A 69,943-nucleotide genomic window follows, 5' to 3' on the forward strand; every position below is an offset into this window, starting at 1 on the left:
GTACTGACAGCGCAGAGCCTGGAGCCTGCTTCGGATTTTGTGTCTCCCTCTCTCTCTGCCCTTCCACTGCTCTTTCTCTCCCCCACCTCTCTCAGAAATAAATAAAACATTAAAAAAAAAAAAAAGCTTGGAACAGTGAGTGTCACCTGAGGGCAGCCAGACAGAGTGGGGGTAGGAGCTCAGTGTTCTCTCTTGTATCCTGAGGACTGCTTTAATCTTTTGCAAGGACCTGGTGCTTCTTTTAGAATTCAAATACATTTGAGAAAAAGAATTTGTATATTCACTCAATGATTCTACTCTTAGTTCTGATCCTAAAGACGAAGCATGTGTTGGCACAGACTCTTGTGCCAGGATGTTGGCTGCAGCCTGGGAAGACTATTTAGAGATTGACAGCCTAACCTTCCAGCAGATAAAGAATTGGCTGAACGAGTGGGCATGTCCTCTTCCACTTAAACATGATACAACTTCAAAAATGCTTTCACAAATTATTTGAGGGTATGGGAAAGCGACCTTGATAGAATGCTACAGCTTAAAAGCAGGATACCCATTTACATACAGTTTGGTTACAGATGACTGTCCCTGGATGATAACATTAGGAGCCATTTCTAATTTTCTGAATTGTGTTGCAAATTCTCAGACTTTCTACAATCGATTCGCATCACTTTTATCTGCAAGAAACAACCAGCAGCGATTTAATCAAACGCACGCAAAGAGAATTGAAGCCCGGAAAGGGTCCACAGACCCTCCATAAAATGATGTTTGCAGTGGCTCGCGCCTCCAACGCCTCCCACCGCCCCCACCGCCCTTTTCTTCCAAAGTCCCCGCTCCCCTAATCCAACCGCCTCTTGCCCCGTCGTCCTTTAATTTGTGGCGCCTGAGGTGCCTTTTCCGTGTCCTCCTATGGTCTCCCCACCCGCCTTGGTCACTCCCAGCGGTAGGTAGGGGTGCCCTGGGCCTGCCGTCTCTGCAGGGGGGTGTGGGGGGGGGGGTGCAGGCTGGGGGGCAGGGTCCCGGGTGCCGGTGCTGGGGAGGGGACCCGCCTTGGTGTGCGCAGATGACTCCGGCCCCCTCGGTCCCGCCCCGGAGCCCGGGCTCCCCGCGCCCTCGCGTCCCGCGTCCCAGACGGGCTCCCCCGCGGCGGCGCCACGGGATCTGGGGACGCGTCCCGAGCCCGGCAGCGCAGCTCGGGGCAGAGGCGACCGAGGGCGCGGCGCGCTGGCTCCCACCCCGCGGCCGAGGCCCCGCGCACGCGCGTCTCCGGTCCTCGGGCTCCGCCCCGCGGCCAGCGGGCCCGCTGCAGCCGATCGCCGGGCTGGGCGGCGCGACTCCGGTCCCCGGGCCCCAGAGGCCCGACGCTCCTTAACTAGAGAGGGGATCCGTCAGGTCACAGAAGGACGCTGGGTTCTGTCTCAGGGACTGATGGTAAGGGGACCACAGAGATGAGGGACCCGGCCTTTTGAGAGGGAACTTAGGTTTGCACTCTCGGCTCTGTTCCCGCCCCAACTACACTGTTAGGTCGTTTTAGGAACTCTTTCCATTCCCACCTATGGCTGGCAGGATCCCCGTTCTTCTCAACCTTCCAAGCGCGGTTCCATCTCCTGCAGGAACCAGTCTGCCACTGCGTTGCCCGCCCGAGCTGGGTGGCATCGTGATCCCCACCGTACAGATGAGGGAACAGGTCAGGGAGATGCCTATGCCAGGCATAGAACCCGGGTCTCTTCTAGAGCCCAGGGGTTTGTTCCCTCCGTGTGGGGGAGTCCTGCCCGGCAGGGGGCGGGAGTGATTCTGCCCTCTCTGCGCGGGAGGGCTGCGTGCTCACATCGCTGCGGGAAGGGTGGCCTTGGGCCTGGATGGTGGGGAGGAAGGGAGAGGAGAGTTTGTGCGACTTCCCTTCCCTGTCCTCTGCCTTTCTTACCCGTTACTAGGGCGACCCAGGGGCAGTGATGTCTCTGCTCTACAGAAGCAGGCGCTGGGCATGTTCTCCCCACCCCAGCTGTCACCCTCTCAGCTGGCAGAGGGAAGTCTCTGGTCCCACTACCTCCCCAGCTCCCTTACAGTTCCCTCTGAAAAGCCATAGGTGAGGATCAGAGCTAGACTCAAGCGACCAGCCTAGACTCTGGTCAGGCTGGGGTAGCTAGGGGAGCGGTTGGAGAGGGATCCACCGTGGTGTGACTGTTGGTACCATTTGAGGGCCCAGTGGGTGATGCTAGTGTGTGTTGGGGGGGGGGCAGGGGGTCTGGCTCCCAGGGGTGGAGGTCGGGGTGAGCGGACGAGCGTATCTAGGCACAGAAGCACCTGACCCTCCTTTTCCTGAATATCCAGACAGTCCTCAGAATAGCAGATGCAGGGACAGCACAAAAGGCTGGGGATATCTGGGTCTCTGAGGAGTAAGAGGTGGTGTTTACTGGGGCACACACAGCCTGAATTTGGAGATGTTTCCATATGAGTCATTCATCATTACCGGGCAGCACTGTCAGCCATTATCACCACATTTGTGGTCTGGGTCTGACCTGTTTTGGTACAGATCCTCAAACCCATGCGTAGGCTCTCCATCATGAAGTGGGTTCTTTTGCACCATTGGGTGCCCTCTTGTGGATACTTGAGAAATTTCACTGTATCTTTTCCACACACCCGCCCCCTCCCCCAGCTGCTTCCATGACCATTTCCACCACCGCTGCCTTCACTTCACCCACAGGGGTCTCTTTATGAAGGGGGAAAAAAAAAAGTGTTCTGGGATCCCAAAGTTGGATTGCAATGCCTGAAATTCTACTATATTCTAAATAAGCTTGGACACGGCGCTTATTATCTACTTTACAAATATCGGCTCATTTATTCCTCACAGCTACCCTATATCATCTCTACTTTCCGGATGAGGAAGTTGTGGCCCAGAGAAGTCAAGTGACTTACCTAAGGTCACACAGCTACGCTGGATTCTAGACCCTCGTCATGTTGCCCCTCACTGGTGTGGGAAGCCTCATGCAGCAACACAAAGGCACACTCAGAGGACGTGTGTGTGTACAACAGGGAAAATCTCCCCAGGCTTCTTCTCCAACTCCCCCAAAGCTCACCGCGCACTTCCTGGGGATGAGTCTGCCCCGCCATGGGAATAGAGGGTTGGGAGATTTCCAAGAACCACCCCCCCCACCTTGTTTTTTTAACCTTATTGGTTCTTTCTAACACTACTGGGAGGTGGAACGCGAGGGAGGAGGCAGGGCTGCTCAAAACTCAGAATCTCGCGGAGCATCAGAGTTCTCTAAAACACTACAGACCCATCACTGAACCAGAAGCCAGTGTAGACGCAGGCCAGTCAGGTGGCATCCACACTGCCTTCCCACTCTCCACCCTCTTAGCATGGAGTGGGTCCTGTTGAATGATCATAGGACTTGCCTCTCTTCCGAAACCTGAAACGTGGGGGTGTGTGGGGTCAGAAGAACTCTCTTCCTAGCATTTACAGATAAGGAAATGAAGCCTCGTCCTAAGACCTTCACTCACTCACCACATGTTAGCTGACAATCCACCGTGGGTAGGGGGAGACAGGGCTACAGAAGTGGGTGAAGAGCAGCCCTCTGCCCTTAAGGAACTCTGTCTAGCAGGGGAAGGAGAGATGAGGAAATGATCATTACAGTCAGTGTGCTGGTGTATAAGGTGGTGACTGCTACAGCAAGTGAGGCTGGACTCTGCCTCGGTGGGCCAGGGAGGCTGGAAAGGAGGTGCCCCTTGAGGTTGGTCTTGGAGGGTGGATTGGGATTCACGGAGGGTAATGAGAGCAATCCACGTTGGGGCTCATACACAGATGCAGCAGTCTGAAACGACAGGGCATGTGCAGACAGTGGTGAGCGAGCATTTCTCTGGCACAGAGGCTGCTGGGGAGGAGGGCAGGACGTTGGCTGGGAGTTGGGGTCAGCTTGCAAAGGTCTCACTTTCCAGGCTAAGGAGTTCCAACTTGACACCCTAAGTTCAGGCCAAGGGTGGTATGGCCCTCTCCAAAGAACATAGAGGAGGAGGCGTCTTGACATGCTCAGAGGGAGTGAAGGTCAGGGAGAGGGGCACTGGGGATGGTCCGCCTTGTTTATTAGGGTTTTCATTAAACCGCTACAGAGTTCTCCATTAGTCAGAACTAAGGTACTGTGAGAGCCTGAAGGAGAGGAGCACAGAAGCCAACAGAGCTGGAACTCGGGACTCAAGGCCACCAGAACTTCATCCCTGCCCTTGTCTTTTCTCCACTCATCTCTGCCTGGCTCTGTTCCGCAGAGACTCTCTTCATGTAGAGGGAAGGTGGCCACCCACAGCCCCGGGCCTGTTTCACCTCAACTAGCAATCCCAGCATGAAGGGGACCTCCTTCCCCTGTCCGTATATTAACCCCAAGGAAGGGTCTGATTGGCCCCGCTCAGGTCAATGACACCTATTGCCAGGGATGTGGGAGACTGTGATTGACTCTGCCCGGGCCACACATCCACCACTAGTGAGGAGGCAGAAGCAGGATGGAACAGTCCAGCTTATAGCTCCTCAGGAACATGTGGAGTAAAGTAGGGAGTTCCCCCAAAGGAAAAGGGGTACAGTTATCAGGAAGTATGTGGGGAATGAGCCAGACAGCATAAAATGGAAGATATACCACTTCTGTGTGCCAAACGCTCTACTAAATGCTGGGGATTCAGAAACAAGATCTTGTCTTTGCAGTCAGATAACTCACAATCCAGACGAAGGTTTGGATAATTCGAAAGCATCACGATGATGATGGGATACAAGGACTCTCCAGATACTCTGGGAACCCAAGAAAGGGGCACCCCTCAGAGACTGAGGAAGAAAGAACCCAAAACGTGTCCCTCAACCTAGTTATGTAAGATGAATGGGAATTAGCCAAGGGAAGAAAGGAAAGAGGAAATTCAAGAAGAGGGAGGGACATATAGAGGCATAGACCACACAAAAGTGGCAGGTTTCTATCATGGGTGAAAGGGCAAAGTGTTGTGCAGTTCCTCGAAAGAGGGACACAGAAGGACGTTCCATGCAGTGAGAGGAAGTGGTGAGTTTAGATTGGCACGTGGGGGTGGGGGTGGCTGTGGGTCACTCATATCCGTAGATGATTAGATTGTTTTGGATCCAGAGGTTGAAGAAAAAGATTAAGCCATGGAGATAATTGGGATTCATCCCAACTGGTGGGAGCCAGAGCCACAGGAGGACACCGTCACCCTGGGAGAATGAGAGGGAGACTGCAGACACAAAGCTGGCAAACACCCACATCGGCTGAGCGGGTGAACACAGAGGGCACAGGAAGGAAGGCATCTGATAAAAAAAACAAGTGCAGGTTAGCAGCAAATGATTTGTCCTCTGCATATGTAATTCTCTCTCATTTGAAACCACCCAGGGGGAAAGAACAGATTCCCTTCAAAGGAATGAAAATCAGATCGTCATCAGATATCTCATCAGCAACCCCGTTGCAAAACCTGCAGACGGCGAAGGGAATGGCAAGACTACTCTTTGTCTCCAGCATCCGTTCCCCCAGAGGATGGGGAACAGGAGGGCAGACAGCCACTGCAACATACATGTAACTCTTCCTCAGTAATAGAACCTTGGGATTTTAGCTGGGCGCATAGCTATCCAGAATCAATGTTGCATTTCCAGCATCCCTTGAAGCTAAGTGTGTCCATGTGATTAACTTCTGGCTGTCGCTTCCTTCTTTGCACCTTCCTCCATCCATCCTGCTGCTGGAAAGCCAATATGACCCCATCAGTTTGGACGTGAGGACAAGGACCATATCTTACATGTAGCAGAGTAGAAAACTGGGAGGAGCCTAGTCCCCAGAAGTCTTTTACATGAGGGGAAAAAAAAAAACCACTTCAATTTGTTTGAGCCACTACTATTTTGGGTCTCTTATTTATAGCTAAACTTAATCCTAACTGATATTAGGGAGAAATCATACCCAGCTAAAATATCAATCAAGTATGAGAATAAAATAAAGTCATTTTTACACATGTAACAATCCAAAGAAGTTGGGAAATAAACGTTTAAATATATTATTAAATTCCTAAAAGTAGGGGTACATGCACTCCGATGTTTATAACAGCATTATCAACAATAACCAAACTACGGAAAGAGCCCATCAGCCCACTGACTGATGAATGGGTAAAGATGTGGTATATATATATATATACACAATGGAATATTATCCAGCCATCAAAAAGAATGAAATCTTGCCATTTACAATGACAGGGATGGAGCTAGAGTGTATTATGCTAAGCCAAATAAGTCAGTCAGAGAAAGACAAATACCATATGATTTCACTCATATGTGGAGTTTAAGCAACAAAACAGATGAACTTATGGGAGAGGGAAGAAAGAGAGAGGGAAACAAACCACAAGAGACTCATAATGATGGAGAACAAACTAAGGGTTGATGGAGAGAGGTGGGTGGTGGATGGGCTAGATGGGTGATGGGTATTAGGAGGGCATTTGTTATGATGAGCACGGGGTGTTATACATACATGATGAATCACTGAATTCTCCTGAAACCAATGTTGCACTGTATGTTAACTAACTAGAATTTAAATAAAAATTAAAAAGAAAAAAAAGCCCTAGAGGTAAATGGTAGAAGAAGTAAATAAATATGTGACTGGCAAGGATTAGGGAAAGAAGGGAAACAGTGGAAGCAAGCTAAATTCATCACCTTTCATTGCAGTGAGTCAGGACATGCTGTTTAAATTTGATGAATTAGGCACAGAGATATTAACATATGTTCTGGCATTATGGAAATACTATCAGAAGGTTAAAGAGAGAAGTGGTTGAAAATGATTCCTTCTGAGGAATGGGCCTCAGTGTTGATAGAGGGAGACCTTAATTTTTCAATTTTACTCTCGTGTGCAGTTTAGGTGTATGTTTGTACTTGTATGTATGTAGGGTAACCTCTGAAGGACACATACCTAACTCTTCAATGGATTAACCTTCTGAGAGTAGGAGTAGACCCAATGGGGGTGGGTCTGGGAAACAGACAAAGGTCTCAATCTTTTGTTTATTTTATTTGGTGTTATAAAAGTGAGCACTTAATATTTTTGTAAGAAAAAATTTTAACATATTTTTTAAAGAGAATGAGGAAAGGAAAATAACAGAGGTCTACAGTCTAGAAAATACCACAGGCAGAAGGACAGGACCTGCAAGGACTCACCTCCTTGGCAGTGAAATCGGGTGTCTCTTAGCACGTCTGATTGCCCCTAATTTTGGCCGCTGCCTGGATATACCTCATCCGTTGTCCTTCATGGCCAGACCTGAGAGGAGTTTAAAGAGAATTCCCCTCTCGGGAGGTGTCCTGCTCAAGTGCCCCACTTCCTGCTGGCATAGTTAGAGTTGGAATTATCTCAGGGCTGAGCAATCAGAGGCCCCCATTTGCCAGGCTTGGGATTTCTCTAGTGATACAACTCCCTTAAATCCTAGTTGGCTGTCTGCCATTTCAATTCCTAGGGATGCCATGTGCACAAGTCACCAATGCCAGAAATCCTGCCCAGTCATGAAACTTGATTCTGAGCCTGTCTCTTGTGGTTTGTCTCTTAGCAACGGGCTCTGACTGTCCATCTAGGCCTTTTAAGATTCTTCCTTGGTGTGTGGACTTCTGGGGTTCACTATCCAGCATCCATTCTGGACTGAGACCTTGAATTTCATTTGGGAAACATCTTCCTCCCCCAACCATTCTTTGCCAAGACATTTAATCTTGGATTGCTTTCTACTCTCATAGCTAGGTGTGCCAATCGGTATGTTCTAATTTACCTAGTGGAAATGATTGCTCAGGGAGGGGTACATGATCTATAGCATCCCAATCAGAGTGACTCACAGGACTTTTGCTGAAAATGCTGGGACATTGTCTTGCTCTTTCTTGATGATATTGAACAAGGAAGCTTGTAGCACCAGGAGTGGCTATCAGCCAAGAGAGCTGTCGGGACTATGAGGGGAGTTACCCAACACTGAGGTAGCAGAAGAGAAAGATGGGAAAGGTGGGGGAAAAAAACAATCAGATTACAGTTATAAAGTATTGTTTTTTCTGGTTCCTCCTAACTTTAGCATAGAAAATAAAATTCAGGGGCACCTGCGTGGCTCAGTCAGTTAATCGTCAACCGACCCAGGTCATGATCTCACAGTTCACGAGTTTGAGCCCTGCACTGGGCTCTGTGCTGACAGCCTAGAACATACTTTGGATTCTGTGTCTCCCTATCTCTCTGCCCCTCCCTTAATCATACTCTGCCTCTCTCTCTCTCTCTTAAATATAAACATTAAAAACAATTTTTTTAAGAAAAGAAAATTCAGCTTTTGCAATTACATGTAGCACAGAACTGTCTCTCAGTGGTCTTAGGCCATTGGTCACAAAGACACTAGATCTTTCTTAACAAAGCTAATTATCCAACTTCCTCCGATGGGCCAGTTTAAAAGAAAGATTTTTCAAAGGATATAGGAGTGTTGTTTCAAAGGGGCACATGCACCCCAATGTTTATAGCAGCACTATCAACAATAGCCAAACTATGGAAAGACCCCAAATGTCCATTGACTGATGAATGGATAAAGAAGATGTAGTATATATATGTGCAATGGAATATTACTTGGCAATCAAGAAGAAGGATCCTGGTATTTGCAACGACGTGGATGGAACTAGAGGGTATTATGCTAAGCGAAACAAGTCAGTCAGAGAAAGAAAAATATCATATGATTTCACTCATGTGGAATCTAAGATACAAAACAGATGGACATAAGAGAAGGGAAGCAAAAATAATATAAAAAACAGAGGTAGACAAACCATAAGAGACTATTACATACAGAGAACAAACTGAGGGTTGCTGGAGGGGTATTGGGTGGAAGGATGGGCTAAATCGGGCAAGGGGCATTAAGGAAGACACCTGTTGGGATGAGCACTGGGTATTATAAGTGAGTGGTAAATCAGTAAACCCTTATTACACCATATATTAACTAACTCGGATTTAAATAAAAAAATAAATAAATAAATAAAAGAAAAGAAATATTTTTATCTTGTAACACCATACTGAAGACCACCAGTAGTATATCACATTCAATATCTAATGTTTTTGTATCAAATCTCCAATGACTTCAATACCATTTGGCACATAGTCTGAGCCCTAAAGTACAACAGGAGATTAAACTAGCTGATCCAGGAGGATGTGTCTGGCTCAGTCAGTAGAGCATGTAACTCTTGATCTCAGGGCTGTGAGTTTGAGCCCCACATTGGGATTACTTAAAAATAAAAAATCTTAGGGGTGCCTGGGTGGTTCAATCGATTAAGCATCTGACTTCAACTCAGGTTATGATCTCGCGATTGGTGAGTTCAGCCCCACGTCAGGCTCTTTGTTAGCAGCTTGGAATCTCCTTGGAATTCTGTCTCTCCTTCTCTCTGCCCCTTCCCTTCTCTCTCTCTCTCAAAATAAATAAATAAACTTTAAAAACAACAACAACAAAACCAAAGTAATTTAAAAAAGAGGGGGCTTATTGGCTCATGAGATAGGAATGACAAGGGTATATTGGAAACAAACACAAACACTGCTCTCTCTCTCCGTCTCTCTCTCTCTCTCTCTTTCTTTCACTCAATTGTCTTAGTTTCAATACTCTGTTTCAGTTTCATTGTCTTCCAAATTAGAATGGCTTTTCTATGCAATTAGAGAACATCAGCTACTAGTGGCATCCACAATTGTATCTGATAACTCCATGATCAGAGAAGAAACAAACCTCTTCCCTGTCAACTAGAGCCAAAAACTCCCAGAAAGGGTCTTGATTGGCTTGTATTGGGTCATGTGCCCACCTTTCATCCAGGAACCTGAGCATGTTGTGATTGACTTGTATCAGATTACATATGCACTTTAGAAGTCACTCAAAGAAATGAGGTGGGGAGTTACCTGAAAAAATGTTACCAGAAGAAATGTGGGAGAGGGGATGCTTGGTAGAGGAAAAAGACAATAGTCAATGAAAGAATTACAGAAGAGTATAAATAAATACATAAATAAATAAAAGGAAAAAAGGAAAAGATGAGGGGCACCTGGGTGGCTCAGTCGATTAAGCGTCCGACTTCAGCTCAGGTCATGATCTCATGGTCCGTGAGTTCGAGCCCCATGTCAGGCTCTGTGCTGACAGCTCAGAGCCTGGAGCCTGCTTCAGATTCTGTGTCTCCCTCTCTCTCTGTCCCTCCCCTATTCATGCTCTGTCTCTCTCTGTCTCAAAAATAAATAAACATCAAAAAAATTAAAAAATATAGTTAAAAGATGAGTACAGTGGCCAGATATAAATATACAGAAACTGATGATTCTATATACACTAACACTTAACAAAGTGCTAGTTAATATGCCATTTACAATAAAAAAAAAAAAAAAACTTGTGTAACTATGTAAGAATAAATCTAACAAGAATTGTACAAGAAAACTATGAATTTTCAATGAGGGACATAAAATACAGCATGAATAAAAGTAGAGATCTTGGTCTTAGTTGGAATGACTCAATATTCTAATGTAGTACATACTTCCCTCCAATAATCTATAAATTAACATAATCCCAATCAAAATCCCAATGGGATTTAAAAAAAATTTTTTTAATGTTTATTTATTTATTTATTTATTTTTGAGAGAGAGAGACAGAGTGCAAGCAGGGTAGGGGCAGAGAGACAGGGAGACACAGAATCTGAAGCAAGCTCCAGGCTCTGATCTGTCAGCACAGAGCCTGATGAGGGGCTTGAACTCACAGACCATGAGATCATGACCTGAGCTGAAGTTGGACACTTAACCCACTGAGCCACCCAGGCACCCCACGATGGGATTTTTAAGAGGGAATGTGAAGTGCTGAGTCTAAAGTTAATCTGGAAAATATGTGCATGAGTATAACCAAGATAATTTAAAAAGGAAAGGAAAGGAAAGGAAAAGGAATGGAAGGGAGGGGAAGGGAAGGGAAGGAAAAAAGGGAGGAGTTGCTACCATAAGTCAAAACATAATGTAAAATACTGTAATTAAAAGTATGTTATTGGGGATGGTTCCATTTCCAGGTAGATGGAGGAGACATACTTTTCTTTATTCCTCCCACTAAATATAGCAAAAAATCGCTGGATCTTATATATAAAACATACATTAAAAGGCTCTGAAAGATGGAAAGAAGAAGGCAGACTAGCATAGGGATATTGTGACCTGAAAAATGACACAGGGGTGAGGTCTCTGGGTTTTCTTTTTGTTCCATATATCCCAGACTAGGTGCTGGAGAAGCCAGCAACCTGAAATGGAAACACCAAGAGACACAAACAAACCCTGTGAAAGCCTGTTCTCTTCAGTGAAAGGCTATCAGGAAAAGGATAATTTAGCAATGCAGATAGTTGTGGGCAAATAGTCACTTTACTAGAGCCAAACAGTACAGTAAAAAGTGTGGCCTAATTCCCACACATGCCAGCAAAGACCAAATGGGAAGTCTAGACTTCTAACCTTGCCAGGCTGTAAAGAGGTGACTGACTCTCCCTTCCTCCAACCCATTGGATTGGTGTCAAGGCAAAGCTAGATATAGAGGCAGAAATTTCATCCCCACTGAGGGCAGTCCCACCACCCACCCCAACACACAGTGTCAATGGAAATGACAATCTGGACTTTCACCTCCATTTGGAAATAAGGAAGGGATGCCACCTCTTTCCTTGCCTGAGCAGTGTTAGAAGGAACCAGATAGAACAAAAAGTTTAAATAAGATCCAGAGTATCACAACATGATGCCCAAATGTAGGTATTTCAGGGATGTCCGGGTGGCTCAGTCAGTCAAGTGTTCTCTTGATTTTGGCTCAGGTCACAATTGCATGATTTATGAGTTTGAGTCCCATGGGGCTCTGCACTGAGAGTACAGAGCCTGCTTGGAATTCTCTGTCTCCCTCTCTCTCTCCTCCTCTCCTGCTTGTGCATGTGGTCTCTCTCTCTCTCTCTCTCTCAAGAATAAATAAAGAAACATTAAAAAAAGAAATTACAATACAAAGTCACTTGTCATATCAAGAAGCAGGAGGTTGTCAAATTTAATAGAAAAGGAAAATCAATAATAGCAACACAGATGACAGGCATGTTAACATCATCTGACAAAGATTTTAAAGTGGTCATAGTAAAAATGGTTCAACAAGTACACTTGAAATACATGAAAAAAATAGAAACCTTCATTAAAGAAATAGAAAGTTTTAGCAAGAAATAGAAGACATGAAAAAGAACCAAATGGAAATTTTAGAACTGAGAAATATAATAGAAATTCTAAAAACTCAATGGATGCATTCAATAGTAAAATGGAAGGAGTAGAGGAAAAATCAGTGAACTGGAAGATAGAAAAATAAAAATTATCCAACTGTACAACAGAGATAAAATAGACTGAAAACAAAAAAACAAACAGAACCTCAGGGACCTGTGGGACTATAACAAAAGTGCTAATGCTCCTGTCATCACAGTCTCACAAAAAGAGGAGAAAAAGGACAGGGATGAAAAAGTACACAAAAAATAACAGCAAAAATGTCCCAAATTTGTCAAAAGCTTTAAACCTACAAATTCAAGAAGCTGAGTGAACTTTGAATAGGAAAACTCAAATGCACAGCAAGACACATCACAATCTTCTGAAAACTAGACAAAGAAAATCTCGAAAGCAGTGCAAACGAAATGACATCTTTACTGCAGGGGGAAAACAACTCAAATAGCAGTAGATTTCCCATCAGGAACCATAAAGTCCAGAAGGAGGCGGTATATTTTCTAAGTGCTGAAAGAAAAGAACTGTCAGCCTAGAAACTTATTAGTCAGCAAAAATATCCTTCAGGAATAAGGAAGAAATCAAAACATTCTCAGATAAAGAAAAACTAAGAGAATTTGTTACCAGCATATCTGCCCTAAAAAAAGAAAGAAAGTTCTTTAAACAGAAAGGAAACTAAAAAAGAAGGAATTTTGGAACATCAAGAAGGAAGGAAGAACACAATAAGCAAAAATATGAGTAATTCAGTAATCTTTCCTTCTCTGCATGAATTTTCTAAATTATGTTTGATGGCTGAAGCAAAAATTATAACACAACTGATGTGGTTCTAAATATACATAGAGGAAATCTTTAAGACAATTATACTAAAAATGGGAAGAGTAAAGGGAAGTAAGTTTTCTAGATTTCATTCTTTTTTTTTTTAATTTTTTAACGTTTATTTATTATTGAGAGAGAGACACACACACACACACACAGAGCATGAACGGGGAAGGGGCAGAGAGAGAGGGAGACACAGAATCTGAAGCAGGCTCCAGGCTCTGAGCTGTCAGCACAGAGCCCAATGCGGGGCTCAAACTCACAAACTATAAGATCATGACCTGAGCCAAAGTCGGTCGCTCAACCAACCGAGCCACACAGGCGCCTCTAGATTTCATTCTAACTGGTAAAATAACACCAGAAGACTGTTACAAGGCATACATAATATATAAGGTAATAATTAGAGCAACTACTAAAATCAAATTTATAAAGAGATATGATATAGACAGCATAGATCAATCAAAATGGAATTCTAAAAATATATTCAAGTAACTCAGGAAATTAGAAAAAAGAAAGCAGAGAAATGAAAAAAGAGAGAATAATCCTACAGCAAAAGATAAAATGGCAGATTTAATTCACAACATATCAGTAATTACATTAAGTATAAATGGTATAAATACACCAATTAAAGGGCAAAGATTGGCACAGTGGGTGAAAAAATATGACTCAACCATATACTCATATGAAACCTGCATTTTAATAACACTTTAGTAATGCCTAGGAATGACAGGATCAACCTTCTCATGGATCATAAAATAATTTCCACAGGGGCAAAATGAGGATGTGGTCTCTCTCCCCCCACCCTAACCCACTCCTACACCTTTTCACCTTTTTTCCTAATCATCTGATATTACTTTGGCGTGAGCTGGATACACATCCTCCTACTGTAGGAACTGAATGTGCTGCATTTCTTCATCCTCTTACTCACAATGACGTGATTTGCCTATTATAATTGGAAATGGATGTCTTAATCAAAGCTCTCTTAGTAGTCCCAGACTCCCACCCCAAACTAAACGGAAACTATCATTAACACATGGGTGTGGCTCAGAGGAGAAAGAGAGGAAGTTTAGTAGGAACTTAAGAGGAACTAGAACTAGGAAGTTCTTCCTCACTCTCACTTTGGCTCTTGCTATCACTCACTCCCTCTCTCATATTTTATTACTTTATCTCTTCACACATCTGCTCCTGTCTTCCCAAAACTGCCTTCTCTGAATCTTCATATACTTGGCTGCCCCACTGCACCACAGTTTATACAACCCAAACTTAAGCAATATCCCAAACTTAAGAATCCCAAATGATTCTTCAACCCAATTCCTTCATGTATCAACCTACTTCCAATCAGCTATGATGAGGTATGAAGCAGAGCAGGGCCACATTGTATAAACATGGTCTTCAGGGATTGACCCCTGGCAAGAAGAGGGTGTGGGTAGAGTTTTCATAAAGAAGAGTATGGTCTAAAAACACAATATCTATTATTCTACCCCCAAAGTGTTATAGTTCAACTATTCATTTAACTGATTTATAGCTAATAATCCCAATTAGTAAATTGCTTCACACAATTACCTTGCCATTTCAAGATCCAAAAGAAAACTCCAGGGAACTTTTCAGCATCCTCAAAGAAATAAGAAATCTGTTAAGAGAGAATTGAGATACAATAATATAGGCCAAGATGAAGGGGAGATAGATGAGATAACATGAAATTGAAAAGAAAACTAAAATCCAATGGCAGAATTTAAACTCTCAATGAGGGTTCTAAAGAGCACAATTGAATTGAAGGAAAACCAAGTTAGTGTTGTGAAAGATCAATCTGATTTGGTGTGTTAGGATATGATTCAGCCACATATCTATGCCACAATTTCTCCTTCATCACATAAAGATACTTATCATAGGGTGCACCTGGCTGGTTCAGTTGGAAGAGCATGTAACTCTTGATCTCAGGGTCATGAGTTTGAGCCCCATACTGGGTGTAGAGATTATTTAAATAAATAAAACTTTTTTTTTAAATAAAAGGGTACTCGTCATATAAGGATATAAGCATAGGCAGTTGTGTGTGTGTGTGTGTGTTTAGATATTTCCTGAAATAATTCCTGTGTTCCTCTTCCCTACTTGGAGAAACCATTGGTAATTTAAGTATGAGTAACACAAATAAGCTGGGTTTTGCTGAGTCTGAGAAAAGATTAAACTTGTGCTTAATCAAAATTCACATCTTAACCCCAACAGTTACTTTCAAACCCAGCTATTTGTAACTCTTGTCATTATTAGCTCTTATAAAACAACATATAAGACATAGCTGTAGGCATAGACTCTCGCAAAGCATTCATGTAAATCATGAGTACAAGTATTTAAACTTCTGGATCACTGTCTCCTTAGAAATTAGTCTTCAATCATCCCCAAGTTAATATTCCATTACTAAGATAAATTTGAAAATTTTTCCCAGAGCACATAATATATGTTTTAAAAGATAAAAATAGGAAGCGAACAAAGGATAGAGACAAAGCCAAAGAATTACACACATCCTAGAAAAATAAATACTAATTGAAGGTAATCAGAGATAAAATTAAATAAAAATTTTCCTAAAATGAGGAGAAAGGGTAGTGCCTGGGTGACTCAGTCGGTTAAATGTCTGACTCTTGATTTCAGCTCAGTCATGATCTCATGGTTCATGAGTTCAAGCCCTGCATCCGGCTCTGTGCTGACAGTAAGGAGCCTGCTTGAGATTCTCTCTCCCCATCTCTCTCTGCCCCTCCCCTGCTTACTCTCTCTCTCTCTCTCTCAAAATAAATAAATAAACTTTAAAAAATAAAATAAAATGGGGAGGGAGGGAGGCCAGCTTATGATGACTAAAAGATTTACAAGTTTTCATTCAAAATCAATGAAGAGTATTTAGTTTAAATATGTATATTAGTTATTAACATGATAATATAGAGATTTTCTTGGGGCGCCTGGGTGGCTCAGTCGGTTGAGCAGCCGACTTTGGCTCAGGTCATGATCTCACGGTTTGTGAGTTCGAGCCCCGCGACGGGCTCTGTGCTGACAGCTCGGAGCCTGGAGCCTGCTTCGGATTTTCTGTCTCCTTCTCTCTCTGCCCCTCCCCCACTTGTGCTCTGTCTCTCTATGTCTCTCAAAAAATAAATGTAAAAAAAAAATTAGAGGTTCTCTTAATGCATAGAACCACAGAAGCAAAGAGAATAGCAGAGGAAAAGGCAGACAACACGTTTCAACAATTTTTTGGGATATAGGAAGCAGAAGGAGGAGGAGTATCTGATTAAGCAAGATGGAATGACAACCTAAAATGCAGCTGTACCCTGAAATGCCTACAAACAGGATTAGCAATAGGTGAGCTGATTTACCACCAAATAACCTAAAATAGACTCAGGTGTTGGGAGTATCAAACACAATGGCAGGTGGCATTGAGGCATGGTGTTGAAAATTGGTGGATTGGCTACAAATCTGAAATCATGGGTATTGAGCTTCCCCTGACTGCTTCCTACCCTGAGCAGTCACATATGTCCTGAAAGAACACTGTTGTGGGGTGCCTGGCTGGCTCATTCAGAAGAGTGTATGACTCTTGATCTCAGGGTCATGAGTTTGAGCCCCATGTGGGATGTAGAGATTACTTCAATGAATAAAAAAAAAAAAAAAAACTTAAAAAAAAAAAAGAACAGTGTTATTCTCTGAAGAAAATGAGAATAGACATGGGACTTGGGTATGTCACAGACAGTGGCTAAGAAAGGTGAGGCAAAACTAAAGGCAGAGAGCGTGTAAAAGAAAAAAATTGGACCCCAATTTCTCTTTTCATATCCCATTCTTAGAATGCTGTCAGCCAGGGAGAAATTTGAAAGGAGAACTTAAGAGAACTGAATAATATCCTAGGAGAGAAGACCTCTCTAACTCCTCTCAGATTTCATTGTGAGTGCCCCAACTTAATAAACCAGCTTCCAGTGGTGTGGCAATGAAGGTTTAACAAATAGCAATCTGGGAAGAAGTGCGCCCTCACTTGTGGCACTTGCCGTACCCGTTGAAATGTCCCATGGACAATTTCAATCTACCAACATGATGGTGAAGGGAAGAAATCCTAGAATAATGGTTAGGCAGTACATGCTACCCCTATCATCCAACTGAAAAATGATTCCCCCTCTCATTATATATGGGCTGGCCTTGACCAATAGAATGTAGTAGAGTGATGCTCTAAAGGGTAGGCCTGGAAGCTTCTGTCTCACTCTTTTGGAGCCCTGAGCCAAGAAATTTGACTACATTGCTAGAGGGAAAAGTCCAGCCATAATTTGGTGTTCCCCATCTGTTGAATCAGAGGCAACATCTGTGGAAGAAATTTTCCCCCAAGTTAATCTTACAGGACATCCATGGGTTAAAAATCAAACATGACCTTACAAAGACACCCACGTGTGCAAGAAGGCAAATCCATTGCGAGTGATAATGAGAAGAATCAACATGTTTAGACAACACTACCACCACACCCCCCACAAACAACCTCCAGTATTATCTGGAATTGTCAAATACAAAATACAGAATGGTTGTGTGTAGAATATTTACAGAAATAAAGAATGTAGTTATAAGGGAAAACATACAACAGGAAATTATCAGGATTGTACAATTTGGAAAAAAAATAGAACTTATAGAAATGCGAAGCTTGAGGTGCTTGGCTGACCCAGTCAGAAAAGCATGAGACTCTTGATCTCAGCATCATGAATTTCAGCCCCACATTGAGTGTAGAGATTACTAAAAATAAAAATAAAAATAAAAATAAAGAAATGCAAAGCATAACATTAAAAAAACTTAACGGAGATGCACAAAATAACTATGAAAAGTACTTTGTAAACTGTGAAAAAAAATTTTCAGTGAGTCGGCTAATCAGCATTTTAGATTCTGTTGAAAGTAGAATTAAACTAAAAGATATATCTCAAGAATTTATACAGAAAGCAGCAAAGTGAGACAAAGAGAAAAAACATAATAAAGAGTTGAGAGACGTGAATAATAATAGAATGAAAATCTCTGACATCTATCTGATTAGAGTCCCAAAGGGCGAAATTGGAAAGAATTAATGTTTAGAGAGATAATAATTAAGAAATTTCAGAATTGATGAAAACTATGAATGCACAGTTTCAGGAAGTACAATATATCCCAAATATGATCAAGAAAAATAAATTCATACCTTGTCACATCATAATAAATCTGCTACACACCAAATATAACTAGAAGATCTGGAAAGCAGAAAGAGAAAGACAGATGACCTACAAAAGAATGACAATTAGCTGGGGCACCTGGGTGGCTCAGTTGGTTGAGCCTCTGACTTTGGCTCAGGTCATGATCTCACGGTTTGTGAGTTCAAGCCCCACATAGGGCTCTCCACTGTCAGCGCAGAACCCACTTCAGATCCTCTGTCCCCCTCTCTCTGCCCCTCCCCTGCTTGCTCTCTCTCAAAAATAAATAAACATTTTTTTAAAAGAATGATAATTACACTAGTAGCAGATTTCACAACAACAGAAGCCAAAAGATGATGGAATAGCTTCTATAAAATAAGAAAAAATTACTATCCACTTAAAATTGTTTACTCAGCAAAAAAAAACATCCAACAACAAGGAGAAAAATAATAATCTTTGTAAGAAACAAGCTTTTAAGGAATTTACAAAGATACCTGTTTAAAAGAAGTTGTAAAGGATTTAGTTGAAGAAAAAAAGAGGCAGAAATGAAAAGAGGAAAAGTGAGCAAAAGAATGCTGACATAAAATTAAGCCCAAGCAAGTATTATCTCAACAAAGTAATACAGGAGTATCATCTGTGTGGATGAAAAAAGAACTGAAGGGGCACCTGGCTGGCTCAGTCAGTAGAGAATGGGACTGTTGATCTCAGGGTTGTGAGTTAGAGCCCCACGCTGGATGTAGAGTTTACTTAAAAATATATATATGTGAAAAAACAAAACAAGCAAACCAACCCCCCCCCCAGATAGATATGTGTGTATATGTATTTGGAAGTGTTCAAAATCAGTAAATTAGGAGAGAAAACAATAGTAAATCAAGAGGGGGGAAAACAAGAGCTAATCTAAAATTGTTTTATTGAACAGAACACAGGGTAAAATATCATTCAACATTAGGATTTTATTAGGTTAAAGGCACCTATTAAGATGTATGAAGTAGCCACTAAAATAATAGAAATGTCAAACCAATATGAGGGAAAAAGTGGAATAAATAGGAGGGAACGAATCCCCCAAAAGGCAAGAAACTAGCACTTGAAGTTCTAGCAGGTGCAATAAGCTAAGAAAAAGAAATTCGAAGTATAATGATTAGAAAGGAAGAAATAAAACTGTCATTATTGTTTTTTAATTTTTTTTTTAACATCTTTATTTATTTTTGAGACAGGGAGAGACAGAGCATGAACAGGGGAGGGTCAGAGAGAGGGAGACAAAGAATCTGAAACGGGTTCCAGGCTCTGAGCCGTCAGCACAGAGCCCGACGCGGGCTCGAACTCACGGACCGTGAGATCATGACCTGAGCCGAAGTCGGACGTTCAACCGACTGAGCCACCCAGGCGCCCCAAAACTGTCATTATTTGAAATAATCCAATTGGCCATAAAGAAAGTAATGAATTTATAGCAAACCACTAAAAAATAATGAGAGTTTAGTAAAATGGCTGGATCTTACGATTGGCATACAAAAATCAATTATAATTAACAATTAGAAAATACGTATTTTTATTTTTTTAATGTTTATTTATTAGAGAGAGAGAGGGCATGAGCAGGGGAGGGGCAGATAGAGGGAGACAGGGGATCCTGAAGCGGCCTTTGCACTGACAGCAGAGAGCCTGATGCAGGGCTCGAACTCATGAGCCCTGAGATCATGACCTGAGCTGAAGTCGGATGCTTAGCTGACTGAGCCACCCAGGCACCCTGAAAATATGTATTTTTAAAAAATGCCCTGTATAGAGAAAAAAACCTTAATACTTAAGAATAAATATAAGATATACAAAAGCTATACCTGTAAACTATAAAACTTTACTGAGGACCTTAAGAATGACCTAAAGAGGGGCATCTGGGTGGCTCAGTTGGCTGAGCGTCTGACTTCGGCTCAGGTCATGATATCACAGTTCATGAGTTCAAGCCCCGCGTTGGGCTCTGTGCTGACAGCTCAGAGCCTGGAGCCTGCTTCGGATTCTCTGTCTCTCTCTCTCTCTGCCCCTGCCCTGCTCACGCTCTGTCTCTCCCTCTCTCTCAAAAATAAATAAACACTAAAAAAATTAAAAAAAAAAAGAATGACCTAAATAAATGAAGAAATGTCCCGTGTTCATGCATAGAAAGATGTATTTTAGTATTTTCAGTATTTTTTCTTTTCAGTAAAAGGTACATTTAGTAGAGAAGGAATAGTAGTAATGAACCTTTATGAGTCAAATAAAAAAGCATCAAAACATATGCCCCCACACTTTTGGAAAAAGATAATAGAGGATGTAAATATATCTAATGAAGTGAACAAAATCATTTAAAAACAGTGTGGGATGGGGCGCCTGGCTGGCTCAGTGGGAAAAGCATGCAACTCAGGGTGGTGAGTTGGAGCCCCGGGTTGGGTGTAGAGATTACTAAAAATAAATAAATAAACTTAAAGAAAAATAAAAACAGTGGGGGAGAAGAGTACTGTAATTACTGACAACAGTTCCCAGAAAAGGAAATAGGCCTAATTTTATACCAACACTTAATAACTCCAGGGAGTGATAGCCTAAGGGGTGGGAGGAATAATCTGCACTTAGCGCAGGATGACAGAACCACTCATGTCATTTACAAAATTATGAGCTTCCAAATCCAAGGAGGATGGAAACAAATATGTCTTATCTTTTCCTTCTTCTAACTAGAAGGTGATGAAAATGGCCTCTGGATAGAGACCAGGAAAGGAGGGGATGTGAACTGTGACAGAAACGGAGATTTCCAAGCTCCAACAGAAGTGAGAGAACACCCAAGGGCCCATGGTGACACCCGCCTCCCCCATTGGAGTGGGGGATACCCTGGATGGGACTAGGCAAATGGAGTAATTTTAACTTCTGGACATTTCCCATAAGCTCCTTTCTTTTTCTTTTTCTTTTTTCTTTTTTCTTAAGTTTATTTATTTATTTTCAGAGAGAGAGAGAGAGAGAGAGAGCATGAGTGGGGAAGGGGCAGAGAGAGGGAGACATAAAATCTGAAGCAGGCTCCAGGCTCTGAGCTGTCAGCACAGAGCCCGACGTGGGGCTCGAACTTACGGACCGCAAGATCATGACCTGAACCGAAGTCGGACGTTCAACCGACTGAGCCACCCAGGCGCCCCAGTTTTTTTTTTTAAAAAGCATTTTCAGTATGATTCCAATGTTATAAAAATATACTTCTGTCTAGCTATCTAACCCAGTTAGCATTTAATGATAATTATTGATGGGTGGTAAGATTTGGGATAATTTAGTGCTTTTTACTTTTATGCATTGCTTACATTCTTTAAAAGAAGCAGGTGTTATTTTACAAATACAATTCAGTATGTGTATAAAGAGAGAGGGAAAGAGAGAAACAGAGCTAGAGAATTATAACAATAATTTACAGATTGAGTGCTTACTGTTTATCAGATACTGTTCTAAACCCTTTACATGTGCTAGTTCAAATCATATGAAATTGCCATATTTAGCTGTTCTTGACCTACAAAAACAGCAATTTCATGTGGTTCAATTTATATTTACTCCTTTAACCTTTGAATAACCCTAAGAGGACGATGGAGAACCAAAGCTGCTAAAACTACAGAGGTGCCCCTGCGTGGCTCAGTTGGTTGAGTGTTCAGGTTAAACTCAGGTCATGATCTCGCAGTTTGTGAGTTCGAGCCCCACATTGGGCTCTGTGCTGACAGCTGGGAGCCTGGAGCCTGCTTCGGGGTTTTATGTCTAACCTGTCTCTCTCAAAAATAAATAAACATTAAAAAAAAATGTTTTTTTAGGGGACGCCTGGGTGGCTCAGTTGGTTAAGCCTCTGACTTCGGCTCAGGTCATGATCTCATCGTTCGTGAGTTCGAGCCTCGAGTCAGACTCTGTGCTGACAGCTCAGAGCCTGAAGCCTGCTTCAGATTCTATGTCTCCCTCTCTCTCTCTGCCTCTTCCTCGCTCGCACTCTATCAGAAATAAATAAACGTTAAAAAAAATTTTTTTAATCTTTAAAAAAATGCAAAGAGAAATCAAGGCTTCTCCCCACAGAGCTCCCAGCCCCCACCCAGCCCTGTCCTGGGGTCTCGCCCTCCCACCCCTCCTCCGCAGGTCAGGCAGAGGAACCGTTCATTCTCTGTCCCAAGGTGCCCTACAAGGTGGAATCAACCATCAACCTTCAGGACATGTGGTCTTGCTCTGTTTATCCCCTGAGTGAAGCCACTCTGGGTTTCTAGAAGCAGGCACAGGTCCTTGGGAACTGCAGCTGCTGTTGGAGAGCTTCGGTGCACCTGCAAATCCCAGTGGGGTGAGTCCCCATCCACGTCCCCCTCCAGGGCCCTGAAGCAGGACACATTCTCCAGTTTCATGTTTATTTGCAGAAAGTGATGAAGACAAAAGAAATATATCCAGACACCACTCTCTGTACAATAAATAGCCTCCCCATTCCAAAAAGGAAAAAGAAAAAAGCATGCGTGCCCCCATAATCACCACCCCAAAGACTTAGCTTCTTGAGGTGTGCACCAACCCCCCCCTTCCCCGCCCTTCCTGGGGACCCCACTGTCTCTGCGCAGGTGGGGTCCGGGCCAGCCGCCCAAAGTCCTCGGCGCAAACGAAACTGCGCAAAGTTAGTTCTATAAAGGAAGACGGTCTCCAGTTCCCAGCCAGCCCCACCGGACCCCTACCCAGTCCCAGAGAAGAGCGGAAAGCTCCTTTGTGGCCAAGACCTTCTTGTTCTCCGTTCTCTGTTCTCCAGCTGGGAACCCACAGCCAGAAGCAGCACCAGGGAAATGATTGTAGTTGGGGCCGAGGAAGGGGCAGGGGACACTCCTCTCAGGTTTCATCGTGGGCCGGAAGCAGCAAGTGAACCCCAGAACCCCCTCTTCCTCAACCAACTACAAAAAGGGAGGAGACAGAGGGAGCTGGGGCCTCTCAGTCCTGAGTCTGTTGTCTGCATTAGTTGGTGTCCTCCAACCTGATAACACTGTTTCTGTGCCTTTCCCCATGTCATCCCCTCAGTTGGGAAAATAGCTATAAAACTGGCCTTCGGTTTCCTTATCAAAAGGAGAAGGGGCCCCAGCAGGGGAGGAGCTATCGCCACTGGAAGGATAGGGGGACACACGCCTCCTCTTAGAGTCTCCTTCACCCAGTCCTGAGTCACTGGACTCCGGCCGCAGCGGGGTGATCTCAGTCCACACGGAGGGGGAGCCCTGGTCCTCCGGGCCCCGTCCCTCTGAAGCTCCGGGACCGGGTTCCACGGGCAGAGTCCGCATGGGGCGGAACCAGCTGCCTGGGCCCATCTTGGGAGGGTACTGGGGGGCCACAGGCCAGCCAGCTCCAGGCGTCAGGACCTCTTGGCCTCGGTAGTAGGACACGGTGGGCCCAGGGGCGGAGGGCAGGAATGCAGGCTTCATGCTGACCGTTCGAAACTCGGCCTCATAGCTGTGGTCCCGGGGGGGCCCCAGCCAGTAAGGCTGGGAAACCACATCCTTGGCTTGCCCAGGAAGGTCGGAGTAGAAGCGACTGGGAACGGGATACTGGTTGGGTAGGAGAGGAGAGTAGTGGTCTCCCCCAAGCAACTGACAGTTGGGTCCAGGCGGGGAGGGGACGCTGGTGTCAACAGAGGCATACATGCTAAAAAAAAAAAAAAAAAAAAAAAAAAGGAGGCAAGAAAAGCGGTCACAAACAGAACCACTGACCTATAAGCCTGCCTACTGCACGTCCCTCCCTGGACCCTCTCGCCCTGCCGGCCCTCCAGCATCCACCCCACCCCTGCCCACCCCCAGGGAAGGAGACGTGCTCAGCACCAGTCTGGAGTCGAGTCCCAGGAGGAACCAAGAGGAGGCCCTCGGCAAAGGTGAGCTGAACCCAGTGGCACTTACGACTCAAAGTTCTCCCGGAATCCTTTGGCAAAAGGGTTATTATCAATTTTCAGCTGAGTGATCTAGAGAGAGGGGAAATAGAGGCACCTGAGTCCCGAGTCTGGTGCTAGACTTCCGGACTCCCCACCAAGGAAGCCTGTGGGCCTCCCTCTCCCCTCCTGTCCCTCAAGGCTCGGCCCCGCCCGGCAGCCCTCACCTCTGCATTCTGGTAGGCGGTCACGGCAATGAACTGGGTCTCTTGGAAGGTGAAGACATGCGTGTTGGAGGTGTTGCAGGCCGCCTCCGGCTCCCCATCGTTCACCTCGACGATGTGTAGCCGAGGCTGGTACTTATGGAGGGACTGGAGCACGATCATCTGAGAGAGAGCCACATGCTTGTGGGGGTCTATGGGTCCTCTACCCCCACCCACGGCTGGTCCTGTGGCCAGGCCAGAAGGGACCCTGAGGTCATAGCGTCCATTCCCCTGCCCTGCTACCACGTAGCTTCCCCCAGGCCTTCTAGCTCCGGTGCCCAGCCTCTCCAGGGCACCACTTCTGCCCTCTTGCCCTGTGTCCTACCCACAGATGTCCGTTGTGACCAAGGTACTAGCACAAGCAAGGCTTCTCAAGGCTCTGTTCAACTTAGACTCCGCGCCCATTTCCTGAGGCCGCGGGCACCAACCCTATGCCCAGCATGGCACACAAGTGATGGCGGCCTCGGGTTTGATGAAGAAACCCCCAGGGCCAGCTCGGCCCTTGTCATCCTGAATGCAACCCCGTGTCTGCCCCTGAGACGCAGCTTCCTCCCACCTCATCTTCCCCGCACGGTGCATGGAAAAGAACCAGAGTCAGAGAGGAAGAAAAGTGACTTTCACAGAACAGAATCAGCCAGGAGGGGTGGGGGGTGGCGAGGAATCCCACCTGGGTCACATTGTTAGAGGCCCCTTTGTTGTTCGTGAGCTTTAGTTTCCCGAACGAAACTTCCTGGCGCATCCAATGGGCTCCGGTATTGGGGGAATCTGGGTGGACGTACAGGCGGTTTCCTGTGGACAGTTAACCTCTTTGGCATGCAGCCCCCGGGGGACCAGAGCCCTGGTGAGATGGGGCTTCTTTGCCTGTTCGGAGGGGGATGTCAAAAAGGCTGCAGGGGCAGGACTAGATGGGTCAGGGCAAGGGGAGGTGGGCACAGAGGACTGAGCAGAAGACAGGCTAAGGCAGAAGAGAGAAGAGAGGACAAACAGAACGGGGGGTGAGAAGTGGGAGGGGACAAGGGTGGGATGGGGAATTAAGGCTTAGGTGTAGCGGGCAGTGCCTCGCGGGTTCCTCCTGGGTCCACCAGGGGGCGCTCAGTCTCGGCGAAAAAGAGCATCCAGGGTTCTCCAGGGGGCTTCCTACCTGGCATGTTGCCCTCAGCCTTGCCACACTGCACCCACTTGCCGCTCTGATACCGCCAGTGGTGCTGGTCCACCAAGACCACGTCCACGAACATCCGGTAATGGCTGGTGGGCTCCAGCCCCGCCACAGTAAATGACAAGAACGGGAACATCCGCCTAGGGAGAACAGAAAGACCCACCAACATCCATCAGCCCCCCAACGTCACAGACAGCCACCCCTGTGCCAAGGCTTTCAGCCATGTGCTGGAGTCAGTTTCCAACCCTCAAGAGAGCCAAGCGGAAATGCCAGCCAGTCGCTAAACAATGCCATAACTAAACTGAAATTATATCAACTTACAATTAAATACATTATCAGCCGAGGTGATAAATACTCAAAACTCATCGCTTCTCAGTTCGTTTACTACATTTTCCTGTTATCTCTGCTCTTGAGGTTACTTTTTTTCTTTCTTAAAGTTTTTTTTTTTTTAATTTTTTTTTTCAACGTTTATTTTATTTTTGGGACAGAGAGAGACAGAGCATGAACGGGGGAGGGACAGAGAGAGAGGGAGACACAGAATCGGAAACAGGCTCCAGGCTCCGAGCCATCAGCCCAGAGCCCGACGCGGGGCTCGAACTCACGGACCGTGAGATCGTGACCTGGCTGAAGTCGGACGCTTAACCGACTGCGCCACCCAGGCGCCCCTCTTTTTTAAAGTTTTTAATGTTTATTTATTTTTGAGAGACAGAGAGCCAGCGGGGGAGGGGCAGAGAGAGCCGGCGACACAGAATCCCAAAGCACACTCCCCGGTTCCGAGCTGTCTGCACAGAGCCCGACATGGGGCTCGAACTCACCAGCCTTGAGATCATGACCTGAGCTGAAGCCAGACGCTTAGCTGACTGAACCACCCAGGCGCCCCGTCTTGAGGTTGCTCACATCTCTTGTTCCCATCTGGCGGAAAATACTAGATAACCGTGCTACGGCACGTCTTCTCCCAACTCTGCATCCAGGGATACCACAAGCGTAGCTTGAAATCAGCCACCATAGGGATAGTTACACCACGGAAATCAGCAAACACTATGAATCAGGGCTTTTTCGCTGTTCTTCTTTCAGAGGGTCAGTTGATAGACACTGTCTCGAATCTTAGTTTGCTTCCTAGCCGGGAGCAAAGCCACAAGCCAGCCCCCCAGAGGCACTTGCCCATAGGCCCTCATGCCTCAGTCTCCCAAGCCCTCGTCCGGTCTCAGTCCCCGCCCCATCCTCTCCACTGTGGTCCTCACGGTGCCATGATGCTCCCAGCCCTGTGGCACCCAGGCTCCCCCTGCCCCCCCCCCTCCCGGGGCCAGATGTCTGTGGATGGCCTGCCCCAGGCCTCAGCCTTCAGAGAAGTAGCTAAAATCCTAGGTGGAACTTCCCAGCCACCTGGAAGAGGACTCTGTTGAGCACAGTCCCCACTCTCAAAGGCCTGGCTCCCAGGAAAAGTGGAGGAAGTCGAGGTTGGGATGCGGTATTATCCTCTATCGCGCCAGAGCAAGAGAGCCGGAGAGGGAAGCAGTTTCATACAACACCCATCTCGCCACTTCCACCGTCACCCATCCTGATGGCTTGGCTTTTCTTTTCCAGCCCAAGCAGGAAGAGCAGATTTTGCAGGATGGCGGAATCACACCCTCATCAGAATCACGTTTCATTCCCACACACCTCTCCCCTCCTCCTACAAGAAGTCATGCAGGGTGGGAAGAAAGACACCAGTCCATGAGTCAGGAGACCTGGGGGAGGGAGGGTGCCAGAGACCTAGGAACACTTTTGGGGGGCATCCTAGTCCTCAGGCATTCCCAGAACGACACCCTTAAGAACCTTGGGAAGGTGTCCCGACATCCCTGTCTTCTCCGGACTCTCCTATGCTGAGAAAAAAAAAAAAAAAAAAAAAAAAAGAGGTTTACTGGCCCTATGACCTTAGATAAGTTAATTCCCAAACCAAACCTCAGTTTCTTCACCTGTAAGTGGGGACAGTAACTCCTGTTCATTTTTCCTCTGAGAGCTGTTAAGAAGTTTGAAAGATGCGAAACTCAGCTCATCCGGTCTCTCCTCCACCCCACCCTCTCCCAGGCCCCGAGCTATCAAAGCCCTCAGGCCCTCAGGCCGGGCTGAAGGACCCCAAGCAAGCGTCCAGAGTTCTGGAGCCCAGGGGCTCAGCAGGCCAGCTGACTTGAGAAATCAAAGGTGACGGATGAGGCCTTGAACAATTAAGGTTGGGGCGGTATTTTCAGCTCGTCTCTACCACCAACTCCTTCTATGACGCAGTCAGGTCGCACACGTTTTTGGTATCATAACCAGCTCCCCTTCAAACTTGTAGGAATAAAGGAAGAGAAGGAACGTATTCATTGTGTCTCTACTTAGCAGTAGCCAGTCCTTTGAAACGTAATAAAAAAAATTTTTTTTTGTTTTTTATTAGTTATTTTTGAGAGAGGGAGAGCGTGAGCAGGGGAAGGGCAGAGAGAGAGGGACACAGAGGATCCGAAGGGAGCCCGACACAGACAGCCAAGAGCCCGATGCAGGGCTCAAACTCACAAACCGTGAGATCACGACCGGAGCCAAAGTTGGATGCTTAATCCACTGAGCCACCCAGGAGCCCCTGAAATGTAAAATGTTACTTCCAAGTTTATACTTGAAGCAGCCAAGGACTGGAGAGCCGTGTTGACGGATCCTTGGTGGGAGAACAGTGTCGGGGGCTCCTGACTGCAGCGTACACGCCCTGGGGTCCATCTCTCTACCCTGCTTGGCTCTGGTAGAGGGAAATGCAGGAGAAGCGGGAAGAGAATGGGGGAAAGGGAGAAGAGAAGGGAGGTCTCATTTCACCCTGAAAGTCTAGAATCGCCACCAGCTGGAACCCCAAAATAGCCCCTGATTTACATGACACTTTGCTGGGAAGGAACACGGTCTGATGCCAAAGGAAGCCCTTCAAAAAGACCACTTATGGGGCGCCTGGGGGGTCTCAGTCGGTTAAGCGTCCGACTTCGGCTCAGGTCAAGATCTCACGGTTCGTGGGTTCGAGCCCCACGTCAGGCTCTGTGCTGACAACTCAGAGCCTGGGGCCTGCTTCGCATTCTGTGTCTCCCTCTCTCTCTGCCCCTGCCCCGCTCGCGCTCTGTCTCTCTCTCAAAAATAAAGTAAACGTTAAAAAAATAAAAAAAATAAAAAACCAAAAAGACCACTTACCATCCATCGTGCCCTCAGAGGACAGGGCCCGAGACTCTAAATTCCTGAGCTAGGGCTCAGGACTATCCCATCTTGAAATGATTCGCAGGGTCACCACACCCTCCACCCCATCCTGAACACCTCTGATAAGTTCCAATTCACCGTCATTACGTACAGATTAAAAGGAGGTGATTTTTCATCAGTCATGTTGGCAAAGTGGTTCACAACTGATATCCAACGCTGCTGAGTCTGTGGGGAAAGGGGTCCTCTCACACACTACTGGTGCGGGTGTAGATTAGTATCACCTTTTAGGAGGATATCCCAGCACTACCTTGTACCTATCGAAATGCAAAATGTGCTCAGGCATCAAAGGATCTCCCCTCCCCCCCCCCCCAACCTCAGATCCAACTTCATGGAAATTAGACAGTCACTAGCAAACAGCCGATGGAAAACAAAGCTGTTTTCACCTGCCCCAAGAGAAATTAAGCCAGTGAGTCCAAAAAAAAAAAAAAAAAAAAAAAAATTGTCTTAGGGGCACCTGAGTGGCTCAGTTGGTTAAGCACTGGACTCTTGGTTTCAGCTCAGGTCATGATCTCACGGTTCGTGAGTTCGAACCCCGCGTCTGGCTCTATGCCGACAGCTCAGAGCCTGGAGCCTGCTTCGGATTCTGGGTCTCCCTCTCGCTCTGCCCCTCCCCTGCTCACGCTCTCTCTCTCTCTCAAAAATAAATAAAACATTAAAAAACATTTTTTTTTTTTAGTTGTTCTAAAGATCTAAGAAGTTCTCCGAGTCGGGAACGTAGAGAAGGGAAAACCACCATGGCTAGGAGGCCAGTGATCCAGGATCGGTTAGCACTGAAATTGTTTTATCAACCCCTAAATTCACACATACATACACAAATGCAAATTGAGCTCCTTAACAACAGAACTACCCAGAGTTATCTTAATTATAATAATCAACTAATCACACCCAGAAAAGTGGGGATTGCCAGCAATGAATGCACACCCACACACCCACACACACAGACACCGGCCTCTCTCTTCCTCTGCTGAGAATATCTACCATCAACTATTCTCTGCACACCAACACATTCACAGCACACACACACACACACGCTGCCACACAGAAATACGGCGCAAGTCCGGTGTAGGCACCCCGAAACTTCACAAACACACAAACTTCAACTCCAACGTCTCCACTTGGTCGGTCCAACATTTTATCTCACTTTCCCCTCCCAGTCCCACCCGAGAGGCCTGGGTCAGTCTCTGGCGCTGGGAACTGCCATCCCCACCCCCACTGTCGCTCCCCACCTTGCTGTTACTGCCCATGGAGGAGAGAGTGACTGTCGCTTGTCCATAGTGCGAGGGATGGGTCTAGGGTGGGTGGGAGAGGAAGGATCTGGGAGGGAGTGAGTCAGCCCAAGGCAAAAGGCTGTGGGGCTGTGGGTGGGCCTGGGCTGGAAGGATTTTTCAAAAAGGAAGAAGGCCGTGGGTGATGCGGTGGTGACTGGCAGGTCACTGGAACCCACGGGGGGACAGGCCAGCTCTCCAAAGCAGGATAGGAAGGGTGCCGTTCTCTGAGCCCAAGGCTTACTTTTCAGAAGTCAGTAGCGCAAGGAAATGGCCGCCGACTTCCCAGATCGCTGGAGCCCAAGTTCAGGTACGGGGCTGAGTTGGGGCCAGTGGGACTGAGCTGGGGATGGTATGTTCTCTGTCCCTTCCACCCCACCATGGGACCCCTGAGGCCTGCTCCAAGGGAGGCATCAAAGGAGGTGGTGAGGTCCCCTTCTAACAGGGACCTCAGAGTGTCCGAAGCTGTCCCTCAGGATGGATCGAAAGCGTGAGGATTGTGACAAATACAGTCACACACAATTACAAAATGATCTGGGAAATTTGATACTGTGTATGAATTTCTTCTCAGGTTTGCTAATAGTATCGTGCTCGCTTTTATTTTATTTTTTATTTTTTTCAACGTTTATTTATTTTTGAAAGAGAGAGACACACAGAGCGTGAGTGGGGGAGGGACAGAGAAAGAGAGAGACACAGAATCCGAAACAGGCTCCAGGCTCTGAGCTGTCAGCACAGAGCCCGATGCAGGGCTTGAACTCACAAACGGTGAGATCATGACCCGAGCCGAAGTCTGACACTCAGCCGACTGAGCCCCCCGGGCGCCCCGTGTTTACTTTTAAAAAGCCATTTTTAGACGCGCATCGAGAAATTTGAAGGATGAACACTCTTCCGTAGTGTCTAGGATTTACTTAGTAAATACTTAACACCATCACTGATAAAGCTGCAGACTGGGGAGTGGGAGGCGGAAGTGAGGTGAGTGAGAATAAAGAAGAAACAAGATTGGACCAGGGGTGACAAGGGCTGAAGCTGGTGATGGGTAGGTGGAGGCCTGTAAGGTTTTTCTCTTTGCTTTTGTATATATTGGAACTTTTCGTAATAAAAGAAAGTAAGCGTATGGATCTCGAAGGGAGACAGCAAAACTCATCAAGAGAGAATTATTCAGCAAGAACATGAAGGAAAGAAGGAGGCCACAGGGTAGCGATGGGGACCCGCAGAGACACATCCCTGTGAGACACCTCCCTCGCCAGGCCGCGGGCAGCCCGCCGCCAGTCCGGCGCCCATTGGGTCCCTGAAGTTCTGGCCAATGCTCCGTCCACCCCAGCCCTCAAGGCTGGAAGGGCCAATTGTAGGGAGGCCAGGGCCTTCCCCCAGGGTGGGAAGGGCTTCCTGACCATCTGAGGAGAGCGGAGGCCTGAGTTCAGGTCTGCTGGGTGACAGAGTGCGAGCCACTCGGTCCCTAGGCTTCAGCACCCCTACCTATAAATGGGGAGACGGCTTGACCTACGTAGCATACTGTAAAATAATGGAAGTGAAAGCACTCTGAATGCATCAATGCCTTTGGACAGTATAGGCTGCTGTTTTTACTCCTGGCCGTGAGGGGCCGGAGAAAGAAAGCCAGGCGGGTATCGTCTGGATTCTGGTGCCAGTTCTGCCAGTGACGGCTAGGAAGAGTCTCTTCGTGTCTCTGAGCCCGCTTCCCTGTCTGTGCAGGGAGGGGACTGGACAGGATTTTCTGGGTCCCCTCCAATTCAAACTTGATGGGACTAGAAGCCCGGGCTGTGCCTGGGAGCACTCACAGCGGGCCCGGGTTGGGGGGGCACAGAGAGGAACCATCAGAAGGTTTAGGGGATGAAGGCCAATGCCATAATAACAGACACTGCCAACTTCCCTGGGTTCATCCCAGAGAAAGAGAAACAACTTAGCAACTTGAAGCTGTTTGTGATTGGTGGACAGGTCCCTCAATCCCAGGCCACCCCACAGAAATCACTGGGAGGGAAGACTATCCCAGCAATGTCTACATTGAAAGCCAACCCCCCAACCCTGGCCCAGCATGGTGGCCTCTCCCTTCTCCCTCCCCAGGCCCCACACCGGGTATCTGCCCTTCAACACCTCCCGGGCGCACTGATGACACAGCCCCTCCACACAGAGGTCCTCCTTGGTCCCCTGCCCACACAGGCCCCCACTGGGAAGGGTGGGTGCACACTCTCACATGCCAGACACAGGCCGGGCCCACTCGGTGTTGCTTACTAAACAAATAACGCACTAACAGCAAGTTTCTCTTTCTTTCCTCACGCAGGAGGCTCTCTCCGGAAGCAGCACCCTCAGCCCCAAACCCTACCCCGCATGCTCTGGGCTCATAGGACACTAAGCCGTGGAGCCAGGGGTTCCCCAGGCTGGATGGTAGACTGGAAAGCATCTGGACAGGGATGAGGCAGACTTTCAGGGGACAGACCTCACGGGGAGCAGAGTGGGACTGGTGGCCAACTGGGACCTGGGGGCTCAGCGTCACCTGCTCAGGCCCATGGGTATGTGTGCTTTCCGTCAGGGCCTGTGCCTGGAAGGGATCTGTGCCCCCCACACACTTTACCACATCCCCCCCCCCCCCAAACACACTTACACCAGACATATGATCTCAAAGTACTACCGGAAGGGAAACTTGGCGACTGCTTCCCTGTGTCACCAAATCCCAGTCTTACCCACCTCCCAAAACTGACCTGTGCATAACACTGGCAAAAGGGCTGGGAGTGGGTAGGGAGCGGGGGGGATAGGAGGGGTTGGGTACAGGAAGACCCTGCCCTCTCTTCCATTTCCCCACACATAGGCACTAAGAGGGGTCCTGCCCTGTCAAACCCAACACACATGTCCCCCTCTGCCCACCGTGACCCCCACTGAGGCAGAGAGTGATCCAAGGGCGCACCCCAATTCTGGGTGAAACCATAGGTACCCTCCCCCCTAACCCACGACAACTTCTCATTGCACCCACTCTCCATCTCCCTTCTGACTTCTATGTCCTAGGAGAAAACAACACTCAGACCTTTCCTGTCCCCACTACAACTCCCTCCCTGCTACCCCCAAAGTCTAAGCCAAACTGTGAAGGGCTCCGACGCGAGAAGGATAAAACAAAACAAAACAGAACACTTGTTCCGGGCGCGCGTCTCACTCACCGTCCCTGCTTGGTGATGATCATCTCCGTCTGGTGCTGATTAAACTTGGACCACAACAGGTGGTTGTTGAGCGCGACTCTCAGCTTCCCGGACACCTCCAGCCCGGCCGGCAGCGCGTAGTCCTCGCGCGGCCCCGGGTAGAGAACCGAGCGCGGGTCCGGGGCCCCATAGCCGTCCCCAGGCTGGTAGCCCTCGGCGCTCGCCGTCGGCGGGAAGGGCTCGCCCACCCCGGGGAAGCCGGCGGCCTGGGGCCGGGGCGGGTAGGCGTAGGCTCCGAGGAAGCGGCCCGGCGGAGCGGGCACCAGGGCGCCCCCGGGGTACGGCGCCCCCAGGCTGGCGCCCCCGCGACGGTCGGCCGCGTCCTGCGCGCCGGGCTCCGGGTAGAAGTAGCGGTTCTGCGGGTCGGCGCCGGGCGCCCGGCCCTCGTCGCTCGCCGGCATCGGCTCGGTGCCAGTCAGCATGTCTCCGCAGCCCGGCTCCACGATGCCCATCCGGGGCGGGCTGGCACCTTCCCGCAGCCGTCGGGGACCGGCCCCTCTCCGCGCGGGGGCAGGCGTGGGGGGTCTCGAGAGTCGGGGCGGGGCCCCGGGGGCGGGGGCGGGGGCGGGGGGGGGCCCCACCGGAGCCCGGGCTCGGACGCCTGGGTCCTGCGCCCGCGTTTGGCGGGCGCGCAGCTGCTCCCGGGCTCCCTCTCCAGCGGGCCGCTGTCACTAGCGTCGCGGCGCCTTTGCTGTGGCTTTATGAAGCTCTCTGGGCTCCCCCCCACCCCCCCACCTCGGCCCCGCCCCGCCTCACCCCGCCCCCTCGTGGCTAATCCTCAGCAAATTCGAAGCAGCCGCCGAGGACTGGAGGCCCCCACGGTGTGGCGGGTCCCCGCGCGCCGCCAAGTTCAAGCTTAAAGACTGCCTTCTGGAAAAGTCCACCCGTCCACCCGAAACGCCAGCCTGTTTCTCTCCTCTGGAGCCTCGTGGAAATTCCACCCATCCTTCCAGGCTCAGCTCAAAGGTCCCCTCCTACAGGAAGCCTTCGGTGATGGCCCAGATGCGACTCACAGGGCCTTGCGGCCGGCCGCACTCGCCGCTCGGCGCAGCAGCGGGGTCTGCACCCAGTCCGAACTGCTTAGACCGCGAACATTCAGCAGATCACTGATGCCCATTGTGTGCCCAGGCTCTGTGCTAGGTGGCTGTGCCTGAAGTGTTTGCGCTCTTTCTCGGGGGGCCAGAGACCCAGCTGGGCTGTGTCCCATGCATCTCGTCCCAACAGCCCCAAGGCGGAGCTGGAAGCTGGGGGCAGCGGGAAGAGCTCCTTGAAAGGGATTGCACCCGCTGCAGCTTCAGGTTTGCAGGGCCGGCGGGGGCGGCCAGGGCACTGGAAGCAGCCCTGGGCTGCCTGTGCTCAGAGTCTCGTCCCTGGCTCTGCCTGTCACTCAGGTATGTGTGACCTGGGCAAGTCACTTCCCTTGCCTGAAAGGCAGCCTCCCAACCATAGAATGGGGGAAATAAGCTGATTTCCTTTTCAGAGGGGCTGTGAGCCTTACCCTAGAGGGTGGACCTGTGCAGCACTCTCCAGTCTATTCTTCCCTCTGCTGGGAAGGCTGCTGGGAACAGGTTCAGAGCCCGCTGACGGGGCAGGATGCCCCCCCCCCCCAACTTGTTCCGCAGGACTGCCTGCGAGATAGGACCACTACTAGGGCTTTTCTTTCTCTAGTTTGTTTTTCTGTTGAGTAACAGAGTCGTCTTAGGATGAAAACAATCCTTTCCCCCCCAGTTGAAAACAGCATCATTGGGAGTTTTCTTGCACATACGGATAAAGCACACTCCTAGAAAATGTAAGCAGTAAAAATGGGGCTGTTACAATAAACCACCCCAAACTCCATCCCGCAGAGGCAAACAGGATTCGCATTTTGGTGAACACCTTTCCAGACGTCACTCCCTGCACACAGCCTTTCTGTCTTATGCGCGAACACACACACACACACACACACACACACACACACACACACACACACACACATTTTATATAAACACCACACGTGCTGCTTTGTAATGTGTTTTTTTTTTCACTCAATAAGGTGTCATGGAATTTTTTGCATGTCAATATATAGATGAAGATTTACATTTTAAAGAGGGTTTTGAAAAAATACTTTCATATTTTCATCATGTTAAAGGTTAACCTCTCCTCTCCCCGCACCCTCCCAGCCCTCCTCACTTCTCCCCTGGGGGCTGGCCCCATCTCTATATCGCTGTCCCAGCCCAACAGGGCTCCACCCTTAGGGCTCCATGGGGACTCTCTGCTCCCAACTAGAGCTGAACCGAGAGGCAGGTTGGCAGGTGAAGGAGAAGCTGGGGACCCCAGGAGGCGGGCATGACCCAGGGAGGGTGGAGGGAGGGAGAATCAGCACATCCCCTGAAAATGGAGACCCGATAGGAGACAGCACCAGAACTGGGGACTGGCCCCTCCCACCCCTTTACCCACCATTTCCCCATGCTTCAGGGAGGCGGGAAGTTTCTGCCTGCTGTTCCGAGTGGGGCAGCATTGTCTGAAAGAGATGGTGACCTTGGGACCCCTGGCTACTTTTTGAGAAACACGACACATTTCAGTAACACTTCCCTGAATGACTAATTTCCCCAGGAGACTTGAATGCTGACATCTCTTTTGGGGGACGTTTTTGCTAAGTACCTGACTGTGGAAGGCCAAATGGAGTTTTGTTCCTCCTTGTCTCTCTCCCTCCTCTCTTCCACGCCAATCCTCAGGTCAAGAGATCCATCTCCCTGCCTCTGAACAGGATGACCTGAGCTCCCGCCCCGGTTTCCAGGGCAGAAGGGATTATGAATCTCAGAGTCAGGTGGACCTGGGGACAGTCCCTGGAGGAAGAAGGTGATTGGAGGCAGTCTCTCTGTAACTTGATGGGCCGTTAGGGGGTCATCAACCCCAGATTCCTCACCCCCTCACTCCAATTTCTTCCAAAAAAGAAAGTGCTTGTGAAAAGCGGGGGCCGAGTGGCCCTGGCGTCACCACCGCCAGTCCCGCCCCTCTGCCAGCTTGGGTGAGAACCCTGGCAGTGACACCTCCTCCTCCTGTTGCCACCTCACCCTCTTCCCAGGCCCTGAGGCTGGAGGCGTGGGAAAGGGGGTTCAGGACACCAGGTCCCCTGGGATCCCCTCACTTCCCCATCACTGCCCCTCCCAGTCCCTCCCCCATCCCATGCACCTGCTGAGCATCCAGAAGGCTGGCCCTGGGGGGGCGGGGTGGAGGCGGAGCAAAGACACACAGGGTCTGTGTCCAGGATTTGAGAATCATGGTCTCCAACAAAGATCCCATGTTAGGAGACAAGCTGGATGGTGACTGTGGGAAACGGAATGGCCCGCCAAACTCACACATCCCGTTGGCGGCCAAGCCAGGGCTGGAGCCCTGGTGTCTTGACTCCTGATCCAGTGTCCTTCCCACAAGAGTGTCTGCCTTCCCATTCTGAGACAGAACAAGAACAACAAATGAAAAGTCCGTGCAATCGCACTGGAAAACAGAAAAGAAAATTGCCCCTAACCCGCCAGCTTGGACACTAGTTTTCTTCACCCTGTTGTTCCCTGCATGTATTCAAGGTTCCTTGTCAGGCCGTTTCAAGACTCGCCACACCTGTGGGTCAGGAACTGTGCCAGAAGTCCACACGTGCCCCACTGAGGAAATCTCAAGTCAGGCAAGGGGGGGTGGGTGCGTGCAAGACAGAAGAGAGGGCAAGGGGCGAGTGAGAGGGAGGTCTACAGAGGCAGAGCTGCCTGTGGGTGCTGGGGGTGGGGCAGAGGGAAATGGAAACCCCAATTCCAACCCTTGATGGCTGTGTGGCCTGTTCGAGCAGCTTAACCTCTCTGGTTTCCTTGTCAGCAAAAAGAGCCAGTAGCCCTTTTCCAAGGACGAGCTGGGTGAACTGCACCTCCAGGGAGTTGTGAGGTAATGTAAAGGGGAGGGGTTTGCCCGCCCCGAGGCAGGCACAGATCTGAGGCACCTCTCTTCCTCTCTTCCAAGCTGTCCTCTCTCCCCTGTGGTATCCGTGGGTCCCTCACAAAGGGTCCTCAAATCCAGCCTTCAGCCTTCCACTAAGGGCCCTGCCTGGGCCTAATGAGAACCTCTCCGTAAGACTCCAGCTCAGAGGTGACAGGTTTCCCCTCCTGAAATGCCCAGCCACCATTCCCTGGAGACTCATGTCTCTGAGATGGGCCAGACCCCAGGGATCCTGGGGTCCCAGAGATCAATTAGGCTCAGCCACTGCCCCTGAAGAGCTCCTAGCAACGTGATCCCAGGGCCAGAGTTCTCGAGCCCCTCATCCCACTTGCCCCTCGCAGCCCAGCAGCCTCTGTGCACATACATGACCCATGTGTGCACCCACACACAGCACACAGGGCCATGCTGCACAAACCCTGTGACAGTCCCCACAGCCACACCTCTTCTCTTGTCCCACATCCAGCCTCTCTGGGCTCCTTGGGTATCTGCCTCTGCTCACCCCTCACCCGCCCTGAATGCCCTCCCCCTTCGGCCCAGATTGCCAGTCCTTCAGAGAGCACAGCCGGAACCATCGGATTAACAGCCAGGGAGGGCAGAAGGGGAGCACCTGTAGAACCCCTCCCCCCATGACAGCTGCAGGAGTTGTGTGTCCCCAGCACCCAGCACCCAGGGGTCAGTGTGGGCTCATCTCAAGGTCGAAGGCTCTGGGTTCTTGCCCCCAGGCCGGCTCACCCTTCCCTGCCCCACACCCCCTCAAGGCTGGACAGCCCTTACCCTTTGGCTCCAGGCCATGCCTGGGTCTTTCTCCATTTCAGTCCTTCACCCTCTATGGGCACCTATCAGGGACCATCTCTTTTGGTCGCTAACTGTTCTCACCCCCGCCCCAGCTCTTCACACAATACCCACACCCCACACACCCCACCCCCGCTGCTGTGCCTCCATACAGCACCCCCACCCCCACTGTGTTCCAAGGCCTGGGCTCCTGTGTCTTTCTGAAGGGACGCTAAGATGTTGGGTACTTGAGCAACTCTGTAATCACGGGGGGCAAGCCAGGTTATGGATGGGCAAGCCCAAGCTTCAGGGAGGCCCCGGGGGAGAGGCTGTGTCACCCCCCCACCTTCCCGGGGGGAATCTCAGCAGACAGGCCCTTAATCTCAGGCAGGAAGCAGGGTCCGGTTACCAGGAGGGGAGGGGAATACCCTGGGCTAAGGGTAAAGGGAGCTTGGGGTGGGGGGGCACTGCCACAGGGAGGAGAGGGAAGAAAAAGAAGGGTGAGTGGGATCTAATCAAGTTAACCCCTTCACAGCCAGGCTCTCCTCTTGTCATCCTGCGCTCTTTGGGACAGCTCCTGGTCATAGGCTCTGCTGGGTGAGGTGTCTCTCATATAAGGCCACCCCCAGGGCCTCTGACCATAGGACAGCAGACTCCCTGCTGGGCCAGGCTCTCTCCAAGGCCCTCTTCTGGCTTCCTGTGAGCCCTAGGCATCCTTGTTTGTCCCACGACTCTCTTTGTCTTTAGGGCTTCTGGTCTCTGTTGCTCTGGTATGTTTGCCTGATTCTGGGCCCCTCGGGGTCCCTATGTCTCTGCCTGCGTTCCGGTGGGTCTTCCTTACATCCACCTCTGTCTCCAGGATCTGTCAAACCTCTGTGTGCTTGTCCTGAGTGCAGGCTCCATATCTACCTCATCTGCTATCTTTGGGCCTCTGAGTCTATCTGTCTCTGTTTCTCTACATCTATCAGGGTCTTGAGGTCTATCTCGATCTCAGTGCGCCTGCTACACGTCTCTCTGTCTGTCTGTCTGTCTGGGACCGGGCCTCCATCTGTGAGTCCGCTCTGGGCCTGTCGTCTCCGGCCTGAGTCCTTTGGCTTGTCCCTCTGCTTAACACTGTAGGGTGGAGACGAGCTGGGGCAGGCTGATGGGCTGGACCAGGGATGGACAAAAGAGGAAGGGAAAAGGGGACGTGGGTGGTAATGGGGGTCAGAGATGAGGGGACAAGTCCCATTCTTAAATGGTGCCGAAAGCAAGCTGGATAGCCCTGAAACACCAGATGCAGCTCTGCCAGGCCACGGCAAGGGACATGGCAGGGGACACACCTGGTCAGGGGTAGGGGCAGAGTTGCACAGAAACTGAAATAGGCATCAATGGAGAGGACCCAGAGGCAAATAGAAAGACAGATGGGGAGCTCTGGGTTCTGATCCGGGCTCCACCACTAGTCCCCAGTGACCCTCTCTGTGGGGCAGAAGCAGGGGTGGGGTGGGGAGCACAGAGGAAGATTTCCCTAAACCCGGCACAGGAGACTGCTCGGCCCTTTCGGTCCCTCAAGGGGTATCCCAAAGTCCCATCCGTTACCAGCACCCTCTGTGTCTGTGACTGGGCTAGGGGCAGGTCAGAGGGAAGAATGGAGGTTAGACAGACGGAAGGACTTCCTGTTGCGCAGCAGGAGGGTGAGGAGGCCCAGATTCTCCTCCCAGCGGTCCTGGGCCCCTGTGTTGGGGCTGGGACTGGAGGGGCAGGGGGGTAGGGGCTCAGCAGCTGGGTAATTAGCCATCGCTCTCAAGCCCTGGGGGAGGGGCCGGCTGGACTGAGAAACCAACGCAAAGTGACAGGGGCAGTTTTGACACGCCGTGGAGCTGACGGGCCCAGGGGGCCAGGGCTTTGGGTTGGGGGTGGGGTGGGGTGAAATCCCATCAGATGATTAAAAAATAGGTCAGAGGGAAGAAGCTGCAGCCGGCACTGGGTCCGCGGTGAGAACGCCATGTAGCTTCCCCCGGGGGGCTTTGGGCCAAAATGGGGTGGGGGAGCTGGGGAACATTTGCAGGGGCGGGTGAGCTAGGAGTGAGGACAAGAAGGCTTCGGGCCCAGCAGCTGGCCCTCTGTCTCCCTCAGCGCTGTGTCATGGGGACACTTTGGGACCCTACCTGCAGTCTACCTTCTGGCCTTCCTGGCCTTCCTGTTGCACCATCTTCTTCCTCGAAGGCAGGAAGATGCAGCCTCTGTCCACCCCACCCCGCCCACGACATATATACACATTCTATTCTAGAAACCGAGACTGTGGTCCCCTCGGGAAGCTGTCCTTACCTTCTGGCCTCAAGCCCTCCTGCACAAAGGCAGCCTGCTGACTTATCCCACGTCTCTTGCCCGGCTGAACAAATTCACCTACCCCTGCATCCTGCTTGGGGTCCACTTGGCCCTCCAGCCTGTTCTCAGAGCTTCCATTTCCCTCTTTCCGTCCTTTTCCTCTTTCCCAACTCCTGCCATGAAGCGTAACAGTGTCCCAGGAAAGGCACAAGACAAAGAAAGGGCAAGGAGGAGTGAGGTAGGGGACCCGGGAGCCCGGGACAGGTTGATGATCTCCAAGCACTTAATAGATGGAAGATCGGTGACTGCCTGTATCAGAGAGAACTCGGAGACACCACTGAAGTGTGTTCATTCCATGGAAGCAGCTTAGAGCCACCTCCCACTCCACCTGCTTACGGTTGGGAAGTTCTTTCGGTTGTCTTCCCACAGCCCCTCGGATTGCAGCTCAGTCCCATTTCCTTTTCTGAGATCCCTCCAACCTATGCAGTAGCCCTGCACTGTGGGAGTGGAATGGTGGCTCCCCGTGCCCTGCTCTGTTCCTCGGAAACCCCGGGCACAGGCGGAAGCCGGCCAGGAACCGGTGTCCGAGCGGAGGGACAAATCAGGCATCAGCAGTCCCATCCTCAGCTCAGTGGACACCTGGGTCCCTCCCACGGCAACGGAGGACACCCGAGGCCATGTTGGCATGAAAATGGATTTGGCTGGGTCTGACCTTGAGTTTAACCCCACTTACCACCCCAGACAAAGATCCGCTGTGACACGCAAGTCTGAGATTTCCCCGGGAGCCTGTCGTCTGCTGCCCACCCCCCTCAGTTACCCAGAAAGTGTCACAAGGCGTCCTGCCAACCTTCTTCCACTACGGCCATGGGCAGCTGGCACTCTGTGCGGGGCCCTGAGACAGCCCCTGGGCCCGCATCTCCAGCCACAGGGGGCACGAAGCTGGTGTGGCCGCCCATCACTGCCCCCCTCCCATGCCTGCTTCCATTTCTTTCCAATCACTGGACCAGAGCCTGACGTGTTCTGTGGGTTGGGGAGGGTTGGCTATGGTCAGGCAAGTTCTTAGTAACTGGACAAGAGGCTGTGAATCGAGATACTGGGTCCACTGTTTTCACCTCTCCCTCTCTCTCTCTGTCTGTCTGTCTGTCTGTCTCTCTCTCTCTCTCTCTCTCTCTCTCACACACACACACACACACACACACACACACACACTGACCTAAGGCCACCACCCAAGGCTCAGGGCCCCAGGAATGAGCTGTGTACCAGGGTTCCCAGGCTCCCGCTACCCAAGACATTGTGCTGAGTCCAGCTTATACCTTGTCCCATCCCTGGACTTCCAGTGAGTTTGGAAAGTGGAAAAACCTGAGTCCTTCCTGATTATCCCACTCTCCACACTGCTGCTTGGGGCAGGGAGGATGAGACAAGGGGACACCCCAAGCAATTCATGCCTTTGATTTCTTTAGCCGGCACAATGCTATGAGGTCAGCTGGGCAGGGATCATTGTCCTTGTTCTGCAGAGAAGGAAACTGAAGTAGAGAGAAATTAAGTACCTTGTCAAGGTCACCCAGCTAGTGACCCGACCGCCTCTGCAAAGAGGATACTGTAGTTCTGCCCATTTTACAGATGAGGAAAACCGATGCTTAATTTCCCCCCAGGCTCTCCGTTGTTTTGATTCCTTATCCTTCTGTTCTCCCAAGGTATCCTACCCAGCCCACTTGTGGCTCAGAGTCCTTTCCCTTTCTCTGGAGAAGGGCGAGACCCTAAGGCTTCCCCAGTCACCTGGTGGGCGTTCCCCTGTACTTTGGGAAGTCAGTCCTTGTGTCCTTTTCTGTCCGATGACCCTGCAGAAATGAACCCCATTCCTCAGCAAATCCCATCCCACTTATGTTCAGAAGGGGTGGGAAGCAAGACTTAGGAACTGAAAGGGGCAGGGACCGGCTCAGATGCCCAGCCAAGGCCGGGTTGGGCCTGGCAGCAGTGGAGGAAAACGGAAAACGGGTCCAGACAGGAAGAATCCAGGAGTCCTGGTTTCCAGGTGCAGGATTGGGGAGCAGGGGCATGCTTCACTTCTCTGAACTCCCTGCCCCTGGCAACCGGGCCCACTGCCAGACATCCAAGCTGTTAGGTGTTTCTGTCTGAGTTGGGAGGGGACCTGGGCAGCTCTTAGAAATGACGGGAGGACGCCACTGCGCACGCTCCCTGCCAGGCAGTGCTGTCTCCCGCTCTCTGCCGGCTCCGAAGTTCGTCACACCTTCAGCTCTGCCCTTCTGCTAACAGAACCCGCACTCACTCTCCCTCCTGCTCTCACCTTGGGACCTGTGAGCCAGTGGCTGAGAGGGGGCAGCAGAGCCAGCTGGAGCTGCCCCCGCTCCTCCTATGTCACCCCGACTGTCTATGGTTCTAGAGAGCTCCGCCACAGCCTCGGCAGTAGCTCTGAAGACAGTGAGTGTGACTTAACAACTCCTGTTCTGGGGAGCCCGGGTGGCTCAGTCAGTTGAGCTTCTGACTTTGGCTCAGGTCATGATCTCACAGTTCCTGGGTTCGAGCCCCTCCTCCGGCTCTGTGCTGACAGCTCAGAGCCTGGAGCCTGCTTTGGACTCTGTGTCTCCCTGTCTCTCTGCCCCTCCCCTGCTTGCACTCTGTTCCTCTCTCTCTAAAATAAAAACATTAAAAAAAAAAAAAGGGGGGCGCCTGGGTGGCTCAGTCAGTTGGGCATCCGACTTCGGCTCAGGTCATGATCTCGCTGTCCGTGGGTTCGAGCCCTGTGTCGGGCTCTGTGCTGCCAGCTCAGAGCCTGGAGCCTGCTTCGGATTCTGTGTCTTCCTCTCTTCTCTGCCCCTCCCCACTCATGCTCTGTCTCTCTATCTCTCAAAAATACCTAAACATTAAAAAAAAAAAAAATTAAAAAAAAAAAAAAAAGAACTCCTGTTCTAGGCTGAGAGTGGGGAGCGGGCTTTCTCTGACAACTTATTTGGGGAAATCGAGGGTCCCATCCTCTGGCCCCAGCTCTTCTCAAGAGCTAAACCGCCCTGAACCTGCCACCATCCTTCTTTAACAAGCCCAGGGAAGATTTCCCAAAAGATAATCTGAGGCAGAGTCTCTTCCTTGCCTACACTCTTCTTCGAGTCTAACCTTGGTCCCTTGCAGAGGGGTGGAAGGGGACAGAGATGAATCGCAGTTTCTTATAAACCTGGTGGCTTCTTGTTCCCCGACGACAATATAGCAGAGGAGCTCTGTGGTTCTGGCTCTGAGTCAGGACCCACCGCCTGGGCGTCCCCAGTGCCATATCCCTCCGCCCCGCCCCAGACTGGAAAATCAGGCTCATGCCTCTGCCCGAGTCAGTGCTTCCCCTGCTTCCCCTCACGATCTCGCTTTCCCCTAAAGGGAGGTATTTCCTCGAAGCTGGGAAAAGTCAAGGGGGCAGAGACCTTGCCAGCTATGGGGAGATGGGGAGGCGGGGAGGCGGACAGCGGGCATGGGGCATGGGGTGGGGGGTGGAGCTAGCCTGCCCTCCCTGCCCTGCCCCTCCCCCACTCAGCCCGGCTCCCCGGTCCGCTCCTCTAGCTCAGGATGTGTGCTCCAGAGCACAGAGCGTTTGCGCGCGTGTGTATGTGTGTGTGTGTGTGTGTTCACACACTCAACACACGTCTATGGCTGTTTCTGGGGGTTGGCTCCGCGCTAACCTCCAAGGGTGAGGATGGGGTGGAGGAGGACACATGTCATGCTTCTGGCGTGTCTATGCGTGACACACATTTTTTCCGTGCATGTCCTTCCTATGTTTCTTGTCCACATGCACTCTGCATCCCTCCCAGAATCACACGTCCTCGGTAGCCTAGGTCAGGAAACAAATCCCCTCCCCCTCCTAAAGTGAGAAGAAGCCCCCCCCCCCTTGGACCTCCCCAGAAGTTGGGGGATTCAGGAATAGGTGAGGAGGTAGGCACTTCCCATTTCAGAAAACTGACTTGTCTTCCGCCCACCAGGGGACCCCCCAGCCCTCAGCCAGTGGGGGGGGGGGGGGTCTGTTCCCAGACAGGCTGTGCAGACCCTCCACCTTCCCACCTGCATAAAGGCTCAAAGGGACAAGAACCGGGGTCGTGATGACCCGGTTCCCAGACCCTAGGTGAGGACAGGGGAGTTTGGGGAAAGCGAATCCTGGGGAGAGTGTGGTTAGAATGGCCTGAGTCAGCAATCTAGAACTCACGTGTGCCCACCCCCAGCCTAGGGCAGGCGAGGGGAATGCAGGCACTGAAACAGAAAGAGAGAGATGGGGAGGCAGAGTGAAAGCAGGAGACAGAGAGAGACTGAGACAATGGCCAGTCAGAAAGAGAGTGAGGGCCAGGACGGGGACGGGGCTGGGCACTGGGGGCTACGAGGACCCAGGTGATGGGGTGAGGGCAGAAGGGTCAAGGGTACAGGTACAATTGCCCTTTCTCTTTCTTCACTGGCATCACAGAAGTGCAAAGGGTCAGCACTGAAAGGATCCAAGCCTTTCATCTCAAGAAGAAGAAATCAAGTCTTAATGAGAAAGTCACCAAAGAAAGAAAAAAGAGCAGGGGTAGGACCCACCCGCCTGCCTCCGGTTACTTGGCTCCTTTTCTAAGCCAGGAACCGGAATCCGGAATCGGGAGGACCAGGCAGCTGGGATACTCCATCTCACCCTTCCTCCATAGGTGAGGCTGAGGGTGGCATGGGGTTGGGGGGAGGGGTCTGGATACTTGTCTTGTATTTGCATGGCAAGTGCACTTCTTCCTTTGGGATGTTACAGATCAATAAAAATAGCAAAACTTTCTAAAGGATGCTTTAACCTCACTTTGCATAACATTGAGATGAAGGGATGCCACTTCCTCCCTTGTGGATGCACAGAAAGGAGGAGGGAGGAAAGGGGGCCAAGAGTTTTAATAGCCAAAGGCAGGAGCGCCTGGGTGGCTCAGTCGGTTAAGCATCAGACTTTGGCTCTGGTCATGATCTCACGGCTGTGAGTTCAAGCCTCTGTGCTGACAGCTCAGAGCCTGGAGCCTGCTTCAGTTTCTGTCTTCCTCCCCCTCTGCCCCTCCCCTGCTTGCTCTCTCTCTCTCTCTCTCTCTCTCTGTCTCTCTCAAAAATAAAAAAACATTACAAAAATTAATATCCAGCTCTTACCTGCCCTACCTCCACCTGGAACCCAGGATCACCTGGGTTCTCTCTCCCTGACTCTGGGAAGGATGGAGAGGTCAGACCCTGTCCAACTCCAGAACTATCTGTCTACATGACACTGACTGCGGGCCCGGGGCTGGGCGTTTCCCTTCTCAGCCTGGCCTCTCCCATCTCTACCACCCTGCCTGAAAGACCCTCAGCAGAACTTGGCCCAGAGAGCAGAGGGGACTGTTTCCAGGTCACATGGCCACCTGGGGGTGGGGGCAGGGAGGGGAAATTCCAACTGAGCACTCTGGTCCCAGGCCCAGGCACCACCTGGGCCGCCAGGCTGATACCCAGGCCCTGCCCAGAGGACCACTGTGCTCTGTCCTGCCCTCAGCAGCAGCTTGGCTCCTGGCTCCCTTGAGAATTGGAGCTGGAAGACGAAGATTGAGAGGACACTTTTAGGGGCCCTGAGTGTCCTCATCCTCAGCCCCTCCCTGCTCCAAGCAGTTGGATGAAGCAGCCCAGGAATTAATAATGTTACCTCCTACCTTGGTGACCCCCCCCCCCCTGCAAACCCCAGGGCCCACAGATATGCTGGGACACAGTGCCTACAGCCCTGCCATGCGGAAGCTCGGATCCCAGCAAAAGTTTCCAACACAAACCACATTTCCATCTCTGCCTCTGACTCCTCTGAAGATTTGGGGGGCTATTAAGGTGGGCTTCCAACCCCTTTAGTCATCCTAGGAAGCCAAGCTGAATAGCAGTGACTGATATTCACCCAACCGCAAGCCAATTTTGTGGTTTGAGTTGTTTTCAGAGGAGCAGCACTGCAGGGGCAGGAGGCCCCGGGCACAGGGAGGGGGTGCCTCCTGGACCCCTGCCCCTGCCCCTGCCCAGGGCACTGACAGCCCAGCTCAGGAGGGCCTGGTACTGCCCCCACTTCACAGATGCACATGGAAGCCTTCATCAACCACCAGGAACACCTCTCTCTCCTGTCACCTTCATGCCCACCTGGCAACTTTACTGGTTAGGTTGGCTGCTTCCCTGGATCCAGGGTGAACACTTTTTTTTTTTTCCTCTTCCCTTTTCATTTTGTTTCATTTCATCTTTTTTCTCCATTCCCTTCCCTTCCCTTTCCTTCCCTTCCCTTCCCTTCCCTTTTTTTCTTCCCTCCCTCCCTCCCTTCCTCCTCCCTTCCCCCTCCCACACCATTTCCTCACCCCATTTCCTCTTATATATTCCTCTTCCTCAGGAATAATTTAGGAGCTATAGCAAAGGCAGCAGAGCCTGCTGGAAGCTTCCCCAAATGTACATGGCTTGCCTGGCCCCAAACCCAAACCTACAGACACCCAGGCCCAGTCTCCAGCTCCTTCGGCTGTGGTACCCACTGTCCCCCGGTCCCGAACCACACCTCTTCTCTTCCCTCATGAGCTGGGAAAAGATCAGGATTAGCAATAAGGGATACTTCCCACAGAACGGATTTTAGAAGACTGTCAGAAATACAGAATGCCAAAATGTCAGAGCCAAGAAGGAAATTAAAACCACCTGGTCCAGACCCTTCCTTTTTTTTTTTTTTTTTTTTTTCCTTCTCAAATTGAGAAACGGAAGCTCTGAGGAGTGATTCAATGTTCCCAGAGCACGGTTAGATGCGGAGGTCCTCACTCTCAGAACACTCTCGGAGGAGAGGCTCTCCCCACCGTCATAGGCCCGCAGTTGGGCAGGTGGTGGTGTAGGTGTGGGTGTGTCGATCAGACCCTTTGTCCTGATGACAAGGGAGAAGAATAAGTCAAAGGGGGGCAGGCCAGGCGCAAGGAGGCAGAGAGGTTTGTGTTTTTCTGGAAACACAGGGCATCTCCTTGTCCTCCTCCTGGAAGCCTGCCTGAATTAGCTATGGGCCTGTCCCCCTCCACATCTGGTGGCCACTGCCACGGGAGGGAGAGGGGGGAGCAAAGGTGAAAGTTGTGTGCCTGAGTGCCAAACACAGCCCACAGCCCCGGGGTGACAGAGAAAGAGGACAAGTGAGGGGACAGGAAGTGGAATGTGGACAGGAGTGGAGGGGGTGGGAGAAGGGAGGGAAAGGAGGCACCCCCATGGGGAAAGCATCTGCCCCAGGGTGAGTCAGTGCAGCTCAGGTGCAGGCCTCCTGGGGGCTGCCCATTTGTGGTTAAGCTTTATCATGTGATTTCTATGAAGGATAACAGGGTGGTGGGCCTGTGCTGGCTCTGGCCCAAGCCAGCTTGAAAGAGCAGATTATGTTCACCTCTCCCCAGGGCTCAGGGCCGGCACAACGGCAGCTTGGACTGGAGAGCCGGTTGTTAAACACAGACCAGCACACCACGGGGTAATGGGGTCAGCTTGGAAACCAGGAGCGTGCGTGTTGGACCTCACGCGTGTGCTGGCGCGCACCATTCCCAGGGGCCACGTAGGTCATATGTGAATGCGAGGCAGTGTGTGACTGTGTCCCTGTGGCACCCGGGACATACCCGTGTGGCACTGTGTTCCCGGTTGTGTGAGATTCTGTGTGTGTATGCCATGTGTGTTGGGAGAAGTGCGTCTCTGCGGGTGGGTGTCGCTGGGGGCCTGGGAAGTGAGGAAGGGTGTGTGTGTGTGTGTGTGTGTGTGTGTGTGTGTAACTGGGACGGTCATGTCCTTTGTGCACCTGGAGCTAAGCGTGACAGGCTGTCTGCTGGCTGCTGGGGAGGAGACCCACACGTGCTCACTGCAGGGGATTCGGACAGTGCCCGAGACCAGAGACACATAAATCCCAGAGTTCTGAGGACTCAGGGTGGGTGGTGGCTGAGAACCCCTCTGCCAAGTCCCACTCGGCCCTCTGCCCCTTCCAGTCCCCGCCTGCAGGGAGTGGGATGCCAAGGCAGGCAAGGGGCTCTTTGACCCCAGGGGGAAACTGTCCTCTTCCCTGCCCCTCACCCGTGCTTCTGGGTGAACTATCCCCTTCACACCATCTCCCCATCCTCCCTGTCACCTCCCAGCCACAGTTTGCTTTTGCTGTCTGGGGAGAAGGAGAGCTCAGCGCCTGCACTACCCACAAGGCCCGGGGTCCCAGGAAGAGGGAGGGACACGATCGATGGGCACACGATCAGCCCCATCCACCTACTTCCCTTCGGGCGGGAAGACTGGGCTGGGTGTCCCTCTGGAGCAGGGGGCTCTGGCTGGGCCGACACGGGCTCTCTGCCTCCCCCTGCCCCTCTGCTGAACACCTCCACCCAGTCAGTCCCTCTACCCCGGGGGAGTTTCGCTCCCCCACCCCCTCCCCCTGCAGGCCTCTGGCGCGCAGGGGGATGGGGCCAGTGCCCCTTCACCACAGCCACTCTCCGTCCTCCCGTCCCTCCCTGGTCTGAGGTCAGAAGGAGGAAAGCGACATAGGACAGGGTGGGGGAGGACTGAGGGAAGAGACAGGTTTTCTTCACCTGTGGCTCTCTAACTCAAATCCCATACCCGTAGTCTGGCTTGAGGACATATGTCTTCTGCCCCTGAACTCACCCTCATCCCTGGAGCCTTCAGACCCCCACCACCTACAGTGGCTGATGGCTCATCTCCTGCCTCTGGCCTGCACTGCCCAATGCCAGCCCCAGCTCCCAGGCTCAGAGGGAGGGCGGCATCTACCGTGGAAAACATCTAAGGGACCAGATCCCTGGGTTCACCTGGGAAACGTGGTTCAGTGTCTTCACACGGGGTTCTTCCTAAAGTCTAACCTAACGTTCCCTCTCTTGTGCCCTCACTGTGCACCTCACTGGCTACAAGTCGGGCCTTCCTCCCGTCTCAGCCAGCCTGGCCCCTTCAGGTGAGGCTGGACTGTCAGGCAGAAAAAGAGCCAGGCTCCAAAAACGAAAACAAAAGTCTCCGCTGCTCGCCAGGCTCGCCTGCTCTGTGCACCCTGTCCGCCCCCTGCCCCCAGCCACCACAGAAACCCACAGGGCATTGGAGCCTTCATCCCAAAATGAGTCAAGGCCCCTCAGAGGGGTTGAACCGGGGCGCAGGAATTTCCCTTCATGTCAAGCAAGGGCTCTACTTGACATCAACCTCTGTCCAGTCTTCTTGGCCCAGAAGGGGCAAGACTGGCTCCCGCACCTGGAGGGGTCCGCTCGCGCCTTCTGCCCTGGTCTCTTTTAACACCAAGTTCGCTCCCTAAGTGTGAGGTTGGGCGGTGTGTGTGTGTGTGGGGGGGGGGGGGGATCCATGCAGAATGCCTAAGTAGGGGCTTGGGGGAAAGAAGTGCTGAGGCCCACGAGCTATACTGGTCCCCTGCTTCACAGTACCCTCCACATTTTCTTTCCAAGGAAGGACTGGAAATAGAAGCTTCTCCCTAGGTCTGAGGCCTCAGGAGACCCTCAAAGGGGTACCAAGGGGCCAGCTGCTAATCTCCTAGCTGCTGCTTCTTTCTCTTGTGTTCAAGAGAGCAAGAAGACTTTTCCGATGGGGAGGGAAGTGCTTGGAGGCGGGGACGGGTTCCAGGGCCAGTGGAGACAGCTGGCAGGAGAGTGGAGGCAGCAGGTGGTCTGGCTGACCCTCGTGGAAGCCAGCAGACTCCCCCTGCCTTGCCCCCTGCACTGCATATATATTCTCTCCCTCCAAAATAGCATCTCTGGAGGGGGGGAAGCGGGGGGAGTTCTCAGTTCACCGTTCGCTCCTTCCCACATCGTGTTCACAGCTCTCTGGGCTGTCTCTCGCGACCTGGTTTCCCTGCCAGGCCCTTCTGCTCTGCCGCCACCCTCACCACTTGGCTCTTCCAGGTCCAGGACCCCTCTGGCCGAGAGGGAGCCTCCTTTCCTAGCTCGGCCCGTCTCCCACCTTCAGGCTGTGGCTGCCACGCGGCATTCCCTATCCTGTTTGGGACAGAAGTGAATTCAATGCACATCAATGAGCACCAAATGCGCTTGTGTGTGTTGGGGGGGGGGGGGGGCGGGGGGGGACGTTTACGCAGTACTCACTGAGGTGGGCGAGAAATATGTCTAGATGCCACAGTCCTGGTCCTCTTCTCCAAGGAACTCACAAAGGAGAGGTCTGGCACGGAAACTCCCTCCAGGTAAAAGTGGACCACGGGCCTCTCACAGAGCTGGGGGTCCCCGCTCCCTCCCACCCAACAGCCCTCGCACTGGACCCTGGTCCACCTCTGGCCACTGCTAGAATCTACTCACAAGCCCCCCTGCTATTGTTGGGACTATTTGTCATGCAGAATGTTCCCTTGAGCAGTTCCCAGGATAGGCCTGCCCTGGGAAATGCCCAATCTGACAGGGTAGCAGGACGCAGACTGAAGAGAACAATGAGGGCAGAGCTCGGCTCACGATGTCTTTGAGAAGGGCCCCCAGGGAGAGGGTTCCTGGAGGAGGGAAGGGTGAGTGGACTATGCTCCAAAGAAGGACTGAGGCAGGGCTGGGTGTCTGGGGCATCTGGGGTGTCTGGGCCGAAGGAAGTGGGAGGTCAGGATGGGGTGTCTGCCCACTCTGAGGAGGAAGGAGCTACAGTGGGTGCACTACCCCCACCCCCAACAGGGGCCAGCTGTGGGCCTGGAAAAGGCCTGACCTCCTGCCTCCCTCCCTGCACTGTGGGAGTGATGGAGGCAAGGAAAGGGAACCTCAAAGAGCCCCCCAGGGAACTACCTCCCCCCCCCCTTGTTATTTCTAGCTCCATTTTCTTGGTCAAGAAGGGTGTCAGTGGTAATGCAAATTAGGAGGTGTTGGCCAACACCCATCCTGTCCCCACTCCCAGCCTCTCCCCTCCCTCCCCCCATGCCCACACTCTCACAGCCAACTGGAACATCTGTGAGGCACGCCTGGTGCCCTTGCCTTTGGCAGAATTGGCATGGACGGGCGGGGGGGGCGCGGGTGAAGCTGTGGCTTCTCAGGGGCTTCTGCCTCTGCCACAGGGACAGGGCAGCCAGCTGATGCCCGGGGCCTCCCCTCTGCCCCAGCCCCCTCTTGCCCTCCCCCTGGCCAGGCCTCCCTGGGTCATTAACATCTGTATAGACAGTGCCCCAGACCAAAGCCTCCTCTCCAGGCTGCCTTGGGAGGGGGCGCTGCAGGCTGGAACCTCCTCACGGCTCTGGGCCTGCAGACACAGCTGGACCTTAAAGGCACGTGGGCAACTAGGGGCCACAGCCCCGAGAGCCAAGAATTTCTCTGGAATCCACCCAGAGAAATTGGAGGAAGGGCAGGAACAGGGGCAGGGTGCTGGAAGATCCCTCAGTTTTCCCCACAAGAGCTGGCCTCTGCTCCCAGACACCCTGTCCCACCCTGTCCCAATGAGAGAGCCCTCCTTGTGTTCATCCTTGCGTCTGACCTCAATTCTTCCTGCAGAAGCCAAGGTTGCTCTGCTCCTGTCCTTGCTGAGGGAGAAACGGGACTGCGGGAGCTGGCCTGTTCACCCCTACCCTATAAAGATGTCATTGAGTGAGCCCCCCACCCCCTCTGTTCTGCATTAGTCCTAATCAGCAGGGTGAGTCGTTTCTCATTAACACGGCTGACTCACCCACACACCCCTCCTCTTTGTCAGCGATCAGCTTCTCCCCTGACACACACACACACACACACACACACACACGCACCCACACATTCCCGCACATGCACATGCGTGCACGCACACACACCACCAGCTTCTGAAAGGAGCTGTTTCGTTCCTCAGGGGATCACCTGACAGCCTCCACGGGGACCCCGAAGAGGGACAGGGGTCTCCATGGCCTGGAAGGTCTGGCTAAGGAAATCCTGGTGGGGGAGGGGCAGGACTGCAGGGTCCCCAAAGACGAGGCAGGCAGGTCGTGGGTGAAGGAGGGACTGAGGGCAGAGCAGCTGGAGCTGGAGAGAATGTTGTTGGGCGCTGGACCTTCACTGGGCAGTTGGAGACAGACCCACGGCAGCTTGGTTTCTGTGAAGTCCTCCTGACCCCTATCACATCTGGCTCTGGGTCTGTGCTGGCGAGAGCGAGCGGGTCCCTTGGGCGTCTTCTCCAGACGCGGCGGGGTCTTCCCTCCACTTTGCCCCTATGAAAGTTGTGTCATCCTCCTCACTTTTCCAGAAGCCTGGTGATCTGGATCCCTTGCCCCCACACTCTCTCAGCCCCTCATGCCCCCCCGCATTACTCCCACAGAGCCACAGGTAGCCAGAGCAGCCAGGGTCCTGTCTGATCACCATCCCACTTGGGAGGAGAGCGTTCTGGGCAGGGCTTCTCAGTCCTCCTTCAGCACCACCCCCCACCTCTCACGTCCTCTCCTGTGCGGGGAGGGGGGGGGGTCATTAAATGAAAGCCTGCAGTTCTGAAGGACCTGGGCTGGGGACACTAGCTTTCCCCCCTTCCCTCCCAGCCCGTAGCAACTTTCTGCCCTGTAACTGAGCCAGCCCCTTCCCAAGTCCCTAAAAATCAAGGAGACAAACTGCCAGAATATGCACCCTCTGTCCCCATGCACCCTTCACCCCAGTGACCCGGAAGATGTCTAGGTGTGGGATACCTGGGTTCCCTTGCGCCTTTAGACATGCCAAGGACCGGAAGTGGCTACCTAGGTCATGCCCCTACCTGTAGCTCATTCCGGGTCATCCTTTCCCCCTTTCCTCAATGACTGGGACTTCTCTTTGCCTCGTGTCCCTGTACCACCCCTAACTCACTCATGCCCTTCTAGCAAATGTTTCCAGAGATCCAAAGAGGACCCAGACCCAGAAACCTGGGTGCTGCCTTCTTCCACAGGAGCTGACCGAGATGGAGGAGACCCAGGTTGCACTGAGTGCCTATGTTCCACAAGTCTCCGGAACCTTCTTTCCTATGGCTTATGAAGCCATGTCCCATAGGGATGGCTATTCTCACCTTTCCTGGCACTCAGGATTTGGCTGCAGATGGAATCAAGGCTGGAAGGACTTTTAGAAGCCAGCTGTAGTCGTTAACTGCAACAGAGGAGCAGGGGAAGCTGGGCCATCTCCCCACTGGGGTCTGGACCTTGGTGCTGAATGGGGAGGAATCCTGCATCTGGAGCTGAGCCTTGGGACTTCGATGAGCAACTGTTCCAGCCTTTTAAGTGAATCCTGGGCCTGAAAGGGTCACATGGAAATGAAAGGCACCCAGAGTTGGTGAATACAGCTGAGGCCTTTCCTGCACACAGAGGGCACCGCCCCGTCTGGGGCAGAAGTCACAGGTTCATGGCCTGGCTTTGACCTCCCAGTCTGTGGGGCTTTCAAGGCAGCTGCTGAGCCTGGGGTCCAGTCCCTCTCCTGCTCTCAGAACCACGAGGACATGGAACACGGATGTTCTTTCTCTTAGAGGCCCAGCTTGGTTCCTGGCATGCAAAAATCATTTGATGAAGAAACAGCTGCTGCTGAAGCCCCCAGGCTTCAGAACCTCTACCTGCCAGACCTGCTGGGAGGGAAAATTCGAGCCCCAGACAACTGCTCAGGGCTGGGTGGCTGGCTGCATTGTCACAAAGACACCCTCTACTGCTCCGGATCTCTTTTAAATACACTCCATGTCAGGGTGCCTGGGTGGTTCAGCCAGTTGAGTGGCCGATTCCTGATTTCAGCTCAGGTCATGATCTCCTGGTCTGTGAGTTCGAGCCCCGAGGCGGGCTCAGCACTACATGGAGCCTGTTTGAATTCTCTCCCTCCCTCTCTCTCTCTCTGCCCCTCCCTTGCTCTCACTCTCTCTCAAAATAAATAAACATCAAAATAAAGAAAACATGGCCCACCCCGCCATAGTTGTGGTTCCTGGGGTTTTGCCAGACCTCCCGCGACCAAGGGTTTTCTCCCCACCCCAGCCACGGAGGGCACAGACCAAGAGCAGATGGAACAGGTAAGTTTTATTTGGACTTTAAACTTGTTCAGAGAGCTCAGGGGCCCCCACCTCCCCTCTCCAGGCCCCCTTCTCATTTCCCCTCCCTGGGGGAACACTCAAGGTACAATGCCATGTGTCTCTGGAGTCCTTGGCCCCTTCCTGCCTGATACACCTCTTCACTCCCCTGCACTGAGGAGGAGGGGAGGGGTGTGAGGAGGCGGGGGTGCCTGGAAGTGTTGGATCAGAATGGTACATGCACTGACGGTAGCGCCCACTGCCACCAGCCCGGGGCTGAGACCTGGGAGAGGCTCGCAGTGGGGGGGTTGGATTCATCGTGGGGCAGCAGGCTCTTGCCATAGGAAGCTCCCCACCTCAGCCCTGGGGACCCCCTGGCCTCCTGCTTACCCATCCTTCTGAGGGTACGACTCTGAGGTAGATTTCACAGAGGGAATGTGGGTCGCTGGGGTGTGGGAAGGGGGTTAGCTCTTTTGAAGTTGATCTCCAACAGCACCCTGGGCCCATCCACAGGTTCTGGCCTGGGAGGCAGGGATGATGACACCCACCCAGCTATCAGAGGCCGAGTCACACACGGGCTCCAGGGCACCTGTGGTGTCAGGGACTCGAGAGGGGTAAGGGTGAAGGGGAGCATCTGTCTTAACAATCTGTGTCTTGGTGCTAGGGGCTCCAGGGGGAGGCAGGGGCCTGGGAGGCTAGCACAGATACTCCTCTGGCCTGAGGGTCAAGTTGCAGGATGGCCCCCGCCTCTCATCCCCACCCTCAGGGCAGCCTCTTTAGGCTGAATCCCTCCAGTCCTCCAGGGTCTTCCCTCTCCTCTCCCACCCTCCTTATTCTCCAGGGGAGCAGAGGAGAACAAGACCGGCCTGCAGGGAATGGCAAGAAACAAGATGCCTCCTTCCCCCAAGGCGGAGGGGCCCATGCCAAGAGCCCCGAGCTGGCCATGGGACGGAGGAACTGGCATCAGTGTGCAAGGCAGGCTCTGGGACCCCACAGGGAGGCGCTCCCTGGACAGAGCACAGCCTGAGAAAGATGGACATCCGGGGAGTGGCTAGGGGAGCTCTTGGAGTCCTCTGATACCCTCCCCCTCCCCCAGGCCCAAGCAGCGGGCAGGCGGTGGCGACGGATCCAACCCTGTCTGAGAACAGAAAGGCAGAGAGAGAGGCTGGGTGGGGTACACCCCTCCCCATCTCAGCCCAGATCCCCACCTCCCCAGTGGAAGCCAGGGAGCTGGGGACAGCCTCGGCTGGCCTTCCAGGAAGAGCCAGGGCTGAGTGGTGCCTGGACCAGGGAAGACGGCACACACGTTGACTCGGTAGCTAGTGGAGGTATCTGGGGGTCGCAAGGGGCAAGGGCCCCCCACGAGATTCATGCAGCATTCAAAGTGAGTGAGTGAGTGGGGGTGATGAGAGAAGATGGAGAAACAGCCAGGGGGTGGGGGAGGCACCCTAGATCTTGCTGTTCTCCAGGTGGGAGTCAATGTGTTTGATGAGGGCATCATCCGGGTACCCAACAGGGAAACCTAGCTGGCAGAGGGGGCAGCTGCGGATGTCAGAGCCCACTGTCTCCATCAGCAGCTGTGGAGAGAGAGGGGAGTCACCTAGGGTCCCCAGCCCTCCCTCACGATCCCCACAGCCCAGCCTGCCCTTTCCCGAGACCCAGGGCAGGGAGGGCTGCAGCATGCAGAAAGGGTCTGGTCACCCTCTGTCCAGCACCACTCCTCCTTCTCCCCATTCCCTGCCCACCTCCCACCAGCTCAGCATCCACTCCCCCAACCCAGGGCCTATGGCCCCAGGAGGTGCGTATGCTGAGCCTGCCAGGTCATCTACGGTAATGAGGGAAGCCAAGACCCAGACATGCCCCCAGAGTGACTAAGACACAGCTCCCAGATAACTCAAAGCAATGGATAATCCCAAACAATGTACAACCCAAAAATAATTTTCTGTCTGGCTTTAGAATATATTTTGGTCCTTCCAGGTGGCAAGGGTTGGCTCTGACATTCGGGAAACTCATTATTTCAGGGAAATGATAGAGCCCTGAGATAGGCTGTCTTCTAGGACAGCCGGAAAAGAGCAGGGGCTCTGAGACCAGATGGAGGGAACTGGATGAGCAGGCCTGGCCCTGTGTGGGCCCCAGACCTGTGGCAGTCAGCACGGCCTCCATCACCAGTCTAACAGGAGAGGGCTTCGGGCTCACTGCCTCCCTGTTAGGAACCCTCCAATGGAATTAGATCATATAATCACTGCCCTCATTTTGCAGATACGACAACTGAGGATCAGGTGGGATAAGTGACCTGTCCGAGGTCCCACAGCTGCTAAGCGGTGAAGTCCGGGATCAAAGCTGGGACTGTCACTCTGAAGCCCATGCCCTTAACCGCCGCCCTGAGAGAGAGGTAACGGTACAGGCCCCACCTACGCAAGCAAAAGGCCCGGAGAGAGAAGTAACGGGCCTAGGCTGCCCCTGAGAGGCGAGGGGCCCGGGGGCCGAGGCAGGCGGCCGGCCCTCAGGTGACAAGCGGGCGCCCCACTCACGTTGATGGACGGCCAGGACTGCGCGTGCTCGGCGTGGGCGTAGGCGGTGGCGGCCGGCGACTCTGGGATGGGGAAGCCCGCGCAGAACGAGGCGCAGCGGATGGTGCCCGCCTCGGGGCTGGGCGGGCTGGTGGGCACGGCCCACTCCTCCTCCTCGGAGGGCTGCTTCTCGAAGCGCAGCCGGATGCCCTCGAAGGCGCGTCGCGGGCTGAGCGGCCGGCCGGGCCCGTAGAGCTCGCCGCCGTAGGCCCGCGGCTTGGGCAGCGTGGCCGCCTCGGCCTGCAGCCAGGGCGGCGAGGCCCCCGCGTAGCCCGCGCCCTCCGCCATCTCCGAGTAGCTGCGCCGGCCCTGGAAGCCGGCCTTCACGTGGTGGCTGGGCGGCTTGGCGTAGGCGCGCTCGGCCGGCGTCCTCTCGCCCGGCGGCGGGGGCGGCGGGGGCCGGGGCTGCGGGGCGGGGCAGGTGGGGGGCCCCGGGGAGCGGCGCTGCGGGCTGGGAGACTGGCACGGCGGCGGCACCGGCGAGCGGCGCTGCGGGACGGGCGACGGGCAGGAGGGCGAGGCCGGCGAGCGGCGCTGCTGGGGCGAGGGGCACGGGGGCCCGGGGGAGCGGCGCTGGGGGGCGGGGGACTGGCACGGGGGGCACGGGGGCGCCGCTCGGGCGGGCGGGGACGGGGAGGGGCACTGGGGGGCCGGGGAGTGGCGCTGCGACAGAGGCGAGTGCCTCTGGCCTGGAAGAGAAGCAAGCCGAGGGGAAGGGCAGTGGTGGGGAGAGAAGGCGTCAGCACTGGGGAGCCATGGGCGTGCCGGCGCCCGACGCCCACCCTACCCTCTCTCCTCGGAACGCGAGCGGGTGAAAAACGACCCGGCAGGGAAAGGAAGGCAGGGGTGGCCCCAGGACGCGAGATGGTAGCCACAGCTACCCCCCCCCCCCCCTTGGGACCCAGCTCCGGGCCGCCCCTTCCAGGCCCCCTCTCACCGCCACTCCGGGCCTGCTCCTGCAGCAGAGTCCTCAAGATCCTCCCCTGCAGGGAACTCAACTCCCGAAGCCGGCCCAGCTCCTCTGTCAGCTCCGTGTAAGCCAGCGCCAAATTCACCCTGAAGGACACCCCAGCCCCCGCCCAGTCAAGGCTGGACGCCAGCCTGCCCTGACCCTGAGGTCAGAAGGCAGCGGGTGAAGAAGAGGAGAAGGGAAGGGGGCTTACTGTCACCGCGTGGAGGGAGAACTGGCTGTGCCCGAGCAGCTGGCTCTCCCTTCCCTCCAGGGCTCTCCTACCCCAGCTGCAGAATTCTCTTTGGCCTTAAGTTCTTACCTCCAACACGACCTCTTCCAGGGAGCCTCCCTCTCTTCCCAGTGAACCTTACCTGGGGCTAGGGCAGTGGCTCCCAGACTATAAGGCTGAGGCTGGGGAGCTCAGTGATTCCAGGGGGTCCCTGAATCCATGTGTTCATCAAGCATAGTCTATGGCCTGAGCACATCTGATTCAGGGATGTGTGAACATTTTTCTAATCTGTCCAGAAGCTGTGGTGACGAATAAAACACAGATTCATCAAAAAAAAAAAAAAAAAAAAAAACTGCGCCGAATTTATAGTAGCTTTTGTTACTGTGAATTTTCTCAAAGACCAACCAGTAAAAGTGTAGGTGCAATCTGTGGTGTTGGGGGCAGGGGATCCATGAGGAGTCCTCACCTTGGGAAGACGGGGGACCAGTGTTGTACAGCCTAAGAGGAGCCCCCGTTCCATAAGTGAAGACACAGCCTTCTGGTTCGGCAGAGGAACCACCTGGTAAACTTGAACCCAAGTCAGCCAAGTTTCAGGTCCACTGCCCTCGCTTTCACCTCAGAGCTGCCTCTGAGTGTTCAGTCTTGCACCTCCCAGGGCCTCCAGGGAGCCCTTTAGGTGGAGATCTTTGTGAACAGCCGCCGTGTACTGCACACCTCCAGAGGGCGCCCCCACAATAAGCACTTACAGAAGTTGTCTTGTTCTGGAACTGCCCTGGGAGTTCCTCGAAAGGGAGCATTATGTGGCTGTATTTATATTCCCAGCGCCTTGCCCAGGCCTGGTACCCAGTAGATGTTCAGGAAGTGAAGAATGAATTGAACCTCCCAATCCATGTGCCTTTCTGCTTCCCTTTCTTCCTCCCACTTCCTCCTGGGCACCCACCTGCATGGAGCTGGAACAGACTCTGAACTTAGCCAAGACTTAACCCACTTCCTTTTCTCTTCCTTTCTCTGCGGGTCACTTTGACCCAGAACTACGGAAGGTAATCTCTCTCTGCACTGCCCCTCCCCTCTCCCAGCCTGGGCTGCATACCTCCAGGGAGCCCTTCCAGACCTCACAGGCAGCTCTGCGTAGCCTTGGGTCACTGCTTTCATCTCTGTTCAGGGCTTGGACAGAGCCTGGGAGACAGCGGTTTTTGTTTCCTCTGATGTCTCCACCCCCTTACCAAGTCCAGAAGGGACTCCAGAGCTTTGTGGAAGTTGGAGCTGAGCTGGAGGGGAGTGGCAGGCAGAGACTCAGCCACTCTAGATGGATCTCTTCCCAGGGGAGGCGCTCTTGCTCTTGGAGCTGTAGGGTGCTGGGCATGAATGGAGGGGCAGGTGTCCAGACCCTGTGGGCCCTGTCCCCATCCTGAAGATGGGAGAGAGGATGCATGTGGACAGGAGGGAGTGCAGGTAAGAGCGAGGCCAGTATGAGCATGAGGAACAGTGTACTAGAGGGTGAGAGAGACAGAGAGAGACACGGGGGGGGGGGGGGGGGGAGAGAGAGAGAGAGAGAGAGAGAGTGTGTGTGTGTGTGTGTGTGAGAGAGAGAGAGAGAGAGAGAGAGACCCTGGAGGAGAGCAGGGGAAGTCATGAGGTTAGGGCTTCAGAGGGCAGGAAAAGCCGAGGTGCAGAGGGTAGATAATGACCGAGCTCCCTTGCTCTGCGCTGTCTGCTCGCTGGCTGATTCTTGCTAATCCTGGGGTGAGCTGGGTGATGGGGGAGACAACAGCCCCTCCCACAACAAAACTATTTTTAACTCATTTGGGCCAAAGCCAAATTACTGCAAAGAGGCTGGGATTCTGGGGGGCAAGCCCACTTCCCAGGGAGAGGGAGCACTCATTACCCATCTGAGGGTACACAGGGATGGACAGGAGCAGAGAGGAAGGAGTCCCTTGGGGGACGAACTCTGGCCAAGACGCTGCAGCCCTCAATCCCATCATATCTCAGCCCTTGTGTTATATGTCCTGTGTTCCCCGCATCACATCTCAGCCCTTGTGTTATATGTCCTGTGTTCCCCGGCTTTGATCTCATGTGTCTGTGGGAAGAAACGGCATCTTCCCCATCAGACAGGAGGATTTAGCCTGTGTGTCCCACATTAAACTGGGGACTCTCCAATGACAGGCTCCCCGCTTCAGACTGAGTGCAGGAGCTATGTCTCCCCTATCAGACTGGGGGCTTGAGAGCATCATACTGACCCCTGAGTGGTGGGAGCAGGAGGGGCTCTTAGGGCACTGATGGAGCGCCCTCTCTGGCCAAGCAGCTGCAAGTTTCTCTCCCCATCCGCCTTCACTGCTGTATCTCAGGTGACAGATACAGGTCGTCGCCTTCACACCCAGCCTTAGAGATCTCACCTGCCACACTCAGTTCCCAGGCCCCTATCTCTCCCCTACATGCCTTCCTCCCCTTGTCAGGAGCTACCCCAGTTTCTACCGCCCTGCTCCTGGCACCCTCCTCATGGAAAAACAGGACAGCAGGAAATGGAAGGAAGAAGCCCCTGGCCCAGACCACCCAGACCTTCCCCCAGCTTTGACCAGGTGTGGGGCAGGGGGAGTGGGATGGGGGAGGGCAAGTGACTATTGTCCTCCTGGAGCCCCAGGCAGCCTCACAAAGACCCCTAGGACCCTGGGCCAGGTGGTGGGGCCCCTCAGGACCTCCCCCCTTCATCAGGCGCCTCTTCCCACCTCAAGATGCTCAGGCCCAGGGTGCTAAATACACTAACGACCTGAATGACTCACATTAGAAAACACTGCCAATTCAATGGAAAAAATCTCAACTGCACTACACAACCAAGGGTTGCACACATGCACCTGAACACACATTCCATTTCCTGGCTTCCTGGCCCACACCTGAATGCTATTTTCCACCATCGAGACTGTCTGGGAAGGGTCAGGTGAACGGCAGCAGATGGCTAAATTTGGGCACTTCCCGATTGCTTACATTATGAGAGAAAGTTCTGAGTCTCTCAGAACCTGGGAGAGACCTAGAGAGAAAAGAACGGTAGATAGCCTTTATGAGCACTTACCATAGGCCAGGCATTATGCTAAAGAACTTTACTGAATCTTCTCAACAACCCTACAGTGTTGCCACTATGATCTCCATTTTCTAGATAAGAGACCTGAGGCTTGCAAAGTCATAAAGCCTAGTAGCAGTGGAGTTGCTGAAACTGGGCCCTGGCCTCCTGGACTGTAAAGTCCAGGCTACTGACCATTAGGCTATATGCTGCCTTCCAAGATGATCAGGAAAGGGAGGAAGGAGAGACAGGAAGGTAGCAGAAGGGAAAGAGAAAGAGGAGGAGGAGGAGGAGGAGGAGCAGGAGGAGAGGGAGCTGGGGAGCTTTACAGTAGCCTGGGCATCACCACCCTTGCCCTGGGAGGGGAGAGGAAGGTGCCAGACATATGTGGGGGATCGGAGCTGTTAAGAAGCTGGCTCAAGGTCACAGAGCGGAGATTCAAACCTGCTTTTGGCACCTCAGCCTGCTGAGCTGGCACCTTCGGAGGAGCCAGAGTGCAAATGGCAGAGCTGGCAGGAAGGAAGGCTCCCTCCACTGCAAGTCTTTCCACCCTTCATTGACTTATCCTTTCATTCATTCTTTCCATGAATAATTCGGGGATCTCAAATTTTCATCTAGAAACAATAATCTTCACTGTGATTGATAAAGCAACTGAGCTGAGGAAGGTTAGAGACCGAAGCACCCTGCTCTGGAAAGGGGCTCTTTCTACCCCGAACCAGCTGTGAGGCACACAGACCCTGTGGCATCTTCCCCAGGGAAGTTCACTGGGTGCCTCTGCTGGGCTGGGCCACAGTGAGGGCCAGTGGTTGGGCCACGGGATTAGAACTAGGGATGGCCTTGAGGTCAGGATCGAGGCTGGGGTCAGGGTCAGATGAGGGCTGGGGTTGGTAGTTCATTTCCTGTCAGGATTGTGGACACTGCTTGGGACAGGATGAGGGGCAGGGTTCAAGTCTCGGGGGTGGGATCGGCATTAGGGTTAGGATTGGGGTCAGCATCCGAGCTGGTCATGTGGTCAGAATCACCAGCTGACTCAGAATCAGGAGGAAAACAGAAATCCAGCATTCCCGGCTCTTCCCTCTTTGCCCATTGCCGTCCCCAGCTGTCCCCGGCCACCTCACTCTCGTGGGGGAATTTAGGGACCAAACTTTCCACCACCCACGGGCACACCCAGCAGCAGCCTTCCCGCCCGACCCTCGGGGAGGGAACCACAGGCACCGGGCCGTGGAGCGGACTTGAGGTTGCGGGCCAGGGGAGGAGGAAGTCACTCTGCAACAACCCACTGCTGTACCACTTCCTTTTAGGCGCCTTGAGCCCCTCCACTCTCCTCGACCAGCTATGACTTGCGGTCCCCAGAGCCCGGCTCTTCATGGCAGCCCCTGCCATGCTCCCAGCACAGCTAGAAGTTCACAGTGTCAAGAAAGCCTCCCCAGACACAGCCAAGCTGAGCACTCACAGTGGGACTGGGAACCAAGGTGGGGGGCCGGGGGGGTGGGGAGGGGGGGAGGCAGGCATCCCAACTTGCCCCGGACCGTCCTGGCTCCCACTAGCGGCCCTGGCAGAATTACTAAGATTCTGACATTTTAACATACTGAAATTTCCACTTTCAAAATTGAGCAGGTTGGGCCAATAATTCACTGGTCACCCCTCCCAGAAGGGCCCTCCTACCTGAGGAAGAACCTGAACCAGAGAAACACCACAGAGGTACTATCGCCCCATCTGCTGAGGGCCTGCGGGGTATTCGCACTTAACTTCGCGCTGAACTTCTCTAAGTACTTCACTTCTTTGTACCTCAGTTTGCTCAGCACTAAAAGGGGACAGAACTGTCACCACATCTTCTGTGAGAAGGAAATGAGATGGTGTAGGTAAACCGCCTTCCGTGGTGTCTGGCATATGGACGAAGAGTTGGGAATATGCCCAAGAGAAAGAAAGAAACCCGTTTTGATCCTTCTTTGGAGACGCCAACCAGCTCAATGGCTTTGGTTTAAGAACGAGGAGGAGAGGATGTGCAGTTTCCCTTCTAGGGAGAGAGTGTGGGTAAGAGCTGCTCTCTGCCTTCCTAGCAAAGGAAGAAGCAGAGGCAGAGGCAGATTCAAAGCCCACCAATCCCTCAGACCACAATCAGGTGGGAGTGGTGGGCCTCACCTTCCGAGCCCCTCCCCACCCTCGGGGAGTCCCAAGGCTGCAAGTGCTCAGGGGTTAATTCCTGTGAGCACCCCTGCCTTGGCTGAAGGAAATTTGAAAGAAAGGAAGTAGGGAGGGTGAGAAGCGTGAAGGGGGAGGCCCTGGGTCTGCTGGTTCTGGGGCATGAAGTTAAGCTCAGGGTACACGGGGGTCTCCGACTTCCGTCCTGACCCACCCCACACTGCCCTTGACCTCTGTGCAGAGTTTCCATCCTCTCTCTCCGAGTTCACACTTCTCCCCCACCACTAACCGCAGCCCACGCAGAGGCTTGTGGGCGGAGAGAGGGGTGGGGGGGGGGGCGGAAAAGGGCCAGGGCTGCAACACTGAGCCCCCCACGTTGGGGAAAAAAAGCAAGCCCTATCGTTCTCTCCCTCATCACTCATACTAAGCCCCCGTCTTCTCACAGGGGGGCTCCCCTCCTTCACTGGGCCCTCACCCCCTTCACTGAGTCAGCCCGCCTGAGCCCTCAGCCCCCTTAAGGAACCCCCTCTCCACAATTTCCCCTCCACCCTCAGCACTAGCCACACCCTCAGAAAGGCCACACTCAGGACCTGTGACTCTGAGCTGGGCTCAGAGGGGAGGGGGCCGTGGGTTCTGCACCCCCCCACCTCGGCTGAGACCCCCCCCCCCCCAGGGTCCTTACCTCCCTGCACATCCTAAGGAGCAGGCTGGTCTCCACTGCCTCTCCTCCCTCATCCTTGCTTTTGGCCCCTGACTGGCCTCCAGCAGCTCTTCTTCTGGGACAATCTATCCCCTGGGCACCAGCCACCAGGTGCTGGGCTGAGCAAACAGCGGGGCAATCTTGCCCAGAGGTCAGCCATGGAAGGTGGCAGAGTGGCCTGGTCGGGGTGCCCACTTTTGGAGGAACACTGACGACTGGAGCTGGTGGGCTGGGGGCTGGGATGGGAGGGACTGGAATCCTTGGGGCCAGGGCTGCCTCCCAGGCCTGTCCACTTAGTACCAGTAGGACCACTGTGCGGTGGGGTGGGGATTAACAGGGGCAAGGGCACTACGAGGGGGGGCCTTTGTACAGCCAGGACTCCCACAATAAAACTGGCTGCCCTGGAGGGGTCCAGACTGAGACAGGTAAGTACTTTCAGGAACACACACGACTCCCACATTAGGGGTGGCCTGGATTCAGGAATCTCTCTGACCCCCTCTTCAGCTGTCTTACCCCGATCTGGATAACCCAGCCCTGCATTCCTCTCCTGGGAAAGCCCACAGGTAAAATTCCCACTCGCCTGGAGGGTCTGGACCAAGTCGAAGAAAGAGGAGGGGCTGGTGGGGGAAAGTGAGCTGAGAGCAGGTGACTGAGGCCTCAGGTGGGAGGACAGGGGAGGGAACACTCGGGAAGCAATTACCAAAAGGAGCTGAGTTTATAAGAAAATAAAACTGCCGGGGGAGTGAGGACTTCCTCTGAGAATTAACTCTTGCCAAGCTGGGGCTGTCCAGAGATGCTCCGCCTGAAAAGTGTGAGGCGGGGCAGGCAGAGCCTGACTGGCACCGGGGAGAGAGGTCCAGGAGGCACCCATGCAGAGTCCCAACGGTGAGGACGGAGGGGAGGAGCTGGAGGTCACCTCTGGTAAGAGTGGTCTGGCCAGCCCCTAGGCAAAGCCACTGTGGCCAAAGGAGCTGGGTGGAGCAGGTGCCTTGGGGGTGGGAAGGGAAAGAGGCTGTTCTGGCCCCAATGGCAGCATGGATGATCCAACCTCCAAAGGCACCTTATGGGAGTTCTCCTTCACTCACTCACATACAGCTTTGGTCCCTTGGGGTCCTCCACTCCTTCTCTGGCCCCCCACCCCCTACGCCTTCCTCTCACACCTCTCATTAATGACTGACCTCTGAGCCCATGAAGGATACCTGGGGCCACAGAGGTGAAGTCATTAAAGCAAAGCCACTCTGCATCCCTGGAAGGATTCAAAGTCTGGCTGTTCAGATTCCAGCCCTGCCAAAAAAGTCCTTTCTCTGGGTTTAACCGGTTGGAGGGAGCCTTCACTGCCGGTCTGCTAAGAGGGGGCTGGACTCAGTGACCCATAAAGAGCCCTACAGTATAACTTCTGAGGCAAGCTAGGGTTCTAGAATGTGTGTGTGTGTGTGTGTGTGTGCGTGTGTGTGTGTGTGTGTGTGTTCTGGGTCTGGGCACATGGGCTAGGATGGGCTCCGAACCTCAGCCACGAGCTAAGGCAGACCCTCTCCACAGGAGCCCTCAACACTCCTCAGCAGCCTAGCTGAGGGATCCCACCCACCACTCCCACAAACTGGTTCTCACCGCCCCCCACCCCAACTATCACAGCTCCACCCAGGCCCTCACCCCAGGGTGCAGAGGGAGGTGAGGGGTATCCCCAAGTAGCCAGAAGCTGGGAGGAAGGTGAGAAGGAAGCCCGCGGGAAGGAGGACCCTGGGGTCCCATAGCTGCGTATACTGTGTGACACAGGGTTAGTTCCTGTCCCTCTCTGGGCCTCAAGCTTCCCCTCCAACGAAAGTAGGGAGTCTGTGCCACACAACTGGTCTCAGGGGAGAGGGCTTAGGCGGAAGGAGGTTTGCTCTCTATTTCTCAGAAAGTGGGAGAGGAGGAGTTCAGGGTGCGGATGTGAAAAGCATCAGGCTCACTGATGTCAGGCTGCCGCTCACCCTCTCCCTTGCTGCCCAGTGCTGCCCCAGAGGCCACTGCCATTAGACTCCCCACTGACATAGCTCCCTCCCTCCTTCCTGCTGCCCTTCTTTCTCAGCAAGATTCTACAGGGGCCACCCAGTGGAGCCTGTCCTAACCCCACTCTCGGCTGCTGTAGAACCCAGGTAAGCCCCTCTTCTCGGCCTCGGCTTTCTCCTGAGGTGGGAAACAAAGCACAGACCCTGAAAGACGCCTCCTCCTTCCTCCTCATCAGTGAGGGGGCAGTTAACCCAACTAACTGGCCTTGTTACTGGCACAGAAAAAATGGGGCTTCAGAGAGGCCCAGAAACTCACCAGGGGACCCAGAACATAGCAGCAAAGCAGCTGAGGAAATGCCTCAACCCCTGACACCTCAAGGAGACACGAGCTTGGGTGTCAGAAGAAAGCGGGGGGCACATCCCAGAACCTCGCCTCCTTCCTGTGAAGGATGAAGAGCCACACAAGCAAGCCAAACCCCGCAGGCCTGATGCTGGAAGAGGGGCCCTCCAAACAACAGAGGGGAGAACTGACCCAAAACAGGGACCTGGGAAATGCCACCCTCAGGGCACAGGGGTTAAGATGGAGAGGATTTCAGATGTGACTTACTGATCATCCCCGACTCTTTTCACCCACTCCATGTCCCGCTCTGACCGGTTGGAGGCGAGATCCTAGGGAGGAAGACCGGGAGGTCAGACGCCAATGTCACCTTGCCCAGACCCCCCTCTTTACCGTTCCCACAGCCAGTCGAAACCCAGGGAGGACGTCCTGGGACTCTAACGGCTATTTCCAGCAGCTCTCAGACCTCCGGGGAGCGCTGGCCGGGGTCCTTTACCTGGGCCCGGCTCTCCTGCAGCTGCTTCAGCTCTCCCTGCAGCCGCTCGCACTCGGCCTGGAGCTGCTCTTCCCGAAGCTGAGCCCCCCGGGCCTCACCCTGGGCAGCCTCCAGAGCCTCTTCCAAACGCCGTCGCTCCAGCTCACTCACACTGGGTGTGGGGCCCGGCCAGCCTGCTGGCAGGAGAGAGGATAATGTCAGGTTGGGTCCAGCTGCTGGCACCCTCCACCGACTCCCAGATCAGCAAAGACTGAAACCGGTGAGGACTGCCCCATCAGAGATCCAGAAGATAGCCAGAGGACAAATACCCCGGGGAGGCCTCTACTGAGGGCAGTGTGGGAGGATGGCCTGAGCTGCTTTTTTCTCATCTTCTAGGGGACCAAGGACAAAATAAGATGGCCTCCTGAAAGGATTCCCTGGCCACATTCAAATCTCCAAGCATCCTCTGGCCTCCGCTAATCACCACTGTTAAGACCGGCTGGGGGACTCTGAGTGGAGGTGCCCTCTGCTGACACACATAGGAATTGCATGGGGGTAGCCAGAGAAAGCAGGTGGTAGAGGGGGGTGTCAGTGGGAGAAACCGCGTAAGAGTAGATGAAGTGAGGGAACGGGTGGCAAAGAGGCATAGGGTAATTATGGGAGAGATTTAATAAGACATTATAATGGGGTGCTCACCATCAATTCCAGAGTAGTACTGAAATGGGGGTTAGTCTAGGGGACGCTGGGGTAGGGATATCAGGGGTCGCGGAGATCTCACCGTGACTCAAGCCAGATCCCCCTCTCAGTGCCAAGTAGTGCAGGTCCAGATCAGTACAAGGTGGGGCAGGGGCAGGTGGGGGGCTCGGGCTGGGGAAGGCTGCGTCCCGGAGGCCTTGCTGCTGCCGTAGCTGCTGTTCCAAACCACAGATTTGCCGCAAGTGGGTCTCCACCAGGGCCCGCTGCAGGGTGAGACAAAGGGGTAGGGTCTGCACAGGACCAGGGTACCCCTGTGGGCCCCCCAAAGCCAGGACTTCCCCATGTCTGGGAAGCCATCACCCCTAAACGGAGCAGAGGCCCCAGGTCACACATCCCAACTGCACTCTCAAGTGGCTATGAGTGTGAGGTCTCCTCTCCCAGCAACTGCAATGCAGATGTTTCTGGCTATTGCCCCTTGCAAGGTCAGAGTTAACGCCTCTTCCTTGCGGGACACTTCTAAGAACACACAGCCCCTCAGTCCAGACATAGCTACGCCCTCAGAAGCATAATAAGTTCTATTTGCACATGTGACAACCACTCTGGGCTTCACCTACCTCATCTATAACACGGGGATAACCACACTCACCTCTTAGGTTTGTTGCAAGGATTAAAATGAGTAAATATATCTAAAGAGATAACAACAGTGCCTGGCACATAGTTAAGTGCTATGTTAAGTGTTTATGATTATTAAGGCGAAGCATTCTTACACAAACGTCCCACAACAACTCAGCAGTATTGTTATCGTTTGCCCTTTTCGGAGGAGGGACAGAGGCTAAGTGACTCGACCCAACTCACAGGTAGGAGCTGGCAGAAACCACGTGTCCTGATTCTGACACCTGCTCACGCGCGTGGCCATACCCCTACTCAGAATCACACACATGCCAGGACCAGTCCCAGCAGCCACAGAGACCTGATTACCTCTACCCTCACCCACACAGCCTTCCAGACACAGTGTATACGCACGGACTCGACCCAGCACGAGACACAAACATTCGCCCGGAGACACGCTGTCGACAGGGTCACTCACATAGTCACCTACTGTCACCGCGTGGCCAGGGTGTCCTGAGGGTCACTCACAACTTGTATGACACACTCAGCCCCCCTCACAAGGGCAAACGGGCACTCAAACCCACTGGGGTCCACACCACAAACGCACACACATGGGGTCACACACAATCACACAACAAAGGTCCCAGCCTCAAGCACCCCCGGCTCCCTGGGCCTCACCATCTCCCCAGCTCTGTCTCCAGGTCGCTCTTCTCCACGCAAAGTTTCTCATAAGCCTGGATCATCTCCCCAAGCTGTTCTTCCTGCTCCTTATTCTTCTGCAACTGAATGGGGCCCAGAGAGGATGGAGAGCACACCATGGTCAGGCCCATCCTTGACTTGGGGGCCAAGCAGCTCCCCATACCTCCCACCCACACATCCAGCACCCAATGGAAGAGGGGTGGGAGAGGCTGCAACCCATTCTAGGGAAGACTATGGCCATCGCTGACCAAGGAGACAGAGGCTGGGGGGGTAGAGAGAGGGGACTGTCAGAAATACACTGGAGCAAGGGGTCCAGGAAGCCCAGTCTGGGCTGGGAGGCCAGCGAGGGACTCACCTCATGCTGGAACTGGTTGAGCCGTTGCTGCAGGCTGACCTTCTCCATCTCCAGCAGGGAGCCATCCTTGATTTCATACAGAGAGAAGCCATGCTCCTCTCCAAAGTCATTGATCAGCGGGTACTGTGGGCAGGCAGGTCCTCAGGAGAGCTGGTGCCCGGCTCCCTGCCCAGGCTTCAGCCTCGATTGGGCTCCCACCTCACAACCTGCCTTGAAGTCCTCGCCTCTCCCTCCCCTTGCTCAAGTGGGGTCCACACGGCCTGGAGGCATCTCCCGCCAACCAGATCTTTTTTAGATGCAAGGTCCCACCCTTTGGCTCAGGATCCTTTCCTGACCCTTCCCATCCAAAGCAGCCACATCTCTCACGGGGGACCCTCAGGTTCCCAAGAGTGTGCATCCTGATCCCTCTTTGCGATTCCTGGGATCCCCAACCCCCACAACACACACACAGCCAGACCCCCATCTTCTCCAAGTTCTGACCTTGATCTCGTAGACTTTGAGACGGCGGCGGAGGGTGGCATTCTCCCTCTCCAGGCCCCCCAGCCGCTCCTTGATGTCCCCATAGGCTGTGATGAGGGCAAAGTGGGAGGCAGAGCACATGTCCCCTCCCAGTGAGGGGTCTCCTGGGGCATCCAGCCACACCTCACTGGGCCCCAGTGCCTCCTGGGTCAGGATGCTGATGTCATCTTCAAACATGGACTCCATGGCAAGGGCCTGGGCCTCGGCCCCCACTGGGCCTCCTGGGAGAGCAGGAGCAACAGTGGAGAGGGCAGCCTGGAGGTTGTCCCCCATACCCCTCAACCTGGCCCAAGGAATGCTATGACCAGCTGAGAGGAAACTTGGAAGCTCCCACCCCTGCCTACCCGCAGACTACTCAGCCCTGTTTTCTCTTCTCTGCTGCCTTTGGGGGAAGGGGCTGTAACTAGATGAAGACTTCTGGCAGGGAGGGCCTGACAAGTAGGGACAAGTAAACCAGGCCAGCAGCAGAGAAGAGTTCCTTCCAGAACCCAGGGAGACCTGTGGACAGGAAAGGACTGCCTTCCCAGGCT

General features: G+C 52.7%; 2 protein-coding genes across 2 annotated transcripts in view; both read right to left on the minus strand.

Annotated features, from left to right (window-relative positions):
* Window positions 1–22,477: 22,477 nt before the first annotated feature.
* Window positions 22,478–33,650, minus strand: TBX21 (T-box transcription factor 21). The gene is made up of 6 exons (XM_042916456.1): window positions 33,121–33,650; window positions 25,437–25,591; window positions 24,963–25,084; window positions 24,260–24,418; window positions 24,064–24,125; window positions 22,478–23,815 (listed from the first exon to the last, which is right to left on the minus strand). The coding sequence occupies exons 1-6, from the start codon at window positions 33,609–33,611 to the stop codon at window positions 23,197–23,199; spliced, it is 1,608 nt and encodes a 535-aa protein (XP_042772390.1). The 5' UTR covers window positions 33,612–33,650; the 3' UTR covers window positions 22,478–23,196.
* Window positions 33,651–54,088: 20,438 nt separating this feature from the next.
* Window positions 54,089–69,943, minus strand: part of TBKBP1 (TBK1 binding protein 1) — a 15,888-nt gene continuing 33 nt past the window's right edge. The window contains exons 1-10 of the mRNA XM_042914478.1: window positions 69,375–69,943; window positions 68,895–69,017; window positions 68,519–68,622; window positions 68,399–68,423; window positions 67,314–67,494; window positions 66,557–66,732; window positions 66,331–66,392; window positions 57,598–57,716; window positions 56,622–57,349; window positions 54,089–55,667 (exon numbers count right to left, since the gene is read on the minus strand). The exon at window positions 69,375–69,943 is cut by the window's right edge and continues 33 nt beyond it. Coding sequence (XP_042770412.1) covers window positions 55,539–55,667; window positions 56,622–57,349; window positions 57,598–57,716; window positions 66,331–66,392; window positions 66,557–66,732; window positions 67,314–67,494; window positions 68,399–68,423; window positions 68,519–68,622; window positions 68,895–69,017; window positions 69,375–69,686 — 1,959 coding nt within the window. The 5' untranslated portion in view covers window positions 69,687–69,943 and the 3' untranslated portion in view covers window positions 54,089–55,538. The remainder of the gene's footprint in view (window positions 55,668–56,621; window positions 57,350–57,597; window positions 57,717–66,330; window positions 66,393–66,556; window positions 66,733–67,313; window positions 67,495–68,398; window positions 68,424–68,518; window positions 68,623–68,894; window positions 69,018–69,374) is intronic.

This window comes from Panthera leo, chromosome E1 (assembly GCF_018350215.1).
Source record: "Panthera leo isolate Ple1 chromosome E1, P.leo_Ple1_pat1.1, whole genome shotgun sequence".
NCBI classification, from domain to species: domain Eukaryota; kingdom Metazoa; phylum Chordata; class Mammalia; order Carnivora; family Felidae; genus Panthera; species Panthera leo.

What these genes read in the sequence shown, in the direction of transcription:
- TBX21 (XM_042916456.1), bottom strand. Translation starts at nt 33,611, where the DNA reads ATGGGCATCGTGGAGCCGGGCTGCGGAGACATGCTGACTGGCACCGAG. An exon ending in CCTCTAACAATGTGACCCAG is followed by an intron (nt 24,419 to 24,962) that starts GTGGGATTCCTC and finishes GCTCTCTCTCAG; the next exon opens with ATGATCGTGCTCCAGTCCCT. An exon ending in CCGCCTACCAGAATGCAGAG is followed by an intron (nt 24,126 to 24,259) that starts GTGAGGGCTGCC and finishes CCCTCTCTCTAG; the next exon opens with ATCACTCAGCTGAAAATTGA.